The sequence below is a fragment of the Magnolia sinica genome, chromosome 8, assembly GCF_029962835.1.
Source record: "Magnolia sinica isolate HGM2019 chromosome 8, MsV1, whole genome shotgun sequence".
Classification (NCBI taxonomy): Eukaryota; Viridiplantae; Streptophyta; class Magnoliopsida; order Magnoliales; family Magnoliaceae; genus Magnolia; species Magnolia sinica.
Window position 1 is genome coordinate 29,844,025 of NC_080580.1, and position 72,089 is coordinate 29,916,113.

The 72,089-nt window shown below is 39.5% G+C and overlaps 1 protein-coding gene and 1 non-coding gene across 2 annotated transcripts; both read left to right on the forward strand.

Moving 5' to 3' along the window:
- Positions 1-11,347: 11,347 nt before the first annotated feature.
- Positions 11,348-23,349, forward strand: LOC131254198 (LRR receptor-like serine/threonine-protein kinase EFR). The gene is made up of 6 exons (XM_058255199.1): positions 11,348-12,015; positions 12,063-13,640; positions 13,740-14,020; positions 17,638-17,715; positions 22,822-22,894; positions 23,190-23,349. Exons 1-6 carry the CDS (start codon positions 11,348-11,350, stop codon positions 23,347-23,349), a joined length of 2,838 nt encoding a protein of 945 aa, XP_058111182.1.
- Positions 23,350-34,110: 10,761 nt separating this feature from the next.
- Positions 34,111-34,217, forward strand: LOC131254442 (small nucleolar RNA R71). Its single transcript, XR_009175555.1, has one exon. It is a non-coding gene; the product is annotated as a small nucleolar RNA R71 (small nucleolar RNA).
- The last annotated feature ends 37,872 nt before the right edge of the window (positions 34,218-72,089 follow it).

Sequence of the window (72,089 nt, forward strand, 5' to 3'; positions counted from 1 at the left end):
TACGATGTATGTTTTATCCACACCGTCCGTGGGACGTGTGACTCACCTGATGTATGTGTTTCATATCCACGTTGTCCACTTGATATATATATATATATATATATATATATATATATATATATATATATATATGAGACCTATGTGCAGGGCCTACCTGTTATGTATATTAGGCCTATATGTAGGGCCCACCTGTTGTGTATTTGTGGCTCATGCAGGGACCCACCTGTTGTGTATTTGTGGCTCAAGTATGAGGCCCATTGTGTTGTGTAGCAGGCCCATTGATGCGACCCACTTGATCTGTATATAGGCCCATTGATGCGGCCCACTTGTCGTATTTGAGGCCCATGGGTTGCGGCCCATTATGATGTACTGAGGCTCATGGGCCGTGGCCCATTGAGACGTGTTTTCGGCCCAACCCATTGTAATGTATACTCGGCCCATATATCATGACCCATGGTGATATATTTTTGACCCATTTAGTGAGGCCCATTGTGATATATTCCTGCTCATATGATAAGGCCCATTGTGAAGTATTTACGGGCCCATGGTTGAGGCCCAATGCGATGTATGCATGGCCCATTACGTTGTGTACGAATCCCCTATATGGGCCACTCCTTGGGAGCAATATTGGTTAGATGGCCACGTTGATGGGCAATGACGGTTAGATGTCCTCATCGTGACCTTCTCGTTAGCTCATTCTTGTTCAGCCCGATTGTCGTGACCGTTTCACCGACTCTGATTATCGATCAATCCCGATTGTCGTGACCGAGTTACCAATTCTGATTAACAATCGATTCCAATTGTTATGACCAATTGTCAATTCTGATCGACGTGACCGATTTACCGATTCTGATTATTGATCGATTCTGATTGTCGTGACCGATTGTCGATTCCGATCGACGTGACTGATTTGCCGATTCTGATTACCCATCGATTCCGATTGTTATGACCGATTGCCGATTCTGATCGACGTGACCGATTTACCGATTCTGATTATTGATCGATTCTGATTGTCGTGACCAATTATCGATTTTGATCGATGTGACCGATTTGCCAATTCTAATTATCGATTGATTCCGAGTGTCGTGATCGATTGCCGATTTCGATTGACGTGACTGATTTGCCGATTCTGATAATCGATGTCAATTCTGATTGTTGAGGTTAAGTATCGAGGCAGATTCTAATTGGTCGAGGCCGATTTCGATTGTCGAGGCTGAGTATCGAGGCCGATTTTGATTTGTCGAGGTTGATTTGATTGTCGAGGCCGATTGTCGAGGCTTATGTGATAAGGCTCATTGTGATGCATTTGAGGGCTAGGCGATGAAGCCCATTGTAATGAATGTTAGGCCCATGTGAAAGGCCTATCGTGATGTATACTAAGCTCTTGAGTGAGGCCCATGGTGTTATATATCAGGCCCTTTGTGAGGCCACGGGTTCACTATATGTTAGGCTCTATGTGGGCCACTCCTTGGGGGTAATGTTGGTTAAATGTCCACATTGTCGAGGCCGATTGTCGGTACTAGTTATTGATACCGATTATGAGTATATGACAGCATATCATCATGATACATGCCCATACGCATCATCTGCATGTTTGTTATGAGATATGGTTGACCATTGCATATGACATTGGACATGTTGTTATGAGACTCCCTGGTAGGCGAAGATTTTCTCACATGAGTACGTGGTATGCGCAGGATTGATGCATGACTGGATTGTATGACTCATGCATCTTGCATTGTGTGTTGTGATTACTGTACGCCCTAACGACATCAGGGTCGTAGCCTCCATAGGTATTTCGTTGATGGTCAGATGGGACACCGAAAATCTGTTCTACATGGGGTGCTATAGATATCCCTGGGTGAAAGTCCCTAAACCCTCTTGGTTCCAGAGGTTGCTCCAACGTCTAGACCGAGTAGATGCATGAGTGCATGAGGGCCATATACTGTTAGGTCGCGTATCCCACTGTGTCGTGGTCGGTTGGAAGGGGGTACGGCCTTACCTGCCTGAGAGGAGGAGGCAATGCTAGGCTGAGTCTGACCAGCTCGAGGAATGCGTCCGCTATCGACGAGCCGGGCCCGATATTGGCAGGCGGATAGTGAGGTCTCTTCCACTCACCCGGTTGCGCACGATGGGGCGGCAATCTAGTTTGTAGTGTAATAGACCCCGGTGATTTCCCAGAGAGAAACCGTACTGATATGTGGACTTATTGAGTAGGAGTGCATACTCATGTAATTGTTTCATTCACTATCCACTCGGGCTGGTGGTGTGCAACTAATTGTTGTGTACCTTCGCATGGTCAGGATTTCGGTTGGGCGCGCGACTAACCTGAGATCAGGAGTTCACCACATTGAGTCTGACTATCCAAATTTAGGTATGGGACTGGTTTGGATAGAAGTCCCTTGTGATGGACTCCATAGCCAGCGATACTACGTACTATCATCTCGACTTCACTCCAGCTTGGTCATTTTATTCGCACCGCATATCACATTGCATCCGCAGTACTTAGCATTTGGGTTGCCATGTTTCTGCATAGATATGGCCGTTAGTACTCATGCCTTGCATCGCATAGCCTTGGTACGGCTGATGGCACTCATAGACTTATCAGTGTATTTCCGCTTACTTCGATATTGTATGATTTATGACATTGTATCCTCGACATCTAATATTTGGCTTGCTTTGACACTTCATTTGCCTAGCTGATTTGCATTGTGTACCCTGATATTGTATGACCAGTATTTTCGGTATTGTATGACTATGGCATTGTATTGCTTACTTGACACTTACCTTGTGCACACACTTACACCACCCTCTAAGTTTTCTATAAGCTTATGCACGATAGATGCATGCAGGAGATATTAGGTTACAGCATTGTTGAGCTTGGAGCATGCAGTGGTCTTCTGGAGCTTGATTTTCGATTTATGTATTTTCCTTTCAGCATTGTACTCAAATGATTATTAGTGGATATGTGTTGTTGATGTTGACTTTGTGAATTGGGTGATCTTGTGGTTATGCTTATTACGAGTTAAATGCGAAAGTAAAAAAAAATAAATAAAAAATAAAAAATAAAAAAAAAATCTCCTTGTAGGATCCCAGGATCGGAAATCTGGCGTATGAACATTAGGAGCCGAGAATGGGGTACTACGGAGGCTGTCAGCACCAGATTCGGTGATCGGAATTCTTGTGAATCCGATTTCCAGGTTTGGGGCGTGACATAGAGAAATACTAAAGTTAGAAATTTTCTAAGATTTAAACCTTAATTCTAAAAACAGAAAAAGTAGAGAAATTAGGAAGGAATTACCAATTTAGAAACTCATGTCAGGGTCCTACAAAATCAAGAAAACAGGTTAGTTCCTAAAAATAAAAACCTTTAACCTAAAGTTAGTAAAATCCTAATCCTAACCTAATTCTAAAACTAATTAATTTCAGAAAAACGTAACCGTCAGTCCCCGGCAACGGCGCCAAAAACTTGTTCACTCCCCAAGTGTAGGGTTGTGATATAGTAATAAACTCGGTGAGACCGAGGTCGAATCCCAAGGGACTGATACCTGTACGTTGTCTGAAACTAAGTAGGATTAAAACTAGAAAGAGATGGAATTTAACTCATATGAATTTGAGGGAATAATGGTGGTATATTAATCTAAAACTTGAGAGAAATCATAGATAAGAAACTAGGGATTCAGAGGATCCACTTGTAGAGATCAGGGAGATCTTTATGCCTGCTTCAAAATTATGGGATTTAAATTGAATTTCCTCTAATATAACTTTAAAGGGATGAAAGGTATTTGAATTAGAATGGATTCCATCACCAAACCATGCCCAGGAGACAAAGTCAACAATAGAATTATACTAATTTCCAACCAATCAGATGATTATGAAGGTTAGGAAGGGTACCGCCATCCAACCATGCCCAGGAGGCGATGGCGAACAATAGGGCTTCCTAATGCCATAATCAAAATAAGGAAGAAGAAATACTCACAGCCATTGCAAACCCATTGTAATGTCAGTCACAACAGGCCATTAAAAACTACAAATATTCCCATAATAAAAATTAAACCAAAGATCTCTTCAATCTAAACAAAAGGTACATGCATCAAGTTCTCCCATCACGCTACAAGCTTCACCTCTTAGTCCTAGCTAAGAGGTTTAGCTATTCATGAACATGATGAGGCTAAACATCTTAAATAAACATAAGCAGAATAAAAAGAAAAATAAATAAAACAAAAAAACACCAAACTCCAGCAGCTATTTCTCTTGTGCACCCGTCCAAAAACCGATTGTTGCTCACGTCCTCCTCTCCTTCACGTTTCAGCCACCCCTCCTTTCTTTCTTTCCTTTTCTTATAGGTAAGCAGGCCCTGGAGAGGTGCGTAGGAGCATGGAGAGGTCCAATCCGAGAAGGAGTAGGCTGCAGAAGACTTGTTTACACCGCAAGGTCGGTGCGTAGGTCTTTTTGCAGCCAAGAAAACGGAAGAAAAAAACTTCCACTTTCCTCACATTCTTTCCAAATAAATAACGTCCCTTGGAAAATCTTTGGACGAGATACACGATGGATGGTTTGGATTATACCTCTGATCAAATATAGTGGGCCAAAACCGCACGAAAATCTTGAATTTTCCGAACGCAAAACAGAGTAGCGTCATTGACGTTGTGACGATGGTGGGGCCCACTTCACTGTTGTTTTGGGAAATCCAAGCCGTCCATTGGATTCAGGATGGAAAACCGTTCGGGAATGGCGAGACTGGATTGATTTCGGTGTGGCCCCACAAGATCTTCTATTCTGCCGTCGATCGTCCGTTTGAGTCCTCGTGTACATGCGACGATTTCATGGGGCCAAAATCCACCTAGGCGGGGTTTATACCCACCCTCTGGTCACAATTGACGGCTCTGATTATCCATATGGACGATGGGAGGGGCCCACAATAAAAAACCGGCGGTCACGGTGAGGACGCCTGTCCGTTTTTGAATTGGAGAAGAGAGAGTCGGTCAGCGTGCGCTGACCGACTTTGAGAAATACAGTGCACGGCTGGTGCACTTGTGCACCGTCCACACGTGATGTACTTGAGGTCCTACGGAGATGTTCGTGAGAAATCCTCTCCGTCCATCCATATTCTCAACTCATTTAACATGTTGAGACCAAAATTGATGCATTTCCAGATACCAGGCGGGCCCCAAATCACTGATTTATGGGTTGATCTGTCCGTTGGGCCACTTCTAGAAGGATCCAATGGCATAAATTTAACATGTACGGTTAGTTTTTGGTCCTCGAGCCATGTATTGAATTTTCAAGCTGAACGGATGGTGGGAACCCTGTGATCTTGCACTCTTGATGTCTTTCGGGCCACTTGAGCTTCAGTTTCTCGATTTTTTTTGGATCCCTGGCGTGCAAATATGTCGATCTTAGTCTCCTGGGGTCCGTCGCTTGCCTTGGTGACTTCAGACCGTTAAATCCATGCTTTTAGTACCCTTTCCCAATCCAAGCTCGTAAATACGCACTGCATCACAAACACGATTAAATCGGGCCGTTAAACAGTACTATGTTTGTAAATCCAGGCAAAAATTGGGGTCTGATATACAATATTTAACCCTCAATAATAATCAGAATCAAAATCGGCCTCAATAATCGGCCTCGACAATCAGAATCGGCCTCGTTAATCGAAATCGGTATCGACAATCGAAATCGTCCTCCATAATCGACCTTAACAATCAGAATCGGAATCAGCCTCAACAATCAGCCTCAACAATCTGAATCGGAACCGACCTTGACAATTGACCTCGATAATCAGAATCGAAATCGGCCTCAACAATTGACCTCGACAATCGAAATCGGCCTCAACAATCGGCCTCAACAATCAACGTCGACAATCAGAATCGGAATCAAATCAACAATTGGCCCCGACAATCGGAATCAGCCTCGATAATCAGAATCGATATCAACAATCGAAATCGGCCTCAATAATCAGAATCGGTATCGACAATCGGAATCGGCCTCGATAATCGAAATCAGTATCGACAATCAGAATCGGCCTCAACAATCGGCCCCGATAATCAGAATCGGCCTCGATATTCGGCCTCGATAATCGAAATCGGAATAGGCCTCAACAATCGGCCCCAAAAATTGGAATCGGCCTCGACAATCGAAATCGACCTTGATAATCGGAATCAGTATCAACAAGTGGAATCGACATCGACAATCGGAATTGGCATTGATAATCAGAATCGGCCTTGATAATCGGAATCGGTATCGACAATCGGAATCGGCCTCGATAATCGGAATCGGTATCGACAATCGAAATCGAAATCGACCTCAACAATAGGAATTCGCCTCGACAATCGGCCTAAGAAAACGTCATGATGTGGACATTTAACCATCATTGCCCATCAATGTAGACATTTAACTAACATTGCTCCCAAGAAGTGGCCCATATAAACATCATTACATTCATTATAGTGAAATCTCACATTACGTCGGTCCGCACATTCATCGCATTGGGCCTCACTCATGGACCTCATGTACATCACAATGGGCCATAATACATGGGCCCTATATATGTCAAATGGGCCGTAAAATATGGGCTGAAAAATACATCTCATTGGGCCTTACCAAATAGGTTGGAAATACATCACAATGGGCCTCATCGTATGGGTCGAAAATATATCATAATGGGCCACTCATACGGGCCTAATATACATCACCATGGGCCACGACCCATGGGCCCCAAATACATCACAATGGGCCTTAACCCATGGGCCCCAAACACATCATAATGGGCCTCAACCCATGGTCCCCAAATATATCACAATGGGCCTCAACCCATGGGCCCCAGATACATCATATTGGGCCTTATCGAATGTGCCGCAGTACATCATATTGGGCCTCATATACATCACATCGAGCCTCATCAAATGGGCCCCAAATACATCCAAGGGCCATATCAAATGGGCCACAGCTACTACACTATTCATCCATCTATAGAGAGCATTATCTAAACAAATGAATCATATCAAAAGATCATCTGGACCATACTACAAACAACGGTGGAGATAATGATTTTCCACTGTTAAAACCTCAATGGGCCCACTGTAGCATTTATTTTCCATCCAGCCTGTTCATACGGTCACAATGACCTGATCTAAGAGGAAAAACAAATTTCATATTGGTCCAAAACTTTTGTAACCCAAATGGGTTCCAATGGTAGACGTTCAATCCCACTATTTCTATAGTGTGGTTCACTTGATAACTAGATCTGTCTTATTTTTTGTCTCAGGCCTTGAGACGAGCTACTAATTGGATGGATGGTTTGGATGTTACATGTATATCGGACGGACAGTGTGGATCACCAAAAGATGGACGGTTTGGGTGTAAAAATGGAGGGGCAGTTTGGATACAATACATATATAGTGGATGTCACTGTCCCCACTATTTTCAATGGTGGGTCCACTAGAACCTCAGATCTGACTTGTTATTTTTCTCATGCCATAAAACGATCTCTGAAAATGGTTGGCCGACATGGATACAACACATGCATCATGGTGGGGTCCACGCAAGTGGCCCACCAGGGACGAGTTCGCCAAATGAATGGACGGTTTGGATGGAACACATCCAGCAGGTGGTGGGTCCCACGTGGTTGGACCACCACATCAATATTATATATATATATATATATATATATATATATATATATATATTATCATTATTATATTATTATTATATTATTCTTTAAAAAAAAAAAAACCCAACGTCCATATGTTTGGATGTCTGGATGGACTGACGGTGGGATGGAGCCCACAGGACTTGCTGACGGTCACGTCCAACTAATGGACAGCCCGGATTCAATGCTCGCACGAGGTGGGACCACATGTGTGGGACCCACCAGTAGCTTTAGATAAGCTGATATTTGTGTCTTACTCCAATCAGGCCCATCCAAACAGTGGGCCCTCAAATCATAATAAAAACAACGACGTACAAAAAGGTAAAAGAGAGAGAAATAGAGAGAGAGAGAGAGAAAGACTGGTGAGAAGGGGAGGGACCTCGCCAGTATGGGCCCTCCCTATACAATGCATACATCAAGATGGGTCCCACCATATGTGGGCCCTCAAATCATCAAAATCAATAAATAAAATCACCCACCTTTGATCTCCTCTTCCTTCTTCCGCCAATGCGATCTAGAGCTCCAAGGGGTGCGATTCAACGGTCGAGATGGACTTTGGATGGTGGAGATGGGAGGTAAGAAGGTGGGCCACACTAAGCTCTCTCTCATGGAGGTTGGGACGTGAGTTGCTTGGGAGAAAATGAGAGAGATAAGAGAGATGAGAGAGATGAGAGAAATGAGTGATGGGTGAGTGAGTGATGGGAGTACTTGTGTAAGAGAGAGAGTTGACTTTGGGGATGGGTAGTTGTACTTAGGGATGGGTGTGAGTGATGAGAGTGATGTGCACTTAATTGATATGATTGATGGGATTGATGTGATGGATTCTCTTAGAATTAGTAACGGGCGGCGTTTTCCTCGAACTGAAAGCGGGCCCACATCTCCTGACCTGGGTATCACCTTAGTGTGCGAGACGCGACATCGAAATCGCGGCGACGACGCGGTTGTAAGGATACAAGTCTCGAGTCGAGCCGACTCTGATATACGGAACATGACTCAGGATCACGCGCAAACATCGATAACAGATCGCGGGTCGCCGGAATTCAATCAGGAGGACCGTGGAAACCTACAGAACGATACGGGCAAGGATACGGGTCTCACATTTTTGGGATAATACCCTAAAAGGAGCTGTCAAATGGATGTACGGCGTGGATGTAACATACATACATCAAGGTGGGCCCCATAGTTAAGGATTCACAACCCTTGGTGGATCCGGGGATCACCAAGTTTCACAAGCTGCCTATAATAGGGTTATCAAAGATTTCATATAAGGATGAGTGATGAATACTCCAACTAACTATGGGCCTACGTGCAAATGTAATACACAACCTTATTAGAAATGGAAATCCTAGTTCACTTTTGATGGACCCATCAATTTGTCCAGGATTCCACACAAGGACGAGTGATGAATACTCCAACTAATTATGGGCCTACATGCAAATGTGATACACAACCTTATTGTAAATGGAAATCCCAATTCACTTTTGATGGACCCATCTTTAATAATTTGAACTTAACTAACAAACAAACATTAGCCACATGATGGACAATAAAATAGATGGTAGGCTTCGCATGATAGGCAGTGGATATTGAAGATGAGCCCCACATGATGGGAAATAGAATTGATGGTGGGATCCACATGATGGATGAGCCACATCAAATGTGGGCCTTATATAATGGACAATGCACATCAGAGGTTAGCTCCTAATGATGAATGACCCGCATCCAAGGGCCCCGCATGATGGATGGCCCACATCAGAGGTGGGGCCCACACAATGAACGGTTCATGTCAAAGGTTGGCTCCATATGATGGACGATAGATGTAAGGGAAGTAAACCAAGCAAATTTGAGGAATAAATACTTATGATGTTGGAAACCAAATATTCTTATGTATTTTTTGGCTGATAAGTATATTATCTATGAAATATACTTGTTTGCTAGATGAGAAAAAATTAAGATAAGATACTTATAGCATAAGTATCTCTATGATGCAAAGCGGATCGCAGACACTTTCATGACAAAGATGGACCAGAGAAGGCCTAATCGAACACAGAAATTATCCAAACCGTCAGAACCTTAAAACAATCGTATCTCACAAACTAGAATGAATTTTTCGACGTATAATCTATGATTTTGGGGCAGGAGAAGCTACTTTAGCCAACCAATCTGCTTTGTCGGGATGCCCATGCCGGATTTGCAAGATTCCATCAAATCAACGGTCAAAAGTCCAATTTATTTTGGTTTTTACTATAAATAGTAAGTTTTAATTCGATCATAACTTTTGATCCTTTGAGTTGTAGGAGTCGTGCCTAATATGAAAAGGGCTTTAAAAAATTAGGAGAATAACGTGGTTAGGACAAATTGGACACTTACTATTTTTGGCCGAAAACCATGAAGTCTAGTAAAGAATGATGACCGTCTATGAATAGTAAGTTTACTATTTATAGTAAGTCATGTTTTTTAGGAAGTTTGAGTTAGAATTAGAGTCTAAAACTTCGTCCTAGGTTTGAGCTCATTTTTTAAAGGCTGTATATTCATTTTTCTAAAATCATCAATCAATTTATTTTTAAATTTATTAGAAATTATTTCTATTTTATCCCTCATGGATTCAAGGAAACTTTGTGAGGAATTCAAAGAGCTCCGTGGATTTAGAGTAGTTATCCCTGAGGAAGACGATGATCGACCTCATCATGTCCTTCCTTGCATCACCCAATAAGGTAGTCCAACGGTAAGGGTAACACCCACTGAGTTGTTATCCCAGTAACACCTAATCCGCTCGCATTTCTTCCCCGGTGCAGAACTTCCTCTTGCAAAATGTTCGAAAACAAAAATGGTTAGCGTTTAATTTTGACGGGAGGCATGTAGCCTTTAAAAAAATTATTTATTTATTTATTTTATATTTGGATTCAATAGACCATGGAGTCCCCTTCTTCCACATCTCTTTTTAACAAACACCTTTCTTTCTTTCTTTCTTTCTTTTAAAATAAGAAAACCAATTCCACTAATGACCGAAAGAAACTCAAGACCAAAAGCCGAGGTCCCTTGGAGATGGCAACAAGGAAAATTGGTGAGAGAGAGAGAGAGAGAGAGAGAGAGAGAGATATTCATTTTTAATTAATTAATTATTTTATATTTGGATTCAATAGACCATCGAGTCCCCTTCTTCCACATCTACCGAAAGAAACTCAATACTAAAAGCTGAGGTCCCTTGGGAGACGGCAACAAGCAAAATTCGAGAGAGAGAGAGAGAGAGAGTTAACATATTTCATAAAAAAGACCAAATATTAAACTTTTAGGATCTCCCAATCTTGATTTTTAGTTTTCAGGGGCATATTTGTTGCTTCCGAGATTGGAACACTTGACACCCTTGATACCATATTAGACAACCACTTTTTCTAAAAGATAGAGCTTTTAGAGGATGACATATCAATATATATCAAGCGACCTTAGCACTCTAACTTCTTCCTGTGGTGTGGTCCATTGAAGCCTTCAATCAACCTCCTTTTTGGAATCCTGCCATTAAATAATATTTTAAAACGGATGGACGGCTTAGATAAAATATATAAATAAAGTGTGCCCCACATAGCCCCTGACAGGACCGACAGTCTCTCTCTAGGTACTGGTTACTAGACTCCTCATCTCGAATCCACTCTATATATGTCTCCTCACTTTGGCTTTCCTGCGTTCACAAAAACTATAATGGAGTTCCCTCCTATGAGCCCAGGGGCATTTTGGTCATTTCTCCTTCTCACTTCCATTCACCTTCAATGCTTCTTCGGATCTCCCGCTCACTTCTCCAACGAAACTGATCGCGTTGCTCTGCTCCACTTGAAACACCTGATAACCGACGATCCTCTCCGTTCCTTGAGCTCTTGGAATCATACTCTCCACTTCTGTAACTGGCAAGGAGTTACATGCGGTGGTCACCGCCATCCTCAAAGGGTCACCGCCTTGAACCTCACGGGCCATAACTTGGTGGGGCCCATACCTCCCTTCATAGGGAATCTCACCTTCCTCAGGATAATCGATCTCTCAGCCAACAACTTCCACGACACAGTTCCTGAAGAGATTGGCCGTTTGTTCCGCTTGCGGTATCTCTATCTGACAAATAATACATTCAGCGGAGAGATTCCAGCAAATCTGACCCACTGTTCGGACCTCCAAGTCCTTCATCTTTACGGAAATCAGCTGGCTGGGAGGATTCCGACTGAGCTTGGCTCTCTGACCAAGCTCACCAGTTTGGCCCTCGGTCACAACAATCTTACAGGAAGCATCCCACCTTCACTTGGAAACCTTTCGTCTCTCACTTACCTTTATCTCTCAATAACAGTCTGGAGGGCAGAATCCCGGGTGAGCTCAGCCGGCTGGTAAGCTTAGAGCTGCTTGCAATTTTTTCCAATACACTCTCAGGTAGGATTCCTCCCTCGCTGTACAATCTGTCCTCCATTAAGATTTTGGACGTGGGAAGCAACAGATTGCATGGAAATCTTCCACCTAATTTAGGCCTCACTCTTCCTAATCTCCGAATGCTTCTCGTAGGATCAAACCAATTCACAGGACCAATACCAGTTTCATTATCCAATGCTTCGGGAATTGTAGTTATTGAACTCTGTAACAATAGTTTTAGTGGATCTGTGCCTCTGAATTTTGGAAGCCTCAAGGGTCTCACCCATTTACGTTTGTGGGGCAATGAACTTGGAATTGGGAAAGCAAGTGACTTGAGTTTTCTTATTTCTTTAAACAATTGCAGTAGTTTACGAGTGCTGCAGCTAAGCATAAATAATCTCAGTGGTGCGTTGCCTGAGTCCATGGCTAATCTTTCGACCCAACTGAGATGGTTAACTTTGGGAAATAACAGCATATTCGGTAGCATCCCATCTGGTATTCAGAATCTTATCGGCTTAACAGTACTGGCAATGAGGAATAACTTTCTGACAGGTACAATTCCCATTGGTGTTGGGAAGCTTAACAAGGTGGAGGTACTTTACTTGGATGGAAATGAATTATCTGGGCACATTCCGTCTTCTTTGGGAAACATCTCCCGATTGTTCCGACTTTCTTTAGATGGAAACAAGCTAACTGGGAGGGTGCCTTCAAGTCTTGGAAACTGTACATACATGCAGTTCATATACCTCGGTAATAATAATCTTAGTGGTAGCTTACCCAAACAACTTTTCAGCTTTCCCTCTTTAATTGAACTCCAGCTCACAAACAACTCTTTTACCGGTAATCTGCCATGGGAAGTCGGTTACTTGAAAACTCTCTCATTATTGTTTGTTTCAAATAACAATTTATCAGGCGAAATTCCAATCTCGCTAGGCAATTGTTTAAGCCTTGAGTATCTCTGGTTGGATGGGAACTTCTTTCAAGGTCCAATTCCATCAACATTTACTACTCTAAGAGGCCTTCAATCCCTGGATCTTTCACGCAACAACTTGTCTGGAAAGATTCTACGGTACCTGGAGAACCTTTTTGCCTTGCAGTATCTAAATCTATCTTTCAATAATTTCGAGGGTGAATTACCAAAACAAGGGGTCTTTAGAAATGCCAGTGAAGTTTCAGTACTCAGAAATAGTAAACTTTGTGGTGGTATTCCACAATTGCAATTGCCTCCATGCTCTGGCCAATCTTCCAAGAAACAGGGGATGTCTCGTGCTTCAAAAGTAAAATTCTCCATAATTGGTGTTGTCCTGTGTCTTCTTTCATTATCTTGTTTCATTACCATTCTTTATCGGGTCAGAAAGTCGAGAAAGAAACCTTCTGCTTTGCCTTCTGCCGAGGATCCTTTTGTCAATGTGTCTTATGCGGAACTCTTTAAAGCAACAGATGGGTTCTCTTCTGCTAATTTGGTCGGCACCGGAAGTTTTGGTGCTGTATATAAAGGGTTTCTAGATTGTGTTGGATCTATGGTGGCAATGAAGGTCTTCAACCTTCAACGACAGGGAGCTCTGAGGAGCTTTATGGCCAAATGCGAAGCTTTGAGAAACATTAGGCATCGGAATCTTGTTAAGATCTTAACTTGTTGCTCAAGCATTGATTTTAAAGGCAATGATTTTAAAGCTCTAGTTTATGAGTACTTGTCAAATGGAAGTCTAGAGAAGTGGTTGCATGGAGATGGTCATGATCAGCTGAAAAGGAACTTGAAGTTTACTCAAAGGCTAAACATAGCTATAGATGTGGCTTCTGCATTAGATTATCTGCATAATCATTGTCAAACGTCACTCGTACATCGAGATTTAAAACCGAGCAATATTCTTCTTGATGATGACATGACTGCTCGTGTGGGTTATTTCGGGCTAGCCAGGTTCTTATCTGAAGTCGTGCACACTGGTTCGATTGGAATGAAGGGATCTATTGGGTACATCCCTCCAGGTAACAATATTTTATCTATTTCCTTAACACACATGCAATTACATACACTCTGTTTGCTTGTTGGAGACCCAATGTGCAATCAAAGTAGGGTGGGCTCAGGTGGGCCTCACCATGATGTGCATGTAAAATCGACTTCAACCAATAGATATGTCTGACCATGTTAGGCCCAAGACTCAACAATCAGACTGGTCTATGATTTAGGTGAGCTGTACCAAAGAAAACATTTGGGGAGAGGGATGCTTGATTTAGCCCACTGTGAAATCCACTCGAACTATTAGATGTGTCCTCCTGAGTTAGGTCTAAGGGAAAAATTTAAAAAAAAATCAAATTGACCAGCGACTCAAGTAGGCTAAAAGTTGGAAGCGATTCCACCCTTGATTTTTACAAGGCCCATTATCATGATATGAAATCCCTTTTAATCATTAGATGGCATATTAAAACTGGGCCTGTAGACCAAAATATAGGCCCATCTGTGATTTAGGTGGGCAATGCGAAGGCAGGATAGTTTGGAGCGTGAGTGTTGCACGTACAGTACGCTGTTTCCAATCATGTAATACACTTGAATAACGGATGATGCTGATTTTTGGACCTTGGGCCTAAAATGAGGTGACCCACCTAATTGTCAAGTGGATTTCACATAAACATCATGATAAGGCCCACAGGAGCCACAACTCCTTTACTCTGGTGGGACCATCGCTCTCTCTGTAAACCACAAATATATTTCACCCATTAGATAACTTCCAACCTTTCATGTACTTGCAACATCCAATCCGTGCAATAGGTCAGTCCATTGCGATTTACGAGTGTATCCTTGTGAAAAAATAAGCTACATCTACTAATTGATCAGGTATGTTTATCAATGGCGAGATATATATAGTTTTCTAGATATGATCCACCTAATGAATGGATGGAGCTGATTTTTGCATCAAGTGATCATCATGGGTGTGCCCAACCTACTGTGGTTGGAAATCCCATTCACTTGAGAGGTTGAAGTTATTCGTGGTGGAGCATAACTTGTCCTCGAACCAGATGGACTTTGAAACCTGCTGTGTCTCTATACACACCCCAAAAGGGGTAGAGACAGCTTGAAGACAACCATGCACAAAAGTAAGGCTGGTGCACTCATTAGGGTAGTCTGACTACTGCATACTTCAGGAGCATTTCACACTGCTCACATCTCTTACAAACCATGTTAGCACTATTTTGCCTGAGTTAAACTTCTTATTATTTTTAGTAGTTAGGGAACTACCATAAGGCTTCAATTAACATAGTGAATATATATATGGGCAATGTTCACATAGGATGTTTGCATTTCAACTTTCATATGTTTCACATGCAATGCTTTCTTTTAAAATTTCAAACCACATCTCTGTATCACGTGTATGGATTTCTTTTTTAATAAAAGGTGATTGTGAGTCACGACATGTGAACATTAGACCAACGATGATGTTAGGCAAGCCACGGTCGTATTGTGAGCAGACCATCGGCCCTGTTCCTTAATTTCGATGGTTCAGGTTGCCTGATTATTGGACCATCCTAGTTTTTATTTAAAGTTATCTTCACCGTGCATCTCCCACCCATTGCACAGCTTGGATTTTCTACATAAATGACATGGGCAAGGAAAAATGTTGCATGTAAACGCATGCTTAGAACATCAAATTTCTCAATTTAAAGTTGTCCGGGTTATTAGATGGATGGATTCTCTTTGTGGCACATGTACCACAATAGCACATGCAATTGCGGTACACTGTCATAAAATCCTAGCCATCCATGAGTTGGGGCCATTTCAAACATGTACTGAGATGAAATTATGCTTCCAGGTTGAATAGGAAGACCTGTGTACGTTCAACCCTTGTACCTTGAACATTAAACACTAGTGTTTTTCTAAGTTTCTAAATTTCCCCATACCTGTGGCTGATTAAAGGAAATTCTACAGTATTGTCTCATATTTTTAATAGTGGGTCTTACTTATTGAATGACTTGGGTTTTTATATGCCCAATCTATGACAGAGACCTGTTCTTTAGGTAGGCTCTAGCAAGTGTTTTTCCTTGGCCTGATCATTCTTGTGATAAAGTAGGCCACTCTTGTACGTTGAATGTGGAACACTAGTAAATCTTCTAATTGTCTTTTTTTGGGAGCATTTAATTGTCCTTTTTGGGGGCATCCAATATTCATGGTGGGATTATCTAAATGGATGGGTGAGATGTCATACAAACACCATAGTGGCCCCACACACAACCTAGTTAGATGTACAAGTTTATATGGGTACATAAATATTCTGTGAAAACCCGCTCTAACTCATGCAAACCTTTTGAGAACATGTATGTGATGTTTGCACAAAATCCAATCCATCCAGTAGTTGAGTCACCCATCGAAACTCATGGGGCCAAAAAAGAGGTGGGCTACAAAAAAGAGGGAGGGGATGCCCACCCTTGATTTTTACCGGTGCACACCTGAGTTGGAAAATGAGGTGTTTTTCTGCTTTTGCCCAAGTCTTCATCTAAGCTAAATGAAGGTGTGTAGCCTGGATTGCGTGGAATGAGGTTTGCTAAGCTACAGGTGCGTATGGGAGCCTATTACACACCATATGCATGTGTAAAAGTGGTACATGAGTGCAATCTAATCCATGAATAGGGTGGGCACAGTCAAGTAGTACTTGACAAGGACTAGATTCAGACCTGACCTAAGCCTAAATCAAAACGAAGGTACAAGGACCTGATGGACACCTGAACCCAATTTTATCTTGATCTAGGTCAAAATATAACCTCAGGTATGAAACGTGCGGCGCGGCGATAATCAAACTTGTTGGCATCAAAATCTCATTGATCTTAAAGATTTAGCTATGCCAAGAACTAGTTACTTGCACCCCGCATGAATCACACCACAATAAGGAATAAAGAAATCTTTTTTGCTAATATCCTTGGTTAAGATTTGTGTTGAGATGAATAACACCATAATAAGGTATAAAGAATTCTTTTTTGATAATATCTTTAGTTAAGATATGCGTTGCATAAAAATCACAACAATAACTCATGTGTTCACTTGATGATAGAGGTGTTGAGTTCTTTCATTTGAGTAGTAGAGTCTGGTTCAATGTAGAACATTTTTGTAGGAATTTATAGGCACACTATTGATGTTAGAAATTTGGATACTTAGAATAACAAAAATGTCGATTACTTGTTCAAATAAATATTGATGTTCTTCTCTCTCTCTCTCTCTCTCTCTCTCTCTCTCTCTCTCTCTCTCTAAATTCAACCTCTGATATTATTTATATCTAAATGGCCACTTACATTCCAATATGACTGACATGTATAAATTATAGAGTATGCGATGGGCAGTAAAGCATCTACACAAGGAGATGTTTATAGCTATGGAATCCTTCTATTGGAGATGATCACCGGAAAGGGGCCAACTGATGACATGTTTAAGGACAATCTAAGCCTTCATCATTTTTCTAAGTTGGCTTTGCCTGAACAAGTAATGGAGATTGTTGATCCACAACTGCTCGTAGAAGAAGATGAAGTTACTCAGCACAATGAAAATCATGTCAATAGAAGAAATAGAATGCATGGCTGCTTGATTTCAATGGTCAAATTTGGTATGTTGTGCTCTGTAGAATCTCCAAGAGAACGAATGTGGATGAGAGATGTTGTTGCAGAAATGCATGCAATCAAGGACTTGTATCTTGGGACCGGTATTCACCGAGACAAACAAGTTAGGTCCAAATATTAGATGAAGGTTCATCTTACCTTAGTCATTATTGATAGTTATGTTGAGAAAGATTTCATTTTTTATTTTTTTTGTTTGAACACTTTTCTAAACCTCTTGATATATTTAACCTTGGCATAAGCGTGTGCTTGTATTGATAGTGATTATATGAAAAGATATATTTCTTTTTCTTTGTTTTATCTTGTGTCGGCGAAGAGACATTGTATCTTGAATTTAATAAGAAAAAGACCATCTTATTATTATAAGAATGCTACTGGGTTACAAAGATGTTTAATAACTAATAGTGCCAGGCACGGGATGAGTCAACTCGGGGAACATGACTCGTCTGACTCGTTCGGACCCAACTCGACCCAAACTGAGTAAGTGAGTCGATCCACCCAATCCGAACTCAAACCGAATTGAGTTCAGGTCACCCAGTAACTCGACTCGACCCGAAACGACTTGGTACCAACTCGACTCGATCAGAAACCCGACTTGACCCGAGTTCGGGTTTATATATATATATATATATACCTAAATCCAATCTTACTCGTCGCACCCAACTTGACCTCTCTCCCTCCCTCCTTCCTCCTCTCCTGAGCCTGACAGCTACTAGCTCGATAGCTCGGCTACTCGTCTCGACTGAGCAGCTTGTCCGCACCTACTCGGCCCACCAGCTCGTTGCCAACTCTTAATAGCCACCCAACTCTTCAAATAAACTAATCAAGGTAAGTTTATGTTGGTGAAGACTTATATTATTTTATGATTTTCATCTATTATTGTGAAATAGATCATGCTAGAGTATTCTAATTTGGGAGTTTTATGAAATTGGGATCGAGTAGGATTGAATGATAAATTAGAATGGGTCGAGTGCTGGTATTTGGTCCAGGTTGGCTCGGATGCATCCGGGTTGGCTGTGGTCGTCCGGGCTGGCTCGAGTGCAGCTGGGCTAGATCAGGCTAAACCATTTCTAAATCTTAAACCCTCAACCTAAACCCTAAACCCTACAAAAATGGTCAAGTTGACTCGACTCGGTCATAACAGGTCAAACTCGGTCCAGGTTACTTCAGGCTGGACCTAGACTCAGATCTGGTCAAGCATGCTGGACTCGGTACCGAGTCAGGTCAAGTTTGAATCAAGTCTATTTCACTCTCGGGTCGGGTCGGATCAACCCTGACTGGGGCCAACTCGACTCGATACCCAACTCTACTCACAAATATATTTTATGCAAAAGTTTTAAAATGATATTTCGATCTTGAGGAATTAGTTTAGCTATTGAACTACCAGCTTCCAACTTGATATTAGTCTGATGAAGCATTCAACCAATGATTCCCATTATGGATTTGGCAGAAAAAGAAAGAAAGAAAGAAAGAAAAAAAGCAAAGTTAAAAAAAAAAAACTTGTATGATCCAATGATTACATTCAACTGATGAAGTTCTTTTGCCTGATGAATGTGAATCATTGCTCCGTTTTCAGATGTATGTTGATTCACCACTAACAAGATGGTTAGAATTATCAAACCATGGTAGTCTTTGATGTAATGAATGGCACAAATAGACGGTGCATACCAATAAGTGCAATTACAGCTACCTCTCCATCTGGAAACATGGATTGATAGCCGCTTGAGAGGAATTCACTTCTTTTGTTGGAAGAAATATCAACAGAGGTTTGCAAGGAGGATTAGTACAGAATGGTGTCAGAAAGAATAGGTTTACTGGGCCCACACGAAAATAGATCCTTGTCCATTGCATGAAATCACACATTCCACATTAGTGTAGAGTAAGTGCGACATCTGAGCCTTATGACAGCTAAGCCATAGTTCTTAGTTCTTGTGACTCAAAAAAACAAGGCCGTTTCACTCAGGCCAGCAAAAATGTGCAAGAAAAATGAGTGGCCTAAACAATTTTAGAAGTTTCTTTTTCTTTTCTTTTTTTCTTCTAAAGAAGAGAATTTATTAAAATAAGAGAGGTTGTACACTAGAAGTAATTTTAGAAGGTAATAAGACGGATTTATAGCTCAATAACATCCAAACTTCGTGCCTACACAATGGTGAGTTTGCATCTTATACCCTTGCATTGTATTGGCATGCGTGCATGCATGTAGATGGCAGGGCTCCAAATGCATTTGGGCATGGCATTTGCAAATCTTGGAAAGCAACCTGAGAAGTTCCCAGATTTTTAATCAGTCGATGAAATTATTTAGAGATTGGATCTTAAAAATCAAGCCGTTCCACATTCAAGTAGGCCACCCTGCACAAAAGCAATAGAGAATTGCTTGTTTTACAAAACACCTAGCATTGAGTGAAATGGCCCTGACTTTTAGTTCAGAACACTTTTAGTTCAGAAAGATCTCAAAAGTTGTGACCATATGATAAAATCTTGGATCTCATCCTAATAAATTCCGGATGTCCCAACCATTAGTAAATGCAATTTTGATAGAATATTTTTGCGATTTACATTCTACTAAGAAATCAATGGTTTTGAGTCATCATTTAGCATGGCCAATTTAAAAATCCATGAATGTCGGGTGAAGTCATCTGATCATCACTTCTAGCAGCCCTATTGGTCAACGAAAATTGACTAGCCTTGTTCCTTTTCTTTTCTCAGGTTTGCTAGAAAATATCCATACACATGCAATAGCATGCATTTGTGCTCTAGAAGTTGAATCAGATTCTAAATAGGTGTTCTAGGTATTCGCTCTTATATCAAGCTGTTTCGGGCTATATTGTTTGTGGGTGATACTGATACATATGGTGTGATTTACCAGATTTAGACTACTTTAAATCTTGGTTTGGCATTATTTTTAATAGCATGCAATGGCAATGGTCAGATCAAAGGTTAGGATTTCGAATAGTCAAGATGGTCATATTCAAAATTTTGGTTTTTTAGGACTGGTCTTAATGCATTGCTACCTCTAATTTTCAATGACCCAAAATGTTTGATGGTGGGCCTTATCGTGGCTAGAGGATAACTATACATACAGCTCAAAACGTTTCAAATTGTTGATTTTTCTAGGTCCAGGCCCAGCCTATAGCTAGTCTTAATTTTCAAAGGCCCAATTTTTTTTTATGGTGAGCGGATTAACAGTACTCCCAAATTGAAATGTTTGACATTCTTGATAATTCGAAAGTTAAAGAGACTGGATATGTTCAAAGAAAGCGTTAAAGGTCATATTATTAGAGTGACCATAAGTTATTCCAAGTGAATCAACAGCCAAAACCAATTACGAACATCTGAACTAATGGCGAGAATAATAAGCCAAAGAAATAAAAGAATTGTGTCATTTATAGCCACTGCAAGAAGAAATATAGCCATTATTTTAGCAAATGGACTGACATGTTTGTGGAACTTGATAGATGATCGACATTAGTTATTCAAGGGTTTGTGCATCTAAGAGCACTCAAGATGTGAAGTGCATCAATGCACCTTTGTCAAACTTGGTAATATGCTCACTATGCGAAAAATCGTGAATTTGCTATGGACCAAATCCATCGTAAGATCAAAAGAACGACGAATTTCGTCTTTTGCGACGGATAAAAGCCGTCGTTATTCTGCAACGGATATGGTCCGTCGTGAAAATAAAAGCGCCAGTCGCCATAAAAATAACGGACTCAGAATTTAGTGGCGGATATGGTCCGTCGCTAAAATATGTCAACGAACTTCCAGTAACTCGAAAACATGAAATCAAAACTGTTTTTGAAATTCCCTTACTGCTGACAGAACCAAAAAAGTAAGAAAAACGTACAAAATAGCAAGCCAAAAAGCTGTGCATATTACTAAAAATCTGCAAAGCAACTCATAATGAACAATTTGGTGAGGACATGAAAAAAATAGCTTAAAAGCCATACCTTCTTATGAACTGATACTTTCAACAACAGGTGTAAAGGTCATCTACATTTCAAGGTGACAATGAAGCACATAGCTAATCTCAAGCATGAACCATAGGACAGGAGTCTTTAAGCTAGCTAAGGAAAAATGAATTACTAAATCTTTCCTTCTGCTTTTGGGTTAAAAGTTCAAACATTATTCTTTTTAAAGGATGCATAATTAATATTTTTTAGTCTTTTGTCCCAATTAACCACTAATCTGATGATGGTATTTCCTGTTATAAACTAGCATTATTGATTCAAAAGTTACAATGTTGTGTTTAATAATATGAACCTCTGGAGGAACAGGACTTGCTGTGCCTCCACGTTGTTTACCTTACACAGCATACATAGCTGAGATTAGGACCTTCGGTCCATGGGCCTCTCCACTGTTGTCAAAATTGTTATCATATTGCAAATCGTAAGAGGGGTTGAATTGTATCGAATCACAAATCGTATCGTAAATCATAAGAAATGAACCATTGCGTTTGTGTTATTGAAATCATTGAAAGGGTGACCTTAGGTGGTTGGGCAACAAGCTGAAATTATATACTTGGATAGTTGGTATCTGCATGACAGATTGTAAGCAAATGAATGGTCAAGGCAAACACCATTCCTTGTTTCCTATGATGTGGAAGCGGGTTATATGCTTATGTGATTGAAACCATTCAAAAGGTGGCTTTACTAGAAAGGTCATAGGCTGAAACTGAGTACTTGGATGGTCATATTTGCCTAATTGATATCTGCAAATGAATGGTTAAGACCAATCCTTGTTTCTTGATGGTGTATGAAGTAGAAATTCAAAAATTTTGTAAGAAGGCTGTTATTTAAAATGGTCAGGGCAGAAATTTTTGTTTCAGTAAGATGGTGACTGAAAAGAGACCCTCGTGCAAAAATAGTACTACTCATTAGGTGGGTCACATGTATGTTGAATATTGGCCATTCACCTTTCTGTACATTTCAAGTGATGCTTGTGGATGTAGAGCAATGCATTTTCAGTGAACAGTAAAGGCAGGTGTCTTTTGACCACAAAAGTGAAACCGTAGCTTGAGGATTAATTTAAGGTAAACTTCAGAAGGTTGGACGATGGTTTCTTTGTGGCAAATCAATATTCATGGTTGGGATTCTTGAATGCTTCCAGTCAGCCACGAGCATGGCTAGTCAATCAGGCTTGCTTTGATCCAAATTCATATCAGTTTTTCTTTTGTAAGAAAGTAACTGTCGCAGGGTTTGAGTTCAAATGGATGAATTTGCAGTTGGCTGCTTCTGCAGTTGAGTTGAAGATTAGGAGTGGGAATCTGTTTCTGACTTTTTTTTTCATTTTTATTCTGAGATGTAAATGCCTATTTATGAGCTCAAAACTTCCAACCATAAATGCCCAATCCAGAGGGGATTTTAACCTTCTGCAAACATTCATCAGCCCCTAATCCGTACTACTAAAACTAACCTGTAATAAAGGGAGCTGCCAAAGATGCCCAATCCTGGAACAAGGTTATGATTGCCTTTTCCAGGTGCCACTGCTGCAGTGCATTGAATTGAGGTGCGTGTGTGTGTGCGCGTGGTTGTTTCTAAATGCTTTTTTTTTCCAAAAATAGCTTCCCATTCTCTGTTAACATGACCAAACCAGCCATTCACACCATCTTAATGCCCCCGCTCGGGTTACAAGCTTTCACTAAGAAGCTCGGCAGAGATTTTTCATTGTTCCCAGCAGGGAAGACGGTTGCAGTTGTTGAAGGTAGCGGGTCAGGGAATTGATGTATTCTATATCCATGTCGTCTGTCTGTTTTCGTAGCTAGATCATTTTGGTTATAAGCCCAAAACTGAAGAAACAAATCTCAGGTGGAATATACTATAGGAAACAACGGTGTTCAATGCCCTACTGCCCACCATAATATTTCCATAATGTTTATTTGCCATTGAACCTATTGGTAAGGTCACATAAACCTTGACGAAGGGAAAAACAAATATCAGCTTGATCCAAAAAATTTGTGGCTTATTAATGGTCAATTGCCGCTATTTCTTATGGTATGGCCTGCCTGAGAATTGGATATTTTCATGGCCGAAAATGATCCGGCAAAATGGATGAATGGTGGGGATGTAGAATATATATACATCAAAGCACCCCATGGAAAGGGCCGCACCTAATCTACTCTCAGCCTAGATAGATGGCTAGCGGGCGGAGCAATACAGCACAGGACCAAGGTCTCCCTTTACCATTCAACTTTGGCAGCCAACAGGTTGTCCACATCTCAACCACACATGTGGCCATCTTGGATTACATGTAACATGGAGTAGATGAAAACTATATAATTGTGTTGAGGGAGTAGACTAGGTGTGGCCCTTATTGTGGGGCCCATCTTGATGTAGTTATTTTATATCAACACTTCCATCCATTTTGCTAGATTATTTTTGGGCATGAGCATAAAAATAAAGAACATCCCATTCTCAAGTGGACCATACTATAGAAAACAATGGGGATTGGCTATTAATGGGTCACAAAAGTTTATGATGAAGTTGATATTTGTTTTTCCCCTTCATTTAGGTTTGCATTACCTTATCAACAGGTTGGATGGCAAACAAACATTACAGAAACATTACAATGGGCCGTGGGAATCTTTTACTAGTAGGGGGTTCAGTTGTTTCCTATCAAATTGTCCACTTGAGACATGGACCTTCTTCATTTTTGGGCTCAAGCACTAAAATGATTTGGCAAAAATAATGGACAGCGTGGATATGGAATACATACACTGAGGTGGGCCCTATGGTAAGTGCGGCTGGTGTGAGTTTTCTGGATCCTATCATGATGTATGAGTAAACTAGATCACTCACGCCTATTTGTTCATGCAGGAGTCTAGGACAATCCTTTCCAAATCTGGGAGCATTCAGCAAGGGTAAAACTGCCAGATACAAGTTGATGGAAATAATAAAGTAGAAGCCCTCTATAATTCAAGATCCCTCGTATGGGAAGTGTTTGTCCGAGGTTAATGGGAACATTGAATTCAAAGAGGTCACCTTTAGCTACCCATCACAGCCAGATGTCATTTTGTTTAACTGTTAAAAAACAGATTGTTTACATTTTCTATGATTTGTCAATTCAAAGAGTTGTTTTATTCATTTGATGATTTACAACAATTGCTGAAAATCACTGCATTTTTTTTTTTAATATCTGGACTGGATTCTCTCTATGAAAAGCTTCCATTTTCTCATGAGTATTGGCTATCATGATAATTGGTAATCCATACCAAAACAAAATATGATCTCTAGTGCAAATTTATATTACCATCTAATTCATTCAAAGGAGTCTTCACACCAAGATGAACCTAGTATTATCTACTACATACTAGTAACATACAACTAATATTGGAGCACCATACCATAAGCTACAAAATTTCATGTCCCCCTAAACAAGGTATCCTCCATTGATAACACACACACACACACACACACACACACACACACACACACACACACACATATTTATATATATTATAAGTTCTTTATTTTCATTTACATTCGCAAATACATTCATCATCTATCCAACTATTAACAACATTTACAAAAAATGAAAGATATCCAACCAACTCTTAAGAATAATTTGCAACTCTTAACCTACTGGGAACCGTCATGCACCGTAATGTCTTACGGCAGAGCGGGTTCTGAGGAGTTACAAGTTGACCCTAACGACAACATATCAATGAAGCGATAAAGATATAAATGATTCAAGATTAATTTAAGGTTTCGAGAACTAACATCCACCTCACTCTTACTGCCAAGTAGTCCTAATGAAAATGTATCCACACTACAAGAAGGGAACCAAAAAAAAAAAAAGAACTGGTGGCTACACCGATACGGTCTAGTGTGAACGGTTGCCTACATACCCAATTTTCGGAAGATTGGGATCAAGCCACTATGTAGTTCTTAATATTTAAATCAAAACACTTTACGCATAAGCAGAGAAAAAATAAAAACAAATCATAATAGAAATATGTGTACCTCCTGTTACACATAAGAAGATGAAAAGCTGAAACAAATCACAACATAAATCTCTGTAAATTAATCAAGCAAAACTACTAAATAATTCAAGATAAAGATTTAGTCAAATAATATCCAAAACAACCTCAAACACAATCCACATGTCTTGACCAAATTTAAAAAGTATGTTCTTGACTTCAAGGATATAATGAATTGATTTTTAAAGGAACTGTGTAAGGGCATGGCATCATTATGTCTTCCTCTAAAATTTACACGTGCATATTAGAAAATGCATGCTTGCCACCCACTTATTAGATTGTAAGCGGAAGGCTAAATGCGAGCCAGAACGTGGATCCAGAGAAGAAGTATCTCCTTGAATGGGTACAATATTTAAATTCTCCTATCAACATACATCAGAAATGAAAAGGCTGAAATTCAATTCTATCATTTTGGAAAACAGTACTACATCTCTTGAGAATCCAAAATTCTTTTGTAGTTAGAAAAATAAGCCAAAAAACACTTATTTACCCTATTGAACTAAATCATCACAACTGGATTCAATTGGACATCGAAAAGCAGCCTTTGCCTATTCTTGATGTGGGACCTTGTAATATATGCCCATTCTGGTCTGTCCAATTTCTGTATTGGTATGCAAGTTGGTTGAACCCCAATGTGATGTGGCATGCCCATTCTCGCACGTGGGTCCTACCATGGATAGTTCAAGTAGCAAGCTTCACACTGTTGGATGTGAAGGCCTCACCTATAGCTAGTCCAAATGGAGCTGGTTGGGCCATGGGGGCTACCATGGTGTCCAACCAGTCTAACAAGGGTTGCACCATAATGAAAATGGGATGCCCCAAAAATCATGCTAATCTGACCATTAAGTGGTCCACTGAATTTCAATGTTTTGTGTGTGGTCCTCCATTGTTTTCTATCATGTGCCTGAAATGTTGATTAGACCCTCTTGATTTTTGGGCCCTCCTATTTTCATGATGGGGCAACCCTGTTTGATGGATCTGTTGACATACATGCACCCTGGTGGACCCTACACGTAGCTGGTTGCACCTTTTTCCATCTACAACTAGTTGCATGTGGGACATTCTTCCATTGGATGATATAGTTCCTGTATGTAGCTATGTGGTGCACGATACTGAACAGCTCAGATCGAATCATTACATGAGCAATGCATGGCACTTCACTTTGCAAGAACAATAATGAGGCAGATTGTAATAGATGATATGCAGGCACTTGGAAATTACTTAAAGATGGTATATTGTTCCATAAGAGTAATTCAAATTAAACAGTCTAAATCATGACTACAAGTTTATATGTATCATGATCAAACGTATTTGATCATCCACCTATCAGATTTGTTGGACATATATTAGACAGTTAAAAGTGAAAGGTATCCGTGTTCACTCCCCAAGTATAGGGTTGTGATGTAGTAATAAACTCGGTAAGACCGAGGTCGAATCCACAGGGACTGATACCTGTACGTTATCTAAAATCAAGTAGAAATAGAACTAGACTGAGAAGTGATATAATTTAGGAAATAATTGTGGAATAAGTATCTAAGACTTCAGAGAAAGGAAACTAGGGATTCAGAGGATCCACTTGTAGAGATCAGGGAGATCTTATGCCAGTATCACAAATTATGGAAATTTACTGAACTGCCATTGATATAGGTTTCAAGAGATGAAAGGTGTATGAATTAGAATGGATTCCGTCATCTAACCATGCCCAGGAGACAAAGCCGACGACAGGATTAAACTAATTACCAACCAATCAACAATGTATGAGGATCAGGAAGGGTACTGTCATCCTACCATGCCCATGGAGCAATGATGAACAACAGGGCTTCCTGATTTCATAATCATAAAAAGGGAGAGAAATATTAAAAGCCATTGCAACTCCATTGTAATTTCAGTCACAACAGACCATTAAAGACTAATAAAAGTATTCCTTATAATAATCATCAAAGAACAAATTCAGTTCATGCATTCATATTTAAAGTATAAAGTAGTCTCCCGTCTCGCTACAGGCTTCACCTCTTAGCCCTAGCTAAGAGGTTCAGCCAGACATGACTGGCTTGAACGCAAAGCGAATAGAAAGAAAAAAGAATAAAAAAAATAAGAGAGAATAAGAAAAGAACTTCTTCCTTTCTTCCTTACGTGCGCCAGAACGAGCACCCCCCTGACGTGCCAGCCCAGCACCTTCACGTTCCAAAAGAACTTTCCCTGCCGATGGACCAGCAGCCAAACTCCTCTCGTGCACAGCAGCAGCAACCGAAAAATCCCTCCCTTCCGTTTTCTCTCTCTCTCTCTCTCACGATAAATCCAAGACCGAGCCAAAGATGATCTCTTTCTTCCCCCCTCCGTTCCTTTATATCCTGGTCCCCTGGTGTATCAAACACTCCATGCCGAAATCCATGCTTTTTAGTATCCTTTCCCAGTCCACGCTCATGAAGACGCCCTGCATCACAAATACAATTAAATTAGGCTATTAAACGGTGTCATGCTTGTAAATCCATGCAATAAATGGGTCTGATATGCAATATTTGACCCTCAACACAACCCCCAACCAGCATTTTGCTAGTCCCGAGCAAAGTATGCGAAAAATAAGTTGAGAATTACAGGAGAATTTCTATGAACTCGAGTGATTTTGGAAAACAATCCAGATATTTAGAATTCAACAATTCATGAATGTTGGGCCTTACTCTCTCCTAGACTCACACACACGGTAAACTTCATAACCAAATTCAAAGTATTAGTCCCTTAATTAGAACTAATCCTAAACATTGAGTTCCACAGATGTAAAGTGTAATTCCAACTTTCATCATTAATATTCAATTCTTTATTTCAGGATATCGTTGGCAATCAACAAGAGAATTCATAATAACCAAAGCTTGCCTCAAAGATCATCTTTTCATTCCTTCAGATTTTATTTATTTATTTATTTATTATTTTGGGAATGAAGTCCACACTTATAGGGAGCAAACCTATAGTGAAGATTCTTTGCCTAACCTTTTTCAACGGTATCTCTTCCTTTTAATTGATCTTGACGGGCAATTGTTTAAGTTGGTTCCTTCTATGCTTACTGATCACCAAATTAACCCTTCAGTTTCAAACTGAAATCTTAATGTGTAAGCGAGATGTGACATGTGAAATCATGACTCAATCAATGTTTACAACTTCTAATCATGGATTAATAATTAAACTTAACTGTGAAATCTAACGAGCAACTGAATCCAAGAACAGTAAATCCACAACATTCCATATCCTGTGATTCTAAATCAAAGATGGTTGTCAAATCACTTTGAATTCACTAGAAAGTCCTGAAAAATTTAAAAATTTCCAAAAAATACTCCCACCCCCAACCTAAAAGCTACATTGTCCTCAATGTAAAAGATATGAGTATGGAATGCGCATAGGACAACAAAAGTAAAGAAAAAGTGAAGGGAAGATAGTACCTGGATGATGAATCATGAGAGACTTTCCAAGAGATCGCAGCATGGAATCCAGTCAGCACGAGAGAGAAAGTAACACAAAACTAACAAAAATACAATCCTACCTGTACCACTTTCGCAGGTGCTCTCGATTGCATTTAGCGTATGCAACAAGCCTTTAAACCCCTAGGTTACCCCTAGTGGACGAGTTGTAGTCTCGTGAGGGTTTGCAGTAATGTTACCCACAAACATTGAACTAGCTAGGAAAATGAAATAAGCTGAAAAGCTGGGTTGTCTCCCAGGAGCGCTAAGTTTAACGTCTTCAGCCAGACCAAAGCAACTACCCTAATCCTATGAAAGCGATAATCCTACCTATACCTCCATCAGACTAGGAGATCAGTCCTGGTAAACAGGATCGGTCAGAGGCATGGACATGTCCTCTGAATCAAATTTCTCGACGAATGGCTTTAAACGATGTCCATTTACTTTAAACTCCTTGCCATTGTCGGGATCTCTTATCTCGATGGCCCCATGAGGATAAGCAGTAACAACAATGTAAGGGCCGGTCCAACGAGATCGAAGCTTACCCGGAAAGAGATGTAATCGAGAATTATACAAAAGGACTTTCTGGCCTGGTGTGAATGATTTTCGTAGAATATGTTGATCATGAAACGCCTTCATCCTGTCCTTGTAAATTCTCGAATTCTCGTATGCGTCGTTCCGGATTTCTTCAAGTTCATTCAACTGAAGTTTGCGTAGCGAGCCAGCGTTGTCTAGATTGAAATTAAGATTTTTGATTGCCCAGTATGCTTTATGTTCCAGCTCCACAGGTAAGTGACAAGCTTTTCCATAGACAAGTCTAAAGGGAGACATTCCTATAGGAGTTTTAAAGGCAGTACGGTAAGCCCATAGGGCATCGGTCAATCGGATTGACCAATCCTTACGATCAGGGTTAACCGTTTTCTCCAAAATGTGTTTAATCTCCCTATTGGAAATCTCAGCTTGTCCACTTGTCTGTGGATGGTATGGGGTGCTCATCTTATGAGAGATACCGTATTTCTTCATTAAGCTCTCGAATGGTCTATTACAAAAGTGTGAGCCCCCATCACTAATGATGGCTCGAGGCGTTCCGAATCGAGAAAGGATGTTCTCTTTCAGGAATTTAATGACTGTGCGATGGTCATTCTTTCGACACGGAATCGCTTCAACCCATTTAGTGACATAATCCACGGCGAGCAAAATATACAGATTTCCAAACGATTGGGGGAATGGTCCCATGAAATCGATGCCCCAGCAATCAAATGCTTCAATGATAAGGATGGGATTCAAAGGCATCATATTTCAACGGACAACCCTCCAATTTTTGACAACGCTCACAAGCTTTGCAAAACTCATGAGTGTCCCTGAACATAGTGGGCCAATAAAAGCCACACTGTAAAATCTTGGCCGTGGTCTTTTTAGCAGAAAAGTGACCACCACAGGCCTGTGAGTGACAGAAGGAGATGACGCTCTGATGCTCATCGTCTGGTACACATCTCCTTAGGATTTGGTCTGGGCAATATTTAAATAAATAAGGATCATCCCAGAAAAAGTTACGCACCTCGGTGAAGAATTTCTTCTTATCTTGCGCAGTCCACTGTGTCGGTATGGCACCTGTAGCAAGATAATTAGCAATATCAGCAAACCAAGGTGAATGGGAGACTCTGAACAGTTGTTCATCAGGGAACATGTCATTGATATGGGTCGCCTCAAGAGAATCAGAGGTATTAAGGCGAGAAAGGTGATCGGCCACTACGTTCTCTACTCCCTTTTTATCTTTAATTTTCAAATCAAATTCTTGGAGTAGAAGGATCCATCGTATCAAACGGGGCTTAGAATCATTCTTAGAAAGAAGATACTTAAGTGCCGCATGATCTGTGTAGATAATGATCTTGGATCCGATCAAGTAGGACCTAAATTTGTCCAAGGCGAACACTACGGCTAAGAGTTCCTTTTCCGTAGTCGAGTAGTTCACTTGGGCAGGATTTAGAGTCCTACTCGCGTAATGAATGACGTAGGGCCTCTTATCTTTTCTCTGGCCTAGGACCGCCCCAAGAGCATAATCAGAAGCGTCGCACATGAGCTCAAAAGGAAGGCTCCAGTCGGGTGGCTGCATGATAGGTGCAGTGGTTAATGTGCCCTTAAGCTTGGTGAAAGCTTCTTGGCATTGCTCAGTCCACTCGTACGGAGCATCCTTTTGAAGAAGATTACATAAAGGACGAGAGAGGAGACTAAAGTCCTTTATGAATCGCCTGTAAAATCCTGCGTGTCCTAAGAAGGATCGCACGTCTCTGATGTTCTTGGGTGGAGGTAGGTTAGAGATAAGATCGATTTTTGCCTTATCTACCTCGATTCCTTTGGACGAGATGATATGCCCAAGGACTATTCCCTTCTGAACCATGAAATGACACTTCTCCCAATTAAGTACCAAGTTCTTTTCTTCACATCTTTTCAGCACACATTTAAGACTTTCCAAGCAGTTGCTGAAAGATGGACCGTAAACAGAGAAGTCGTCCATGAAGACCTCTAGATATTGCCCCACCATATCAGAAAAGATACTAAGCATACATCGCTGAAAAGTGGCAGGGGCATTACATAATCCGAATGACATCCTTCGATAGGCAAAGGTGCCGTAGGGACATGTAAATGTGGTCTTTTCCTGGTCTTCAGGGGCTATCTCTATCTGGTTGTAGCCCGAATACCCGTCAAGGAAACTGTAATAAGAATGACCAGCTAACCTTTTCAGGATCTGATCAATGAATGGTAAAGGAAAGTGGTCTTTCCTCGTGACGGTATTCAACTTCCTGTAGTCAATGCACATTCTCCAACCAGTAGTGACTCTAGTTGGCACGAGTTCATTCTTAGCATTGGTTACGATGGTGATTCCGGACTTCTTAGGGACCACTTGAGTTGGACTCACCCATTGACTATCAGATATAGGGTATATAATTCCCACATCCAATAGTTTAAGAACCTCGGCCTTAACCACTTCCTTCATGTTTGGATTCAGTCTACGTTGTGGTTGCCGAGCGGTTTTCGCATCATCCTCAAGATATATGCGGTGAGTACAAATCGAGGGATCGATTCCCTTGAGGTCCGCTATCGTCCATCCCAGGGCTCCTTTATGCTCAATGAGAGTAGATATGAGCATACTCTCCTGTTCTTTCTCCAGGTGGGCAGAGATCACCACCGGGTATGTCTCATCTTGACCTAAATAGGCATATTTCAAATCAGAGGGCAAAGGTTTTAGGTCAAGCTTCGGCGGCTTGAGATTAGACGGTAGAGGCACTACATCAGTCTGTGGTAATTCTTCAAATTGTGGCCTCCATCGGTTAACTTCAAGTACCGGTGCAGTATCCAGCAAGGCGCACGTCTCCCTAATCATGTCATCATCAAAATCATGGGAGTGGGCCAGGCATGTCTCTAGATGGTCGGAGGATAAAGTCAGAGGTGTCGTATCTTTCACGAAAGAGTCAATCATGTTAATATCGTGGACATCGTCATCATCCTCTGAGTTGCTGCCGTTATTGAAAAAAATGTTTGACTCCAATGTCAAATTTCCAAAAGACATAGTCATGATACCATTCCTGCAATTGATAATTGCATTTGACGTGGCAAGGAATGGGCGACCAAGAATGACGGGAATCTGAGTGCTCATGTTATTGATGGGTTCGGTGTCCAGGATGATAAAGTCTACAGGGTAGTAAAATCTATCAACTTGGACCAACACATCCTCAATTATCCCTCTTGGTACACGAACAGAGCGATCAGCAAGTTGTAGTGTGGTTAGGGTGGGTTTTAATTCACCCAAACCTAACTGTTTGTATACCGAGTAGGGAATCAGATTGACGCTCGCTCCTAAGTCAAGAAGTGCGTGATCAATTCGATGGTTCCCGATTACACATGATATGGTTGGGCTACCGGGATCCTTGAACTTCTGCGGCACGTCTTGCTTCAGGATGGCACTCACTTTCTCAGTCAAGAAGATTTTCTTTTGAATGATTTTCCGTCGCTTGGTCGTGCATAAGTCTTTTAGGAATTTGGCATATGAAGGTATCTGTTTAACGACATCAAGTAGAGGAATGTTGACTTTCACCTGTTTCAACACCTCTAGGATATCCTGAGAGTTAGATAGAGGTTTTGGTGAAACCAACCGTTGAGGGAATGGAGCAACTGGCTTCTCTAAAAGTTCCGGTTCTAATTTTTGTGGGGCATCACTGGATCCATCATTGTTGTCCTTTTCTGGTTCTTGAGGCTTTTCGGGCCTAACTGGAAGAGTTTTATCAATAGTCTTCCCACTTCTAAGAGTGGTGATGGATTTAGCATGCCCCATTTGTTTTGAAGAGCTGGGATCATTACTCTCGTACTGCGGTTTAGGATTGGGGAGAGGTTGCGCAGGAAGCATCCCCTTTTCTATAACCGTCATACGAGAGTCTATCTTTTGCATAAAATTTGTAATTCCCCGCATTGCCTGAGCCAGCTCTTGTATGGGATTTTGAACCGGTTCCTCTTGAGGTTTCACTTGATTTGGATTTTGATTGAAGAAACCTGGAGGAGTCGCCGTTTGTCCATTCCTCCAACTAAAGTTCGGATGATTTTTCCAGCCAGGATTGTATGTGTTGGAGTTAGGTCCAGTAAAAGGTCTTTGATAATTATTTACGGCATTGGCTTGTTCATTCAACACTCCTCGAAAGGCAGGTATTGTAGGGCAGTTTTCAGTTGTGTGAATGTTGCAATCACATATGCCGCAAACAATTTCATTGACCTTATCCTTCTTTCCTTCCATGGCCTCAACTTTCCTTATGAGTGTAGTCACTTTACATTTGAGATCATCCTCTTCTTTCAAGAGATATAATCCACCTTTCTCCTTTAATTGAGTCGGCCTAGACGTGGTGTTCGCCATTGGGTAATAGTCCCATGATTGTGTTTTTTCAGCGAGACTATCCCATACCTCGTCAACATCTTTGTTGATGAACTCTCCATTACACATTGTCTCGATCATTTGGCGCATGGAAGATGTCAGTCCATCATAGAAAAAATTTGTAATGCGCCACGTTTCAAATCCGTGTTGTGGGCATGAACTGACCAACTCTTTGAACCTTTCCCAACATTGGAAGAATGTTTCATCTTCCTTTTGGGCAAAGTTCATGATTGCTTTTCTGAGGGTAATCGTTTTATGATGTGGGAAGAATTTTTTTATGAATTCCCTCTGCATGTCGTTCCATGTGCCAATGGATCTAGGACGCAGTGAATGTAACCACGTCTTAGCTTTTTCTTTTAAGGAAAAAGGAAAGAGTTTCAGCCTAATTGTATCCTCAGATACATTAGGAAAATATAATGTAGCTATTATCTCATCGAACTCTTTCAAATGTAAATATGGACTTTCAGATTCAAGTCCATGGAATTTGGGAAGGAGTTGGATAACTCCTGGCTTGATGTCCATTTGTCCTGTGTTTTCAGGGAAAATCATGCATGAGGGCGTACTCACTCCCGCCGGTTGTAGAAAATCTCGTAAAGTACGAGGCGGGGGTGCCTGTTGCACCTCATTCTCATCTTGGGTATCCTCCACCCTGGGTGGAAGTAGAGGAGGTTGGTCTTCAGCCATAACCTCAGTTAACTCAGGGGATTTCGAGCGGTGTCTAATCCTGCGATGGATAGTCAACCCCTCAACCACTCCTCCTTCAGTCAAGAGACGTCGAGTGTTGTCACGGGCCCACTTGGGCATGAAACACTCGCGGCCCTCAATTCAAAACCTAATCCTAAAGAAGGAAAAAGAAAATCTAAAACGAAAGAGAGGGAGAGTTGGAAAGGAATTACCAAATTGAAGCTCCTAAGTTAATGACCTGCAAAATAAAACAAAAATAAGTTAGATTTTAAAAAGGAGGAAAACGATACTTTAAAAGAAAAATAACAGTAAATTAATTTCTAAAAGAAGGTATTCTGTAAAGAAAAGTGGAAATTTCTAAAGTAAGCTAGGAAAATCCTATACTAGGAAGTAAATTACTAAAAGAGAATTAAAAAATAGAAAGTAGGGAAGGAGTGTACCAAAATAGAGATTTCTATCTTAACGGCCTACAAAATAGGAAGGTTAGTTTCTAAACAAGAATTCTAAAAATAAATTAAGAAACAAAATTAGATTCTAAAAGTGTTAGAATTAGAAAGTTACTAAAATTTAAACCCTAATTCTAAAAATATGAAAAAGTAGAGAGATTAGGAATGAATTACCAATTTAGAAACTTATGTCCAGATCCTATAAAACAGGAAACAAGTTAGTTTTGAACTCAAATAAAAATAAATAAATAAATAAAAACTAAGGTTAGTAAAATCCTAATCTTAAACTAATCCTAAAACCAATTAATTTCAGAAAATCGTAACCGTCAGTCCCCGGCAACGGCGCCAAAAACTTGTTCACTCCCCAAGTATAGGGTTGTGATGTAGTAATAAACTCGGTAAGACCGAGGTCGAATCCACAGGGACTGAAACTTGTACGTTTCCTGAAACTAGGTAGAAATAGAACTAGACTAAGATGCAATCTGAAACAAATAGAATTTAAGGAATAATTATCTAAAACTTAAGGAATTTAGAGAAGGGAAACTAGGGATTCAGAGGATCCACTTGTAATCGTATGCCAGGATCACAAATTATGGAAATTTACTGAACTGCCATTGATATAGGTTTCAAGAGATGAAAGGTGTATGAATTAGAATGGATTCCATCATCTAACCATGCCCAGGAGACAAAGCCAACAACAGGATTAAACTAATTACCAACCAATCAACAATGTATGAGGATCAGGAAGGGTACTGTCATCCTACCATGCCCATGGAGCAATGATGAACAACAGGGCTTCCTGATTTCATAATCATAAAAAGGGAGAGAAATATTAAAAGCCATTGCAACTCCATTGTAATTTCAGTCACAACAGACCATTAAAGACTAATAAAAGTATTCCTTATAATAATCATCAAAGAACAAATTCAGTTCATGCATTCATATTTAAAGTATAAAGTAGTCTCCCGTCTCGCTACAGGCTTCACCTCTTAGCCCTAGCTAAGAGGTTCAGCCAGACATGACTGGCTTGAACGCAAAGCGAATAGAAAGAAAAAGAATAAAAAAATAAGAGAGAATAAGAAAAGAACTTCTTCCTTTCTTCCTTACGTGCGCCAGAACGAGCACCCCCCTGACGTGCCAGCCCAGCACCTTCACGTTCCAAAAGAACTTTCCCTGCCGATGGACCAGCAGCCAAACTCCTCTCGTGCACAGCAGCAGCAACCGAAAAATCCCTCCCTTCCGTTTTCTCTCTCTCTCTCTCTCTCACGTTAATTCCTCGATTTTCTTGGATCCCTGGCGTGCAAATCTATCGATCTTGGTCTCCTAGGGTCCGTCCACTGCTTTAGTGTCGTCAGATCGGTAAATCCATGCTTTTTAGTGTCCTTTCCCAGTCCAAGCTCATGAAGACGCCCTGCATCACAAATTCAATTAAATTAGGCTATTAAACGGTGTCATGCTTGTAAATCCATGCAATAAATGGGTCTAATATGCAATATTTGACCCTAAAGGTATCCAGCAGTCTTATTTTCAGCTGTTAGGATTATTCAACCAATCTGGTTTTTAGACTGATTTAACTGGTTTATTTTGAGAATAATATATGCCATATACTCCATTCCTGTGTATCAAGTGTCACACACAGCCATAGTATAAAATAGAATCTAAGGAAACAAAGGGGCTATCTTTTATTTTTCTAAAGCAAAGGAGATATAAAACCTTCTAATAGAATCTGCAAGAACATGGAAGCACACCAAGTGGTAGTTCATATCTTCAGCTTTCCTGTAAACTACAAAAAAAGATGCAACCTTTAGCACAACATGCAAGCGATGAGAACAAGTAGCATTTATTGCTACTGTGTCTCAAACGAATTCAGAATTCAATGATACAAGCAGAAAAAATTTTAGTTATAAAAGGGTGTTTCATGATGGTTCTCGTTTGCAATCTACAATGGATTAAGTATGAAATGGACCAAAATTTCCAAGGTGGTGGCTTTTTAAAAAAATCTGCCAGTAGATTAAGCTGAACCCAATGATGATGATGATGATCTGTTTTAGATCCATCAGTGGATTAAACTAAACCTGGTGATGATGATGAAATGGAAAGCCACAAGTTCTAATGAAGACTGTTGGCAAAACGGAAGTAACAATGAATGCAGGAAAAAAAAAAAAAGCACACAAGTTTTCTTGTGTGCAACTGTAATTCTCTTGGATATGCAACCCACAACATGAAACAGTAACTCAGACCCAACTTATACATCAGGTACTAACTATGCCCCAACCAAAAGTCTGACCTAAAGAAAACTAATGTGAAAGAGTTAAAATAACAGAAGGAAAAGAAGCCTAACAAGATTCCTGTGTTGTAGTTTAACAATTAATGCAACCTCGTTCTTGAATTCTTCCAAACCTTGTCCAGAGTTGCAAGAGAGCCTCTTTACAGCTATTGCTAGTCCATCTGAAAGCCAACCCTGCAATGATAGCATGCTTGTTAAGATCATCACCGATCAACCGGGTTGCAGAATGTACAGGCCATGTATATTTGGGCCATATTCCAAATGAGAGACGCCAAAATCTGAGTTTTGGAGCATTGATTTCCTCTGCCAAATTGAGAGACGCCAAAATCTGAGGAACAAGAAAGCCAAAAGTTAGAAATATGGTCCACTAAAATGGATCTGCAAGCAACATCAGCTGGAAACTTGATGCCCAGGTGGAGATTTAAAGATAATGGCAATGTGGACCTCATCGACATTAAAATCTGGTGATGATGATAAATTTTAGACAATGGCAAAAAGACATTGTTACCTTTTTCTGGTGATGATGATAAATTTTAGAAACACATTGCATATGAATTTCAAAAATTGACCTTTTCAAGGCTGCATCTAAGTCTGGCTCCTCTTTGTAATTGAAAGCTTCATCAAAGCCTACCTCATTCTTCAGAAGATCAACCTGAAATATATTAAATACCTCTAAAATACAAGAAGTCCTTCCTGATAGAAGTATTGTAGAGTGTCTGATAACATGTCTAACATGGCAATTTTTCTATGTCATTTACGTATGGTCCAAAATTTATGATGCATCTTTCCACTTTTCAGATTAATAATAAAATTTATGTCGCTGTTCAAAGAAAGAACTTTGCTGATGTCATATGCATGTGCAGTAAAGCTCATGTACACTCTATGCATGTGCTAGCATGGAATGATTGGTCAGAGATCCAATACATCCATCATAATGGCACCATTATATTGATGCCCTATCCCAAGAATCAGGATGATCCCCTCATCAGGTGGGCCCCAGTTTGCAAAACAAAGGTAAGGCTCTGAAAAACTTGGCTTAAGTTTTCTAACCCCTCCCAACTGTTTCTCTTTGGGAAAAGATGTACAAGGGCAGGCTAACCTGATGGATGGATTACATCAGGTGTATACGAGCTTTATTGTACACGCGTGGGGTGTATACAACATGAGGAGCCAAAGTTTTAAAAAATTAAAATTAAAATTAAAAGAATAGAAGGAAAATAAAAGAAAATGCACTCTAACTTTATCTGATGGCCTACTGCATATTTCTGAGTTGTCACATGAACAGGTATCTACAACTGCTAATATAGCATGGTTTTCATTCCCATTTATGATTCAAGATGACTTCAATTCATTCCATCTGCTATGAATTCTGCATGGTAACCATATTTCCTTACTAAATAGATCATTGCAGGAGCCTGCTAAAATCTGAGCCGTTCAATAGATTTCCTTACAGGAATTGTATTTTGAAGGAACACATGTGCAAGATCTGAACTGTTCAATTAGATGGGTGCCACTGCGTATGTGCTGTGGCAGGAAAATGAGGTGAGGCGAGGTGATCAGTGGGCTATAATTGTACACTGAATGTGGACCAATGGTCAATTCTTTCCAATCATCCATTTCTTCAGAGTTTCAGATCCATGTGGTCTACCCAATGACCCAATTGACCTGTTTTTGGGGCCACGGGACATAAGTGATGGCGCCCACCTGATGAATGCCCAGATCATGCAAACACATGAAACATTCACCTGTTTAGGGGGGAGTAGGATTCAAGACCCTGCTTCCAAGAGTAGGATTCTCTCTGTTGCATTGCACTTCTTGCGATTCTTGCATAGTAGTTGCTTCAATTTGATTTATTTGCAGATTCATAGGAGTTTTTTCACGTCAAGGGCTGCTATCCCAGATGCTTGAACATAGAAAACAGTAAAACAAAAAGCCCCAACTTATGCTATATGGTTTTGAGAATCTGGGAAACTAATTGCAGTGGAGTTTTTATTTTTCCAGCCTTCTCGAATGGCATAAAAAGAAGAAGAACAAAAATCAATATCGAATTTGCATCATTAGGACTCCACAAATTGCTGAATCCCCGATTCAGGGTCCACATTCAAATCTGTAAGCCCTAAAATCCCCAAATCCCTAAATGAGGGTCTTCATCGAATCAGGAATCCACAATTGCTAAATCCCCAAATCCCTAAATCGGTATTGAGATTGAGAGAGATTGAGAGAGAGAGAGATACCTCACGGTCGTGAATGAGCTAGCCTTCAACCGAGCTTGAGAGAGAGAGAGAGAGAGAGAGAGAGAGAGAGAGAGAAGGCGTGCGTGGGTAGGGCGTTCGGCAACAGTAGATCTGTGGTGGAGAGAGAGAGAGAGAGGAGGCCGCCCGCGAGAGACAGCCCGCGGATTAGGGCATGTCTGTGGACGCGGATTGGATACTGACGTCACCAAGTTCTGTGGGCCCCACTATGATTTATGTGTTATATCTACACCGTCCATCCATTTTTAGATATCATTTTAGTAGATAAACCAAAGAATGAGGCAAAATAAAAATCTGTAGTGGACCCCACCAAAGAAAACAGTGGGGAGAGTGATTCCCACCGTTGAAACTATCCTAAGGCCCATCATAATGTTTATTTGAAATCCAACCTGTTCAAAAGTTAAAAAAGACATGAAATAAGGGAAAACACAAATATCAGCTTGATCTAAAACTTTCGTGACCTTTAGAAGTTTTTAATGGTGGGCGTCCCTGTCCCACTGTTTTCTTTGCCGGGGTCCACTGGAGCTTTGGAATTAAATCGTTCTTTGGATATTGCCCTAAAATGATCTCCCCAAATGGATGGAAGGTGTGGATACAAAACATACATCATGGTGGGGCCCATGGAACTTGCTGAGGTCACATCAGTAGCTAGTCTCCCTACTCCCCCTTCACTAGCCTCATGGCTGCTGGTCGGTGTTCCGTGGGCCCCACCATAATGTATATATTTCATCCATAACGTTCATCCATTTTTAAAGATCATTTTAGGGATTTATTCCAAAAATGAGAGGTATATAAATCTTCGGTGGACCACACCACATGAAAACAATAGTGATTGGATATCCACCATTAAAATCCTCCTAAGGCCCACTGTACTGTTTATTTGACATCCAATCTATTTTTTAGGTCATACAGGCCTAGATGAAGGGGAAAAACAAAAATCATCTCAATCCGAAACTTTTATGGCCCCCAAAATATTTTTAATGGTTTACACTCAGTCAACACTGTTTCCTGTAATGTGGTCCATTTCAGATTGAGATATACCTCATTTTTGGTCTCATGCTATAAGATGATTTTTAAAAATAGATGGACGGCATAGATGAAACACATACATCATGGTGGGGCCCACAGAGCACCGACCACCAGCCATTGGCTCGTGTAAGGGGTAGTAGCCAATCCGTTCCCTTATTTGTGGTGTGGTCTATTCAATCTTTAGATATGATTCATTTTTTGGATAATTCTCTAAAATGATCTTGAAAAATGGATGAACAGTGTGGGTTGATCCCAAATTTTCGGTAAATCCAAAACTCAAGTGGACTATGCCACACGAAATAGTGTGGAATAATGATTTCCACCGTTGATACCTTCCTTGGGCCCACGGTAATGTTTATTTGTCATCCAACCTGTTCATAAGATCAAAAAGATATGAATGAAGAGAAAACACAAACATCAGCTTAATCCAAAACTTCTATGGCCTCCAAGAATTTTTCAATGGTAGAGGTTCAATCACATTATTTCTTGTGGTGTGGTCCACTTGAGCTTTGGATATGCTTCCTTTTTGTACTTTGGACCTCTAATTATCTGTTAACATGGATGAACGGATTGGATAAAATAAATAAATAATAGTAGACCCCACAAAGTTTATTCGGGTAAGGGTAGCGAGTAACTCACCTAAATGTAGTCGAGACAGGTTTCCTTAAAACATTCATAATCATATATTGGACCTACTTAAATGTGATTCTGAAAAGGCCTAGTTATATGTCCTTTGGGGGGGGGGGGGGGGGGATAGGACTATGCCAAATTAAAACTTTAACAGCAGAATTTAAATGAATAAAGTAAAGATAGTACTTTAAACAAATCACGGTACAGAAATATAAAGTAACCTTCAAATACTAGAACAGAGAGGTTGATACCAATGTTGTTCTAAGGACAACCTTGCACCATAAAAACCAAGGGTTTATGGCAGGATAACCTTACTAGAACAATTTGAATATCAAAAACTCAAACTAAAAGAAAATAGTAAGAAATAAATTCTAAACTATTACAACATTCCCCACAATGCTTGAAATGTAAATATTACAACATTTACATCCACACATACATCCCACAAACTTGAATGATAAAAGATACAGAAATTAAACAAACATTCAAACTACAAGACAAAGAATTATAGTGGTTCGCCTGTGTGTACACCAACTGTTAAACAACAGCCACATAGATTGCTACTCCACTCCTAATATCCTCACACAGGGGACATTAGCATTCACTATGAAAATAGGTTTCTTAGGTTCACCTAAAACCTTCACAATTGTGTCTTTCAAATGGGCTTACACAATTCAAAAACCCCATTTCTGAGTTTTCTGGCTCTCCTCAAATAACTAACATAATGAGATTTTTTTGGCTCAATCTCAAAAGAAACCAAAAACATACAAGATTTACACAAATGTAAAATACCTGAATTTCTCCTTTTGTAGCAACCCAGAAGAACCAATCGGAGTAGAACTTTGAATATAGAAGTTCAATTGTCCAATACTTACTTTGAAATGGTTCTAAGTTCTAATTGATTTTAAATTATATCAAGTTGGGCTAGCTTTATTTGATTTTGATTCCAAGAAGTGGAATATCCCAATTCCTCTTTCAAATTAAATTGGAATGCAGAAATAAAATCAAATAAGAAAAGCTAACAAAAGAGAATATTAAATATGCACAATGTGGCTTAAAAAGAACACAAACTTATCTTTTAAAGTGATGCTTTGATTTTACTTGAATTGATTGGATCGGGATATGAACTCTGAAATTCGTACTCTATTATATTTGCAGAAATCGCATCTTCGACTGGTCCTAAGGACACTACGACTGGTCGTAGAACGAACTACATTTTGAAATTTTGAGCGCGATCGGATAAAACTATTCCACGACTTGTCGTAGGGTGTCCACGATTGGTCGTGACTTACCCACAACTGGTCACGAGAAACTAGGAACAGTTGCTGAAATTTAAGTCATAGGTCCAGGACTGGTCGTAGGACGAGTCGTGCACTGTTCACATGACCGGTCAAGCAGAGTCCAGGACTGGTTGTAGATGAACAAAAAATTTTAAAAAATTGCAACAAACTTAAGATTAGTCTTGGAATTTCTTGGATTAGTCGAGCCAGTTATAGGACTAGTCGAATAAGGTTCAGGACTAGTCTTAGAACAAACCAAACATTTATAAAATGATTCAATTTAAATTATGTATACAAAATGACCTACCCTAAGGTCAATCTAAGGTCATTCATACCTTAAATGTGAAATATGGACATTGAGTCTTCATTTCTTCAGATGATAGTTGACCTTTGAAGATTATGAAGCTTGAGATATCTACAAGATGTAGCTTGAACTTGAGATATTCTAAAGCTTGGATTTGTCGTTCTTGAGTTGTACTTCGTCTTGAATTAAACATTATCTTGAGTCTTAAACAAGCACTCGTCTTTTCGATGTAGCTTTAAAAACTCTGATCATTGAAGCTTACAGAAGTGGACAAAGTGCTAGACCTTGCATTTTTTGAAGTAGATCACCGTTATTAACTTGCAGCATTATGATGCAATGTCTTGAACATATAAATCAACATGCTACACAAGACACAGATTGTGTTTTTGGCACTACAAAATTTGACAACCAAAGGAGCAGGAAACCATAGCACTTACAATTTTCCCCTTTGTCAAATTTGTGACAAAACACACTTCAATAAAAATAAAAGTAGCATTATATGCTCAATAAGGAATCACGCACCAGTTATAACAGTTATAAAAACATTACATGCTCAAAAAAGAATCATGCACCAGTTGTCATTACCTAGCACAAACTCAAACTCCTCCTTACTCCCCCTGAGTAGCACACATATATCCAAAAAAAAAAAAAAAATGCTATTCCCCCTCAATCCATATCCATAGGTATTCAATCCAAACTTAATATACTCCCCCTTTTTGTCACAATATGACAAAGGAAGCAAAGAATAACTGGAAGAGGAAGACCAATAAGAGAATAATAAAGGAGTTAAATAGGTAAAAGATATAAAAGCAAATTCAAAGTACACATATCATAAATCAATATAATCCAAAGTAAGTCTAGCACACTGAAAGAAACCAAAATAGTCTAACAGTTATTACAGACCAAAGAATAAAAACACCTAGTCAGATCCTGAAGAAGGAGCAGGTATGGTAGGATCAAGTTGATGAAAGGCCTTGTTTAAGCGCCTAAGATACTTGCGCATATATTTAAATTGTAAGTCATGGGCAACATTCAAGTTCTCTACCTTCTCCTTCAGTGCACGAAGACGAGCATTAAAATCAAATGACTCATAGTCAGGATCATTAGTAGAGTCTGATTCAAGTTCATCAAAAATGTCATCCATATTAATATCATCAGGAGGAAGATCACCAGCCTCATCTACATTCCCTGCTTCAGCTCCACCACTGCCAACATCCACTTGGCTAGGAGCCAATTCCAATTTCATCTTGTTGATATTAGAGTTGTTGAAAATAAGATGATGAATAGGAGCCTCTCCAACAAGCATAACAACTTGCATGTGATTAGCTAACACAATCATAAGATAGGCAAATGGAATATCACTGTATCCTGGATGGAGACGAAACTGAATGATGGAATGACATATTAAAGAAGGAAGACAAACTTTAGTACCAGAGACGATTGAATGCAAAACCTGAACCATAAAGGAAGTCAGTTCTATTTTATTACCAGAACGCAGATACAGATTTGAAATAAAGATTCTATGGAGAACCCTGTATTTGGGTAACAAGTACTTTGAAGGGAGTGCAATCCCCTTATGAGTCTATTACACATCCATATTACATAATGCTCTAGTGAGCATATGTTTTTCTGATTATGAGGGTTTCTCAACTAGAGTATGAATAGGTATACCCTCGTCATTAACAGGTATGTCCATTAGACCTGAAATTAGATGGCGGTCAGTTTCAAATTGACGTTCTCTAGCATCAATTTTAAATGTTAAATTCTCAGACGAAAAATCAGAAATGCATGCAAACATGGCCTAAGCAATAGATTGGTATGCAGGCCCACCCCAATGTAAGATGTTGGCCCAACCTACAGCTTAAAGAAGATGAAGGAGACCAAAAGGAGCAATGTGGTCAAGATCAACAGGACGTTCAACAATGACATTGTGCAATCGCAAATCCCGTACATGTGAGGGATCATCTTCGGGTGACCGAAGAGGGCGCTGAGTGATAGGAGTTGATCTAGAATATGATGGACCACAGGAAGTTTTCTTTTTCTCTCTAGCATCCATTTGCAATAGGAGAATCAAAGAAACAAAGAGCTTTAAAAGATGTGGAGTGAGGTTTTGCTAGATCAATTTTTTCAAAAGAAAACTCCAAAATTACAATGAATCACAAAATAAATTACTCCAAGAGTAAAAATGAAGTAATATTGACTAGAATTTACAAGAAAAAAAAACAAATGACGTACTAACCTGGAAGATTTAGGAAGGTGGGTACGACCTGTCGGGCGTCGGCTCGTTAGAGAGAAGAGTTGAAATGAAGAAGAAGTTTTCTCCAAATTTTAAAAGGTCTAGCGCGCTACATGACTGGTCATGTGACGTCCTCGACCGGTCGTGCTACGACTGGTCAAGCACGTTGGTCATGCCACGACTGGTCGAGCATGTCCTCGACTGGTCGTGTACCAACAAAAATATACATTTTTCATAAAAACTTAGAATTTAAACCAATAAATTATCAAATATATATACATTATGATTCAAAAATGCATGATTAATCAATTTAAATTGCAAATACCAAGATTAAATTTCAATTTATAAAACCTGCTTTTGTCAAGCGGTTTAGTGAAAATATCAGCAAGTTGAGTCTCGGTCGGAATGTAATCCAAAGAGATTACCTTTTCTTCCACTAATTTATGAATTTAATGATATATAATATCAATGTGCTTGGTACATGAATACGAAATTGGATTTTTAGATATATTTATCACACTGGAATTGTCACAATATAAAACCATTGATTCCTGTACAATTCCATAATCGCTTAACATTCGATTCATCCATACAAGTTGAGTACATGCATTTCCATCTGCGATGTATTCAGCCTCACCAGTTGAGAGCGATACGGAACTTTGCTTCTTGGTAAACTAAGAAACTAAACAATTTCTGATATAGAAACAACTGCCACCGTTGATTTCCTATCATCGATATTTCCAACCCAATCAGCATCGGTGTACCCAGCCAACTGAACACTAGTATCATATGGATACTAGAGACCCAAATTAGCTAAACTTGAGACATATCGCATAATCCGCTTAACAACAGTTAGATGAGAATCTTTAGTATCAGATTGATATCTAGTGCAAATACCAACACTAAAAGCATATCAGGTCTACTTGCAGTTAAATAAAGTAAATTACCAATCATACTATGATATAATTTAGGATCTACATTTTTACCTGTAGAATCTTTTGAGAGTCTTAATATTATACTCATAGGAGTATCAAAATTCTTACCATTCTCAAATTCGAACTTTTTAATCAAGTTCAGAGCATATTTGGTCTGAGAAATAAGAATACCATTAGGTTGTTGTTTTACTTATAACCCTAGGAAATAATTCAATTCCCCAACCATGCTCATTTCGAACTTAGATTTCATTAAATCTACAAACTCAATAGTCATATTAGTACAGGTAGATCCATAAATAATATCATCAATATAGATATACACTATTAAGATATGATTGTTATGTTTCTTAACAAACAAAGTTTTATCAACACTTTCCATTAGAAAATTATGACTTAGTAAAAACTTAGTCAATTTTTCGTACCATACCCTGGGAGCTTGTTTCAAATCGTAGAGAGCCTTTTTTAGGTGATAGACATGATCAGTATTCTTAGGGTTTTCAAAGCCCGTTGGTTGTTCAACAAAAACTTCTCCATGCAGATCGTTATTTAAGAAGGCACTCTTTACATCTATTTGATGAATTTTGAATTTTCTATAGCAAGTAATGGATATAAATAGTCTGATTGATTCAAGATGAGCTACTGGGGCAAAGGTTTCATAATAATCGATGCCTTCAATTTGAGTGTACTCTTGTACAACCAATATAGCCTTGTTGCGAATTATATTACCAAGTTCATCAGACTTATTTTTGAAAATCTACTTAGTTCCTATAATATGTTTATCTTTAGGTCTAAGAACAAGATACCAAACATCATTTCTCACAAATTGGTTAAGTTCTTCTTGCATCGCTATTATCTAGTTTTCGTCAGTAAGAGTTTCTTTTACGTTAGCCAGTTCTATCTGGGATATAAAGTGTAAGACCCGTGTCCTAGTCCGTACTGTTCTATCAACTCTCGTGATTCTTTCCGTTGAATTCCGGCAACCTGTGACCGATAATCGACGTTTGCGCGCGATCCTAAGTCATATCCTGTAGATTTGAGTCGGCTTAATCTGAGACTTGTATCATTGCGATCGCACCGTCATCGCAGTTCCAACGCCGTGTCTTGCATACCGATCCGATACCCTGGCAGGGAGATGTGGGCCGGTTTCAGTTCGAGGAAAACACGCGCGTTACAAATCCCAAGAGAATTTCTGCAACATGTCCCATTAATCAATCAATCAATCAATCACCTCATATCAAGTACAAGAGCTACCCATGCTTTCTTTTTCCACAAGTCAAACAATCTACCCCAAAAGTCAACAAGCCCCTCACCTCACCCATCACTCACCTCACATCCATCACCCATTACTCTCTCTCCTTACAACCATCTCTCCTCATTTCTCAAATAAAAAATTTCAAGCAAAAGAGAAGTGCACGTCCATGGTTTTTCAAGAGAGAAAGTGAGATGTGTGTGGCCCACTTCCCAGCCAAAATCCTTCATCTTAGCCATTCATCTCTTATCACCCTCCATCAAAGTGAGACATAAGGAGATCGGCGTTCCATCAGACCAAGAAGATCGAACGGTGGGTGCTTTATAGGTTAGATTTTCATGTTTTGATGATGGACCAAGTGAGGCCTACCGATTGATGGTATGGATCTCACTTTGGATCCTAGATGTAACCAATGGCCCACCTTGATCATCATGATGTTTACCTTCTGAGTTTGAAAAAGGTCACTTAGACCTTCCATTTTGATGGAGAAGGAATATCCACCATTGATTTTTTTTTTTTTTTGGTGGGTCCACATGTATTGGGACCCACTTGATGTATGATTGAATGCAAGGGAGGGCTCATAGTGGCAGAGCCCTCCATCACATGTGTCCCTCTTTCTCTCTCTCTCTCTCTCTCTCTTTCATTTTTTCCCCTATTGTATGTGATGATGTGGCCGTGTGGCCCACCCAGATGGACCCCACCATGAAGCATGTATTTTATCTAAGCCATCTATAGGTGGGGCCCACTTTATATATGTGTTGTATCCACACCATCCACCATTTGGTGGCCCACCTGAGCAGGGCCCACCTTATGTACCTGGTTTGCCCAAACCGTCCAGTGTTCAGGGATGTTGGACGTCAACTGACAACACAAATATTAGCTTTGGTTCAAAGCTCTTAGGAAGGGCCACCCATGCAGGCCCCACCTTGATGTATGGTTCTAATCCACGCTGTCCATCCCATTTCCTAGCTCATGTTAGGCGTTGAGCCGAAAAATGAGGCTAATCTAAGTATTTGGTGGGCCATAGCATAGAAAACACTGTTTTTACCGTTGAAATCTACCTTGATGCTTCTGTACGCCAAAACATATCAAATATTGGGCTTGATGGGTCTGTCTTGGGCCATAAAAACCCATGGCTAAGTCGGATTCACTTGATGCAGACCCCACATACGAAAAACCTTAGAAATACATCAAAACAAAAATAAAATAAAATAAAAATAAAAAATATATGCAGCGCCTGCTACTGCTGACGCTGCTGCATTTGATGGACAGGCTGGGATGTGGGTCCCTGCCGTGGGCCCCACCAGGATGTGTGATGTACATCCACACTGTGCATTGGGTAAGCCTCCTTCTGGCTGTGGGCCACCCCAAAAATCAGCCGTATACAAAGTTTGAGTGGCCCACGTCACAGAAAACAGTGTGGAGTGAACGTCTACCATTGGAACTTGACGTTCTGGATAAAGAAAAAAAATGTTTTTTTTTGTTGGGTCTGTGTGACCGTACCAATAGATGGATGACAGATAAACGTTATGGTGGGCCCATGTGGGACCCACCCACTTGATGTATATGTTTTACCAATGCCGTCCAACCATTTTGGTTATGCCGTCCATCCGCTGGACAGTCAGTGGACCCCACCCATGATGCAGGTGTTGCATCCAAACTGTCCAACCCTTTGGCAAGATCATCTTACAGCTTGAGACTATAAATGAGGCAGATTTATCAGGTGAACCACACCATAGAAAACAACGGAGAGATGAACGCCTACCATTGAAGTCCTTTGGACCACGACAGTTTTGGGTTAAATTAATATTTATTTTTCCTCCCCACCAGGTCTTTGTGACCTTACTAATAGGCTAGACGAAAAATGAACTTGATGGTGGGCCCTTGAATTTTTTTTTATAATGGTGAAAATCATTATCTCCATTGTTATTTGTGGTATGGTTCAAATGATCCCTTCATATGATTCCTTTGGGAATATATGAGGCCCACCTTAGTATATATATGAGGCCCATATGATTAGGCCCATCTTGATGTAATTATGGCCCATCCGCTGAGGCCACCTTGATATATATATGAGACCCATGTAATGAGGCCTATTTGATGTATTGGAGGTCCATGGGTCGAGGCTCAATGGGATGTACATAAGGCCCATTGTAATGTGATTCCATCGTAGTTTATGTGTTGATGTTTATGACGGGCTGTACCTTGGGAGCAATAATGGTTTGATGCCCACATTGTAAGTACAATGTTAGTTAAAAGTCTGCATTGTAACTCTCCCTAAGGCCCATTGATAGGCCCATACTTGTGTGTAGGCCGTCTAGGCCTATCTCTGTTGTAAGGATAGTTCATTAGTTTATAACATGCTTAGTATAATCTCATGACTCATGCCCATACGCATCATATGTATGCTTGATATGAGGAATGTTTGATCATAACATAAGCTAGTTGTGCTGAGACATTTACAGGACTCCTTATGAGACGGAGTGCCCCACATGATCGCGATGTACACGCCGGATTGCTGCATGATTTGATGGTGTGATTCATGTATCTAGCATTTGTGTGACATGATCATTGTACGCCCTAGAGACATAAGAGCCATAGCTCCACAAGCACATCATGGATGGTCGTATTGGATACCGAAAATACTTGATTTTAGCACTGTGGGCACTTAGGATGTCCTTGGGTGAGAGTCTCAGAACCTTTTTGGTACCAGGAGATGCTCCAATGTCTAGACCGAGTGGATACACGAGCACCTGAGTGCTGAATACCAGTAGGCCGCGTCTCCCACTATGTCGTGGTCGGTTAAAAGGGGGTGTGGCCTTATCTATCCGAGTGAGGGGGCTATAAGCTAGGCTGGGTTTGACCAGCTAGCAAATGAGTTCGCTATCGACGAGCCGGGTAAGTATTGGCAGACTACTGGTCAAGCGGATAGTGAGGTCTATTCCGCTCGCTAGGCTGTGTGGCTAGGGAGGCAGCAGTTAGTGTGGAGTGTACTAGACCCCGGTGATATCCCATAGAGAACTGTATTGATATGTGTACTTGATGAGGACTAGCATGCTTACCTTACATCTCACATATGACATTTGACTATATAGGCCTCACATTGCATGGCCTTGGTATGGCCGATAGCATTCATGCCTTGCATCATATAACCTTGGTACGGCTGATAGTATTCATGAACTTACCGTATATTTCCGCATTACTCTGATATTGTATACTTGGCACTCGCCTTGCGCACACACTTACACCACCTTTTAAGATTTTGTAAGCTTATGCACGACCGTTGCGTGCGGGTGTCATTGGATCGTAGCAGCGCTGAGGCAGGAGTGTGTATTAGACTATTTTGGAGCTTTTTGATCACCCTGTATTTCCATTTCTGCATTATACTTAAAGTTTTTGATATAGTGGATATGTGGTGATGTTGTTTTGTGACTTGGTTATGCTTCATTACAAAAAAATTCATACCGAAAACCCTTCTTATAAGATCCCAGGATCAGAATCTGGCATATGAGTGTCGGGATCCGAGAATGGGGCACTACGGAGGTTGCCGGTGCCGGATTCGGCGATCGGAAATTTTGTGAGCCCATTTTCTAAGTTTGGGGCGTGACAGATCCAATCTCCGGTCTCACCCACAAACGATAAAAAGAAAGAAATATAATCTAGAAGTAGAATCAAAGCATATCAAACAAACTACAAGATAAGATATATGTGGAAAAACCCCAAACAAGGTTAAAAAACCATGGGCGCAAACGCAGGTGTAATTAAGTGATCGTCAATGACCACATTAATGGACTCATGAATAACACTGGTCGTCTTATTCAGTACTCGATATACACGACTGTTAAAAGAATACCCTAAAAAGATCCCTTCATCACTTTTAGTGTCAAACTTACTTAGATTTTCACGGTCACGTAAAATATAGCACTTGCTGCCAAAAACTCGAAAGTATTTGACAGTAGGCTTATTATCGAATCATAATTCATAAGCAGTTTTATTATTTGACTTACTTATATAAACTCGGTTCATTATATAACAGGCAGTATTAACGGCTTCGGCCCAAAGATTTTTAGGGAGCTTCATACTATTCAACATTACATTTGCCATTTCTTGAAGCACTTTATTTTTTCTTTCAACAATTTCATTTTGTTGTGGTGTTTTAGGTGAAGAGAATTCATGTGATATTCCCTAATCGCAATAGAATTTCTCAAAACTGCTATTCTCGAACTCAGATCCATGATCATTATGGATCTTACTGAGCAGTTTTGATGTAGCATTGGAGTTCACCTTTTTGTGAGTACTCTTAGTTTGCTTGCCTATCTGGCATTCGCCACATATTTTGTCTACTTTCTTTAATTTAGGTAGACCTTTATCAGTTCTCTTTTGCTCAATCTAAATAGATTGCGGTAATATACATGTCCAAGGCATTTATGCCATAACTCGGTCTCATCAGTATGGACCATGTAACACGAAAAATTAGATGAACTAGAGTTACTTACAATATAGTAGTTCTCAGAAGTTCTCCGACCAGTTAATATTACAGAACCCTTTTTGTTTAAAATTTCACAACCTTGATTAGTAAATTTTACGCTGTGGTTTTTATCGCATATTTAAGATATGCTTAACAGATTGTGTTTTAAACCTTCAACATATAACACATTCTCAAATAAGGGAAGGTTAAAGAGTTGAACCATACCTTGGCCAATAATTCTGCAGTTTTTACCATCACCAAATGTGACTGACCCATCAGCCATGTCTTTAAACTCGGTGAATAGACTTTTATCACCAGTCATATGCCTTGAGCATCCACTGTTTAAGTACCACTTTGAATGACTTGTAGCTTTAAAAGCCGTGTGGGCAACTAAACAAGTAACCTTAGGAACCCATTTCATAACTGTTTTGGGTTTAGAAGTATAGTTAGTCTTCTTATATTTGTAGTAGTTGTAAGAATGACCCACTGAGTTAGATTTTAAGAGCTCCTTAAGTAAATCAACTATTTTCTCAGCTAAAGGGTTTTGGTTATGATTTTTATAGTTGATATGGTTACTTTTAGGTTTAAAATATTGAAATATTTTGATATTTTTAGAAAACTTTTGATTAGAACTTCTCTCTTTTGAGTTTGAGGACTCTCCTTTTACAAACTTAGGAGAAGTATTCTTCTGTTTAGGAGGAACACTTTTATCATAGCCCAAACCAGATCGGTCGCCACATTTTCTTGATCCAGATAAAAGTTTTTCTAATTTTGGATCACCTTAGGCATACCTCCATGTATCCTTTAAACTCAAAAGTGAAGAGATTTCAAGTTTAAGTTTTTCATTTTCAGATTTTAGATTTTCAATCTAGGAGGTTTTGAATTCTAAATCACATTTGCATTTTTTAAAACAATTTGAAATATGGGATTTTTTTAAAATATGAGAATTAAAATTTTCTTTAAGTTTTGAAAACCTTTCTTTTTGAAGCTTTAGTTTTACTGCAATCTTACAACTTTCCTTGTATAGGGCATTGTAAGCATCTTGAAGATCTTCATTTTCATGATCACTATTCAGATTTTCTTCACTAGTAGAATCATCGTGATCTGAAAAAGTGAACTTGGCTAGAGTCATAAGAGCTTTGACTTCATTGCCTGACTCAGTTTCAGAATCTTCTGATTCGGAAGAAGCTTCAGAACCGGAAGATTTATCCCAAGTAGCCAACATATTCTTGTTTTTGGGTTTGTCCCTTTTAGGACACTTGTTTGCCAAATGCCTATATTCTTGGCAGTTATAACATTGGCTATCTTTTAATGATTTCTAAGTTTTAGTTTAGATCTTTTCTTATCATTTGATTTTTGAAAATCAACTCTCTTTTTACTTTTGAAAATTTTGTAAAACTTTTTTGCTAGAAGGTCCATATCATCTTCCGAGTTTTGTAAATCAGAATTGCTATTATTTTCTTGAGAAATATTTTTAGAAGACTTAAGGGCAATAGATTTACCTTTAGGAGCTTTAAAATTTAACTCGTAGGTTTGTAAAGACCCAACTAATTCTTCTACCATCATATTGTCCATATCACGAAGTTCCTGGATCGCAGTCACCTTTGAGTTGAACCGTTCAAGTAGTGAGTGTAGTATCTTTGCACACACTTTACTTTCTGGGATTTTATCGCTAAGACCCCACATAGAATTCATAATGTCATTCAATCTTGTATAGAAGTCCATGAACATTTCATTTTCTTCCATATGTAATTCCTCAAATTTGGTTGTGAGGATTTGGACTTTAGATTTCTTGACAATTGATGTAGCCTCGTGTGTTATTTTTAAAATATCCCAAGCTTGCTTTGCAGTATCACAGGATATAATTCTTTTGAATTCATCCGGTGATAGTACACAAGTAATTGTATTTAGTGCTTTTGCATTGACACTACTCTCACTTTTCTGAAGTGTGGTCTAAGTAAAATAAGGTGAGACTTTCATTGATTTTGATCCATCGATACCAGTCACTTCAGTGGTAGGAGGGATTCATTCAGTCACTGTGGCTTGCCACATGCTCTTATCCATGGATTTAAGGAAAATTCTTATCCTGGCTTTCCAATAGGCATAATTGGAGCCATCAAATGGTGGAGGCCTAGTGAATGAAAAGCTATCAAAATTTGCATCTTATAAATAGTTTAGATCAATTAGCTCAGAAAATAAATTTAAAAATATAACAATTAAAATGAGCTATTAGGATCTGATACCACTTAAAAGGCCTAGCTATATGTCCTAGAGGGGGTGAATAGGACTATGCCAAATTGAAACTTTTACAGTGGAATTTAAATGAATAAAGTAAAGATAACACTTTAAACAAATCACGGTATAGAAATGTAAAGCAACCTTCAAATACTAGAACAAAGAGGTTGATACCAATGTTATTTTAAGGACAACCTTACACCATAAAAACTAAGGGTTTATGGCAGGACAACCTTACTAGAGCAATTTGAATATCAAAAACTCAAATTAAAAGGAAATAAAGGAAATAACAAGAAATAAATTCTAAACTATTACAACATTCCTCATAATATTTGCAATGTAAATATTACAACATTCACATCCACACATACATCTCGCAAACTTGAATGATAAAAGATATAGAAATTAAACAAACATTCAAACCACAAGACAAAGAATTATAGTGGTTCGCCTATGTGTACACCAACTGTTAAACAACGGCCACACAGATTGCTACTCCACTCCTAATATCCTCACACAGGGGATATTAGCGTTCACTATGAAAATAGGTTTCTTAGGTTCACCTAAAACCCTCATAATTGTGTCTTTCAAATAGGCTTACATAATTCAAAAACCCCACTTTCTAAGTTTTCTGGCTCTCCTCAAATAACCAACACAATGAGATTTTTCTGGCCCAATCTCAAAAGAAACAAAAAACATACAAGATTTACACAAATTTAAAATACCTGTATTTCTCCTTTTGTAGGAGCCCGGAAGAACCAATTGGAGTAGAAATTCGAATATAGAAGTTCAATTGTCCAATATTCACTTTGAAATGGTTCTAGGTTCTAATTGATTTTAAATTAAATCAAGTTGGGCTAGCTCTATTTGATTTTGGTTCCAAGAAGTGGAATATCCCAATTACTCTTTCATATTAGATTGGAATGCACAAACAAAATCAAATAAGAAAAGCTAACAAAAGAGAATATTAAATATGCACAATGTGGCTTAAAAAGATCGCAAACTTATCTCTCAGAGTAATGCTTTGATTTTACTTGAATTGATTAGATCGGGATATAAAACTCTGAAATTCGTGCTCTATTTATAGTTGCAGAAATTGCATCTTCGACTGGTCCTGAGGACACTACGACTGGAAGTAGGACGAACTGCATTTTGAAATTTTGAACGCGATCGGATAAAACCGTTTCACGACTTGTCATAGGGTGTCCACTACTGGCCGTGAGAAACTAGGAACAGTTGCTGGAATTTAAGTCATAGGTCCAGGACTGGTCGTAGGACGAGTTGTGCACTATTCACACGACCGGTCGAGCAAAGTCTAGGACTGGTCATAAACGAACAAAAAATTCTGAAAAATTGCAATAAACTAAGGACTGGTCTTGGAATTTCTTGGACTGGTCGAGCCAGTTCCAGGACTAGTCGAATAAGGTCCAGGACTAGTCTTAGAACAGACCAAACATTTATAAAATGATTCAATTTAAATTATGTATACAAAATGACCTACCCTAAGGTCAATCTAAGGTCATTCATACCTTAAATGCGAAGCATGGACATTGAGTCTTCATTTCTTCAAATGATGGTTGACCTTTGAAGATTATGAAGCTTGAGATCTCTACAAGATATAGCTTGAACTTGATATCTTCTAAAGCTTGGATTTGTCGTTCTTGAGTTGTACTTCATCTTGAGTTGAACATTATTTTAAGTCTTGAACAAGCACTAGTCTTTTCGATGTAGCTTTAAAAACCCTGAACATTGAAGCTTATAAAAGTGGACAAAGTACTTGACCTTGCATTTCTTAAAGTAGATCACCGTTCTTAACTTGCAACATTGTGATACAGTGTCTTGAACATATAAATCAACATACTACACAAGACACAGATTGTGTTTTTGACACCACAAAATTTGACAACTAAAGGAGCAGGAAACCATAGCACTCACAAATTCACATATCCAACCCACTCATTATGTGTGTCCCACTTGGATGAGGGGTTAGACCCAGTTTCAGCCGCATCCAAAACTCATGTGGGCCCCACCAAGTGCTTCTATATTTTTTAGGATGTCTTCGCATGGTTTTAGATGGTATGGCCCACCTAAGTTTCGTATACAGATGATAGTAAGTTTCGTATAGGGATGATAGTAAGTTTCGTATACGAATGATAGTAAGTTTTGTAGACTAACTTATGCCAAATATCTTTCTCAATGTTTGGTCAAAATTGTGACCCAACTTAAGTTCTCAGAGGTCAATAAGTTGGGTCACAATTTTAACTAGGATATTTTGTCCATTTTACATGTTTGGTCCATTCACTCTATTTTACTGATTAATACCCTCAACTTGACTAGTTACCTGCTCCAATCAGGATACATATGAGAAAGATATTGGGCATACAAGATTGATCAACAATTTAAGTGAAGTTTGATTTAAACATATGAAGTTATTTACTCTTCAATTTGGACTGATTAGATTGTCCAAAAATGGTTAAAGGTTCAATTGGTGGATGTGCCTAATAATTTAGTACAGAATATATTTTTTTCCACAGATAAATTTCAATTTCCATTTAAAAATAACATTTTTTTTTCAAAATGTATATTTTTTTACTCTTAATTTTTCTTTGAAAATTTTTAACAAAATATAATTTTTATTATAAAATATTAAAAAAAATTAAAATGCAAATTCTGAATTTTTATTTTTAAAATCTTAAAAAATTTCTCAAATTTTAATTTTTTTTCTCAAAAATTTCAAAATGCCGATTTTTTTCTTCAAAAGCATCATTTTGTTTTCAACTTTTCAATTTTCTTTTTTAAAATGATATATATATATATATATATATATTCAAAATCTCAGTGTTTTTATAAATAACTTTTTCTTTTAATTTCAAATTTTGAACATTTTCAATTATTATTCAAAGCCACAAAATTTTTCAACTTCTTTGTTTTTTTCATTTCAAAATGTTTGTTTTTTGTTAAAGTATTGATTTTTTAATATCATTTTTTTTTAAAATTTTCAATTCTTTCGAACTTCTCCAATTTTTTTGTAAAGCATTTTTTTCGAACTTGTCAATTTTTATTAAATTCTCAATTTTATTTTATTTTTCAAAATACAAAATCTCATTTTCTTTTTCAAAATATTTTCATTTTCCAACGTTGTCAAAATTTTCACATTTTTTAAAAATCTTTTTATTTTTCTTTTTCAGGATATTATTTTTTTCTCGAAATCAAATTCTTTTTTTCTCAAAATTATCAACTTTATTCAATATTCTTTTTTTTTCCCACAATAGATTTTTATTAAATCACGATTTTTATTTTTTTTAAAATCTAAATTTTTTCTCAAACATTGTTAAATTTTTTAAACTTCTCAATATTCTTTTTCATGTGATATTACAAATCATTTAAATATTAGTTTTAAATTACAAAAATAAAAATAAAAAAATATAAAAACAATATATATATATATATATATATATATATATTTCATTCAATCAGTTGTTAAAAAATAATCTTATATATAAATATGTACAATTATACCACTGAAATTCTATTAAAAAACAATTCTTAGACTATAAAAAAATAATTTTCCACCATATTCTAAAAAAATGAAAAAAATAAATCTTTCGTTAAAAGTTCTTTTGGGACTGACCATGAACCGTCACAAAAGCAATTAAAAACCATCGTGAATTGCTATTTTGGGCGGGAATTTGCAACTGATCATATTCCATCGCAAAATCAAAAGTTGCAACTAATTTAGTCCGTCGCTAATTTACGACGGACCACAATCTGTCATAAATCCAATTTTAGCAACGGATTTTGGTCCGTCGTGAAATTTCGCGACTTGGAACTACGGATTTTCGAGAAAGACGGGATTGGCGACTGACCATTTTCTTTAACGATGGATTAAATTCGTCGCTAAATCAAGCGATTCGTCGCAAATTCATGATTTTGACATATTACCTATTTGTAATATCCTGAATTTTCACAGCCAGATTTTATACTCGTGCCTAAAAATCGGGTGCTAATAATTGAATGAATTGGATGATTTAAAAATTGCGGCATATTTTTTTTTTACATTTAGATCACATTTAGTTACATTTATGAAGGTAACCATTCAGAAGAATAAAATCGACTGTATTTATTATTTCGTTAGAGTAAAAGAATTCAACAAATTATTAAACTCCCTCTCAATGGGAGTTTGTTACATTATCGAGTTTACATTAGAAATATAGATAAAATTAAGTCGTAAAACTATCTTCTTATTCATTCAGTGAAATCTTCCATGAAGGGATGATTCTCTGGGTCTTCAATATATAAATCACCTGTATCATTTGTACGGTTGGAGAGGGTCAACTCCATACTCATAGTGATGGTTATCCTTTAAGATTAACAGTAATTCAAGAGATTCATAAAACCATTGTAAGGGTTCTGATACGTCTCGTACTCCACCACTACGAGAGGTATCAGTATGTGTAACCAATATACATATATATATATATATATATATATGCATGCCTACCAAAGTGTGTGCGGCTCATCATACATAGTGATCAGCACAATGTGGAATACACTTTTTAGGAAACCTGACTCGCCCCGCATCCCATAACTACGAAGATTCGTCGGTGTGTCCAACGTTGACATGGATTTTACAAACTTCTCAAGACAATACAATAACGTGATTTGGGAATTTAGGTGGCATGATGTATTCATGGAGCAACTATTTACGACATCCAATCCCAAAAAGTGATGTAACCCGCATGACGATTTACTTACATCAATTGTGTTCCACACCAAAAGGGTTACAACCCGTAACGCATTACGTCCATGATAAATATTTGAATCACTAGTTGTGATACCTCTAACACATCACTTGCATCAATAGAAAAATAAATTGAATCATATGAGTTTTGAAATTCCAAGACACATGCCCAAGCCATAAAGGGAGGTAGCACAATGCTAACATAATAAAACCCAAGCCATAAAGGGAGGTAGCACAATGCTAACATAATAAAGGAAAAAAGTAGCAATAAGCTAACTCAGTAAAAGAGAAGAGTAGCAAAGACTAACTAAATAAAGGAGAAGAGTAGTAATGGCTAACTCAACAAAGATGAGTAGTAAGGGCTAACTAAACAAAATTGGTAAAGGCACGGACAAGGCTTGATTCTATTGCCCCTCTTAAATTAATAAAGATCACACATAATTAGTTTCATACCTCAACCATAATTTCCGAAGGATAAATAATTGATGGTGATAAATCAAACAATTATAGGGAGAGAATCACAGTAACATGAAAGCATGTAAAAGGCAAGATAAATTATCAATTTAAATCAAGGTATACTTAAAGGAATCTCTCACCTTAGCCTTATATCTAAACCTTAGGTAAATATCCATATAGAAAAGCTTCTACATGAAAAGCTTGTACATGAATCACGACATCGCTTGAGTAAGAGGGAGACACTATATATATGGAGAAGGAAGATGGTGTCCATGCTTCTCCTTCTCTTTCTCTTTCTCGCTCTCTTTCTTTATCTTTCTCTTTTTTTTTTCTTTTTCTTTTTCTATGGGCTTTGGAGATTGGCGTGTGAGTGGAGAGGGGAATGCACACCCCTTTTAAAAGGAGTGGCCATGTGAGAGGGGTATGTTTTACATCTCACTTGGATTAGGCTTCTTGAATTTTTCCTTTTCTGGCGATCTTTCTTTAAATCTAATTCGTCCATTGTGTCAAGGTTATTAAATAGAACCGGAGTATATGATTTTCTTGGTAATCTGAAATTTAGATTGGCTTATCTTGAAAATTCTCCTAACGGGTGCAAAAATGAACTTGATCTCAATTAATGGTCCACACTTAATAATTAGGGTCCAATTTTGAGGAAAATGTGTAGTCATGATAGGTAAGTAGTTGGATAAAATTTTGTGGTTGATCGATGGTGGAAAAAAACTAAATCTAAAATTTCACCTTTTGTACCAAAATGAAGGAATTGGCTTCAACCTTCAACGGTGTAGAATCATAAATCAGAGCCTAAATTCTATATAACCTTGTAGTCATATGAGACCAAAGTATAGTACAAATTTGAGTTGCGATGGACAGAAGGAAGTAGTTAAATCAAAAGATCCAGGTTTATAAAGAGTTCATATGCCTAATGATAACTTTGCACCTAAGGAAAAGCCTATAAAAGTGGAGTCTTCATATTTCATACTTGGTCCATGTTATGGGAAATTGAAGTCATTCATATGAAGGAAAATATCCTACTACGACTATCCACGAGGTTTCTTCGCTCGATGGACACCAAAATCAATGGTTAAAGGGTTGATTTGTCAATTGGGTCACTTTTATAATGAAATAAGGGCTGAAATTTGACATATTTGGTTAATTTATGATACATAGGCATGGTATAAAATTTCACATCAAATGGATCATGGGAACTACGTGATCTAGAATTCAAAGGTTTAGGTTAATGACATTTTCGTAATTATTAGTGATAAGAGAGTTTTGGAAAATCTAATATTTCTACATGGTTATGGGCATGTTTCTAAGTAATTCTTACAAAAGAACTTATGTCTAAATCATTATAAATAAGAAAAATATTCACCAAATTAACTAAGGGAATGTGCATATATCAACCAATATAATAGATTTCAGATGACATGTTAAAAATATAAAAACTTGATGGTTAGTACTCTAATCATGTATGCGAGTGGGTGTACGGTCAATTTTGTAAACGGATGATGACAAGTGAATTTTTAGAGTGATCAAGAGGCAGAACATGTATAACGTTAGATTCAAGTGACTTGTTCACGTGTGTCAGTTTCTCAGATTGTAGTTTTGATGGTGGGTTAAGCATATTCATAGGTGGTGAAAAAGATGAACGGATCAAAATCTAAATTTGATATGTGTACGAGCGGATAAAGATATCAAGTAGTTAGTTTACTATGATTGGGTGGTCCAAACTCAAAGTGGACGGTTGGTTATGATGGACAAGTGGGAATACTTGGACATGTGATGATCTTGTCTTAAAATCAACGGTCGGATAACTTGATTTATGGATGGAGATCATTTTAAATGGTCGGATTCATGTTGGAGAATAGATGTAAGGTTAGGATTGACTAAATCGGTATCATACACATGTACATACTAAGTTAAATTTTATGATAACACTCGAGAATTTTCAATACCTAGGTAGTGAAAAGTTTGGGGTTTTACACTATTTAAGTTGTATAATAGGATACTACATGAAAGAACCCATAAAAATATTGGGGCCACGGGAGCAACCTCAGAATTGAATTACACAACAATAAATAAACGCAAACAAAGAAATCACAGAGAACACACAATTTTTAGTGGAAAAATTCTAGCAGGAAAAAATCATGATACAAAGCAACAAACAATCCACTCTGAAAACGAATTATAAAATATAGAATCAACTTACATATGTAAAAAAAACTAATAAAAATTCTTCACAAAACCCTAACGCTCATTTAGAACAAGTTCTTCATACCATAATCTTATGTTACAAACCCTTATATAGAGTTACACCTAAATTAAGCAACAAATCACGCAATTATGCAAAACCACACCCGTCGTCGATTTAACCATCAATCAAGAAATTCTCGAACAATTGAGCATCCATGTTCAATCAATCGAACATATTCAAAAGTGTTTAAAGAGCTAACTTGATTTTTCTAAATTATCCCGATCAATCTAATTGAGATGGTCAATCAATCGAAACTACTAAAAATTGTCCAACAAGCAAAATCATATATTTGGGGTATTATTGATCAATCAAACCAGACTGTCGATTGATCGAAATCCCCTATTCCAACATAGATCGGAGACATCGATTTCAACAATCTTCAACATGGCTTCAATCTTCATGCTCCATCACTTCAAGTAGTTATCACCATCTTTAATCGTCTCTGTCACGCCCCAAACTCAGAAACCGGGCTCACAAAATTTTCGATCTTTGAATCCGGTGCTGACAGCCTCCGTAGTACCCCATTCTCGGCTCCTAACGCTCATACGCCAGATTTCTGATCCTGGGATCTTAAAAGGAGGATTTTCAACATGAATTTGTCTCATAAGAAGCATAACCATAAGATTACCCGAATCACAAAGGCAACATCATCATCACATATCCACTAATATAATCATTGAGTACAATACAAAAAGGGAAATACATAAATCAAAAATCAAGCTCCAGAAGACTGCTGCATGCTCCAAGCTCAACACTGCTGCAACCTAACATCACCTACACGCATCTATCGTGCATAAGCTTATAGAAAGCTTAGAAGGTGGTGTAAGTGTGTGCATAAGGTAAGTGCCAAGTATTCAATACAATGCCATCATCATACAATACCGGAATTACTAGTAATCCATAAATTGTATAATATCGAAATAAGTAGAAATACTGACAAGATCATGAATTATCAGAATAAGCAGAAACACTGCCAAGATTATAAATCATATGATAACAGAGTAAGCGAAAATATGGACAAGTCCATGAGTCAGTAAATATCGGAATACACAAAATAGAACAACTATGCAAATGAGGTGTCATAAAGAGTCAACTATCAGATGTCAAGGATGCGATGCAATATGCAATTCCTGATGAGTTCACGAATATCGTCAGCCAAATCAGAAACACGGTATCCCAAAATGTCATATGCCGTGGATGTAATGCAATATGCGGTGTGAATGGAATGACCATGCTGGAGTGTGAAGTCGGGGTGATTGTACGTAGTATCGTAAGCTACGGGGTCTACCACAAGGACTTCTATCCAAACTAGTCTCATACCTAAATTTAGATAGTCAGACTTAATGTGGTAAACTCTTGATCTCAGGTTAGTTGCGCACCCCAACTGAAATCCTGACCACTGCGAAGGTACACATAACAAATAGTTGCGCACCACCAGCCCGAGTGGATAGTGAATGAGTGAATGAGTATGCAACTTCTGCTCTACAAATCAGTACTGTACAACTCTGGGATCATTACTGGGGTTTAGTACACTCTAAATGGCATTGCCGCTCTCCCAGCTGCACAGTCCAAGTGAGCGTAAGAAACCTCACTATCCGCCTGGCCAATAGTCTGTCAATACCTATCCGGCACATCGATAGCGGACCCATTCACGAGCTGGTCAAACTCAGCCTAGTATTGCCCCCTACTCTTTGATAGCGGACCCATTCACGAGCTGGTCAAACTCAGCCTAGTATTGCCCCTTACGCTGGGGCGGGTAGGCTACACCCCCTCCCAACCGACCACGACATAGTGAGAGACGCGGTCTCCTGGTATTCGGCACTCGGGTGCTCATGTATCCACTCGGTCTCGACGTTGGGGCGTCTCCTGGCTTCGGAGGTTTATGAACTTTCACCCACGGACATCCAAAGTACCCAGATGCTATAACCAAACATTTTGGGTGTCCCATCTAGTCATCCACGACATGCCTGTAGAGGTCACTGCCCTAATGTCGCTAGGGTTTATAGTAATCACTATTACATAATGAAAGATGCATGAGTCATGTAGTCCAATCATGCATCAATCCTGCGCATACCGTGCGCTAATGTGGGACAACTCCACCTATCAGGGAGTCCCATAAATCATCTGTACTATGACGTATGCAATGATCAATCACATCTCACAATAAACATGCAGATGATGCATATGGGCATGTATCATGATGCTATGCTGTCACATACTCATAATCGGTATCAATAACTGTCATCAATAATCAACCTCGTCGTGAGGCGGGGTCCATAGATAGACGAACGATGATGGACTAATTAAAATTAATGGGGCCCAAGCGTTTGGGTTAACCCACTAGAGAATGATGAGAATGAACGTAAAAGGCTTAAGGGAAGGTCACAATGTGGACGTTCAACTAACATTACTTATCAATGTGGTCATTTAACCAACATTGCTCCAATGGAATGACGCTCATAGGGCCAATCGGATAGGGGCCCACGGCTTAGCATAAAGGCTTAATATACATCATCATGGGCCTCAGTTACATTAAATATGTCGAATCAATCAAATGGGCCGAAATCAAGTGGGCTGATCAAATGGGCCGAATCAACTGGGCTGATACAAACGAGCCGAATCAACTGGGTCGATACAAATGGGCCAATTAAATGGGCCGATACAAATGGGCCGAGTTAATTGGGCCTATTAAATGGGCCGAATTAAATGACCGATCGAATGGGCCGAATCAAATGGCCGATCGAATGGGCCACGTCCCACGGCCTAATACACATCACATGGGCCTCACATTGGTAGCCAAAACAGGTGGACGGCATGGTTGCAAAGTTTATTAAGGCGGGTTCCACCATTAGGACGGTGAGAATACAACGCATACATCATGGTGGGCTTCAAATATATCGAGGTGGGCCTTATAGATGGGCCACAAGTGGGCCACGCCTGTGGGCCTTGAATAGATTATATTGGACCTTACCCATGGGCCTCAATACCGGGCCTCATATATCACGTGGGCCACATTTTATGGGCCGCATTAATGGGCCTCACCATGTACACCATTCAGCTATATGTTAAAAGATCATTCTAGAGCATTTCAAAAAATTCATATCGAAAGATTATCTGGACTACACACTAAATAACAGTGGTGATAATGGTTTCCACCATTAGAACCCCACAGGGCCACCATAATATTTATGTTCCATCCAATCCGCTCATAAGGTCACAAGGTCCTAAATTAAGAGGGTAAAACAAATGAATTTCATATTGTTCCAAACTTTTGTGACCCCAAAATGGGTTTCAATGGTGGACATCTACTCAACACTGTTTTTTTGCGGTGTGGCCCACTAGATGATCAGCTCTACCTAATCTTTAGTCCCAAGCCTTAAAGTGAGCCTGCCAAAAGGACGGACGGTTTGGATGGAACACATCTACCAGGGGTGGGATGAACGTGGCACCATCCAGATGGACGGTGCAGATAAAACACATGCAGCTACAGTGGGTCCCAGCAGAACTTACTGACGTCAACCTCACAGCAGCCACCGCTGTGTGAGGCACGCCCTCCAATCCGCTTATCAGGTGGGTCCCACGTGTGTGTGGCCCACCTCCATCTATTTACTATACACCTGTATATATATTATTTATATGTTATATTATTTTTTTATTATTATTATATACATATTATTATTATTATTATTCTTATTTGTCTCAAGCCATAAGACGTGCTCGACATTGGGTGGACGGTTTGGATTTATCACATACATTAGGGGAGGGCCCACCATTTAGACAGTGTGGATAAGACCCATACATCACGGTGGCCCCCACGTGAATGGATGGACGGTAGGGATACAACACAATGCATCATAATGGGGCCGTACCTGACATCCATACCGCTGGACTGCTGGGCCAGCAGATGGACGGTAAGGATACTATATATATATATATATATATATATATATATATATATATATATATATATATATATATATATACACACACACACACACACATACATTATGGTGGGTCCACGAGCGTGGCTAGTGGCCAGCATGAGAAATGGATGGACGGCTTAGATATGGCACATGCCACATGCACGGCTCACAAGAACAGGCATTGATGGTATTGTTAATACAGCAGTACTATAGCTACTGTACAAACCTCAGCCGCTGGATTCCCACAGAAGTGGGTCCAACGTGGGGCCACCATACAAACAATATAATATATATTATATTAATATAGTTCTTATATAATATAACTATATAATAATATATCATTTCATATGTTATATTCATCCACTCCAGCGTCCAGATGGACGGCCTAGATGGTGGATTCTTACATATGCGATGGTGTGGCCCATGGATGTACGGCGTAGATGGATCCCATGGACCCCACTTCCATGTCACACTTCACTATCAGCCACACTTCACAGCTAGCCACCACCCACCGTCAGTACACACCTCATTGACCATCCACACTTCACTGTTAACCACGCCCCAGAGTCAGTTCACACACTCCATGGCTGTCCATACAACACAGGCATCATGGTGGGTCCCATAAGGACGTGGTCCACCAAGATTTTGGATGAAGCTGATACTTGTGTTTTTCCTTCATCTTGGCCATTCAATGGACCCACTACAAGGTGGGCCTCACGATCAGACGGTCAAGATCGTCTTGCACCATGGTGGCCATAAGACATCACACAAAGAGAGAGAGAGAGAGAGAGAGAGAGAGAGAGAGAGAGACCGGTGAGAAGGGGAGGGACCCCGCCACTATGGGCCCTCCCTATACAATGCATACACCATGATAGGTCCCACAACAAGTGGTCCTCAAACTATAGAATTAAATGATAAGATCACCCACCTCAAGATCTCTTCTTCCTTCTTTCGCCAATGCGATCTGGAGCTCCAAGGATACGATTCTAACGGTTTAGATGGACTTTAGATGGTGGAGATGGGAGGTAGGAAGGTGGGCCACACTAGCTCTCTCATGGGAAGCTCTCATGGACATTGGGTTGCTTGCTTGTAAAATGGAGAAAAATGAGAGAGAGAGAGAGAGAGAGAGAGAGAGAGAGAGAGGATGGGATGGATTGATAAGGTGTGGTTGTTGTAAGAGATGAGAAAGGGGAGGACCGTGGAAACCTGCGAAATATACAAGCTAGGATATGGGTCTTACAGTCTCCATCATAGTATCAAAATTTTCTTCACTTTTCGTACATACTCCGTTTTCATTAAACCTTTGTCAATCCCAAATAAGTATAACAGAATCTGAACTTCTTTACAAGAACCACCTTCTTAAGCATATTCGGCGAATTCACGTATACATGGATCTTCTTAAGAGTAACATTGCCTCTCTCAAGTACCTATTACATAAAATGATGATGGACATTAATATATTTAGTTTAATCATGGGAAACCAAGTTCTTTGCTAAATTGATAACGCTTTCGCTACCATATTTTATAGGCATGACTTCCTTCTGAAAACCCAACTTATTCATGATTCATCTTAACCAAATACCTTCTTTGAATGCCTTTGTCACTACTATATACTTCGCTTCAGTTGTGAAAAGAGCAACTACAAATTGAAGCTTCGACATCCAACTGATCGCTCCACCCGTTAATACAAACGAGTAATGTTGAATACCAAATATTATATATTTCTTCCTGTTTATACCTTGGTTTTATGAACATGATAACGTTTAATCGATATATTTATTCATGTTTATTTTGTAATGTGATTTTGAGAGCTTGAAGTGAATAAAGAGTGTTAAAAGTATGGACTTGATGCTCAATAATTCTTAAAGTAATTATTGATCATGGAGGTCAAGATTAAAGATTTCAAGAGTCCAAGAACCAAGAAGACCAAGTGAAGAAAGAAGGAAATCAAATTTGAAAAGCGTGAAAATTCAGAGTTGCTGAACTTGACCTGTTGATAACATTAAACACACTTCGATGCCATCGAAATAAGTGTTTGATGCTATTGAAGGATAATCAATCATATTGAGATTTTAATGGAAAATCAAGTTTGTTGCTAGACAATTATGTAAAAAGTTCAATTCCATCGAAGGCAATGTTCGATATCATTGAAGCCAGTTCGATAACATGGAGAAATTCTAGATTTTCTAGCTCAACTCACTGGACAATTCTGGAACATTTTTGATTGCATCGAAGAGCTATTCAATGACATCGAAGACTGTTCGATGACATCGAAGCTTCGGCGATGACATTAAAGTCTACTCAATGTGAAAGGCGTGTAGTTTGAATTCAACTTGGATTGCCACCTTCGATGACATCATAGGCCATGTTCGATGACATCAAAGGTGCGCAGAGTGCGTAAATTTGAACTGGTTTCTAAAGTTGGCCGAATAAATCCTATATATTTGGGTTCTCTAAGGGATTCTAAGCACGACTTAGGGTTGGAAGAGTGGAACAAGGCGTTGAAAAACTTCAAGGAGTCCTTCCTTCTTCCCCAATATTCTTCTTCTAGTTAGTTTTTCATGTTTTTTTAAAGAGTTTTACCTTCAATCATGGTGCAGGTGGTGCAAACAGGACTATATTCATGTTCATATTTTGGACAAGGGCCGCAAGCGTTCATATTCCCAGAAGGCTGCACAGGTGGTACAGGTGGGACCATATTCATGTTTTGGGTAAGGCACTCCGCAATTGTGGTCCAAACTTTCCGTTGCTGCTGCAATAGGAGCATCATCTGCTCCAACCTATCAGGAGGAGGACCCGCCTGAGGTATGTGTGGTGCCGAGGTAGAAGCACGGTTCTGTTCTGAGACCGGTGGTGCACTAGGTGTTAGCCCATTGGTGAGGCTAGTGGCTGGCTGTGAATCCTGCATGGTGTCACTATCAAGGCCCAAACTGGGGTCCGTGTGGCTATCGCTTAGGGGAGGTGCCTTGTCACTCGATTCGCCAAGTGCAAGATGTGTCGTACTCCAAGTGGCCTTAGGTGACATTCCTTATATACAAAATAGGGTGCAACATGTGTGAGATTTAGCATAATGACGCACACTTATCCAAACATTATACACATTCTAATTCAAAAGAAGCTTCATGCATTTCATTTACCCAAAAATTGCCACAATACATAAGATGTAGTCTTACATGGATCATGATGGAAGATGCATGTGAGCTAATCTAAGAAAGCTTTAAACACTAAGCAAACTAACACACAACTAAGCCTATTAAGGCCATTACAAAGGAAAATAAGAAATAAGGAAAACCCAAAGACGATTACAACATATGACTAGTCGTCCGTCTCTAGTGAAGGTGGAGGCGCATCCTTGTCCTACATACAACACAGGAAGGCCTTCAGAGTGCAAGACATCTTCTTAAATTTTTGCTTCATATAAGCTTGAATCTATTCAAGCTTTTGCTTCAATTTTGCCTAGGTCTCCTTGACCTCTTGTCTCAGGGTGGCCTGGTTCTCTTCAATCTGAGCCAGGTGGGCTTCCAAGGCAGCCTGACCACGGCAGTGCTCATGTGTCGTAGTTGGAGGTCCCCCATCTAAATCTTAGGACTCCTCTTCATCACTCCCTTCTTCCTCACCGCTTTCTTCTTCTCTACCTTCTTCACCTTCACTTTCTTCCTCTCCACCACTTCCTTCTTCATCACCACTTTCATCTTCCTCTTCACTTTCTTCCTCAATCTCATCTCCATATTCATCAAGACAGGCTTGACGTTGCATGGGGCCTATGCCCATATTGTTGAGCATAACGTCACTGATGATATGTATTGGGGCAACGTCACCCATATGGAGTCTAAAACTAAAGTGGCGTGCAATCTTACAAATAAGTCGGTCGAAGGGAAGTGAGGCATCTCCTTGTATGGATCGTGTAATATCTACAATCTAAGATATGACAAATGTGGGCAGGCATAGCTTGTCTCCTTGAGCAGCCCTGTATAAGAAATCAAACATGAGCTGAGTACACTTCGTGAGGTTGCTCTACCTTCGATTCCTTTCTCGTTCACTGGCAAGGTTTTTCGTACTAAAATGTACAAGTCCACGCTCCATACCCATGATTCGAGCTATCATGTCAACATTGACTATGGCTTGCTCTCTTCCTAAAGGGATGGTAAACTGTAGCGGATCCAGTAGTGGGTCCCGTATATGGGCATAGAAGGCACGCACTACTTCTTCACTCGCATGGGTATTTCCCTCAAATATGGGACCCCAACCATTTTCTAAGAGCATGTCCATTACTGGGTATAGTCCAAATAGCCTTTTATCAACATGGGCCTCAAATACCACTCTATGGTTATGGAACCTACCTAATTCGATGCCCGCCAGTAGCGATCTTTCAATGGGGATCCGCAGGTCAAGATCCATTTTTTATCTTCTCTCTCTCTCGGTGTTTATGCTTGCTTCGGCACCCATTTTCTTCCTTGGACTGGTTGGGCGGCTAGGCCTGACTTCAACCGTGGACGCCCTTCTCTTTCCCATGAGAGAAAGGAGTGTGGAAAGGGAAAAGATGGTAGCCACTAGCTCAAAAAGAGCCAAGAAAGTAAAGAAAGTTTGAAGGAGGAGATGGGTTGGTGGGTCTTGGGGTTTATGAGATACAAAAGTGGATTTATGTGCTCAAATGAGAGGAAATAAGGGAGATGGGAGGTTGTATGAGAGGGGTTTTGAGGAATATGATGGAGGGTGGGTATGTAATGAAGAAGAAGAAGAAGAAGATTAAGTATGGAATGAAGATTTAAGAGAGGATTGGATTTTGGAGGGTGTTGGAGGATTTGGAAGCTTGGAGGGGGTGAAATGAAGCTAAGGGGTAAAATAGAGGGCCTCATACAATTTACATTGCCCCACACATGTGCAAAGGGGCAGCGGGCGGCTTGACCAGCGGGCCCGCTAGAGAGGGGTGCTGCACGCCGCGGTTGGTGCGGTGCCACCATGGGCGGTGCCGCTGCCTGGGCCACCCCCCCGGGGTGCCAGAATGATGCGGGACCCATTGGGTCCCACCGAAAAATGCATTTTGGGCTCCTACGCCTGTATGAGGTGTTTTTGGGTTCCATCTCGCACATATTCACGCCTCTTAGTGTGTTTCAAGTTTAGGAATTATTCTCTAATAGCATAAACCTATCGATTGTTGGCCTAAGGAGGAATTGAGATCATTTCATGTGATCTCAGACGCCTACAGGGTACATTTCAACTGTTAGTTTCACCCGTCGGTGAAACTTAGAATCCTACGATCATTTTTACATTTTATCGCCCTTACCTAAGTCAAAGTATGTCAGTGTGCGTCGTATTACCATAGCCCAGGTCCAGTTTAAGCCGAATCACGCTCTGTTACCAACTTATAATGCCCCAAAAATCGGGGGTCGAGCAAAGCTCAACTCCCGAGTTCGAACGCATCACTTATGCAACATAGATAATGATGTTTGAATGTTGACCATATTAGTGCCTTAAACATGAGTGGGATTACCCTAAAACAACATATCATACTCCAGAATTAAGATAATTAAGCAAGTAGAAGACTAGGATAAATATATAAAATATATGTGTTTTACAACCTCCAGAATATGAACGTGCTATTGGGCTGAATACATATACATATGTTTGTTTTAAAGTGTATAAAATATCAAAATATAAATATTCAACTAATCCAGTATCCCTGTAATCTTGATGACGTAGCTCTAGGTCTACATAAACCCACCTGAGAGCTGAACGCATGAGAACTCCTCCTCCTCGTCACAGAAGTCTTGTTCCGTCACGTAAGCTCCTTCATAACCTACATCTAAATCAGAGTCTGGTTGGTGCATTAAAACACCGTCCTAGAGTGGGAGTAGGTGATCAACTCAATAGTACTATAAGGCAAAGGTTAACATGTTATCAATTCAGTCAAGCAGTAATAATAAGGCAATACAACAAACATTTCCTAACTACTCTGGTTAATGCAGGAATGATATGTATAATGATGCATGCCCTCACCTGTACTCCCTCAGTGACATCATCTCACGATCGTGTATGACAAACTCCCTAAAAGTGCGCTTCCTCGCCAAAGCACATGCAATGAGGTGCATGAACGTGTTAGCCAAGTAATTTACTAGGCATATTCATACAGCGGATTTGGAAAGCTAAGGTACCTTCCTTTATATCATTTACCTAAACAATGATCCATCTAGGGTTGTCAATCCTAGTTAATCACATATGATAGGCAAGTTGTAGGGCATCACCCCTAATGAAAGCAGTAGATAGGTAAGTTCACAAGTTTACACTCAAGGTCACTACAGAGAGGCTCGTCACCTCAGCGTAGGCCTAATTTATACTCGAGGTCACTATAGAAGACTTGTCACCTAAACGTAGGCCGATAGCTCGAATATGGTGTCCTATACACCACCATATTCGGCTCACGAGTTTGGGTTGCTCACTAGTCACTACGGGGAGGCTCATCACCCCAGTGTATGCCGATAACTCGACCACGGTGTCCCATACACCACCATGTTCGACTCACAAGTCTTAGCGGATCTTGGTACCATGGTTAAACGGGCTTTACATTGGTAAGTGATACCTTAAATTCAAGCAGTAGTGCCCATACATGGTAAACACTCAATAGGCCAATTGGGTTATTTGACCAGTGCGATTGGTACGAGCGCACGTTGAATTGATCAGCATGGAGCGCGTAAGCACTCCGCATGGC

What these genes read in the sequence shown, in the direction of transcription:
- LOC131254198 (XM_058255199.1), top strand. Translation starts at nt 11,348, where the DNA reads ATGGAGTTCCCTCCTATGAGCCCAGGGGCATTTTGGTCATTTCTCCTT. An exon ending in CGGGTGAGCTCAGCCGGCTG is followed by an intron (nt 12,016 to 12,062) that starts GTAAGCTTAGAG and finishes ACTCTCAGGTAG; the next exon opens with GATTCCTCCCTCGCTGTACA. An exon ending in GAAGCTTTGAGAAACATTAG is followed by an intron (nt 13,641 to 13,739) that starts GCATCGGAATCT and finishes GTCAAATGGAAG; the next exon opens with TCTAGAGAAGTGGTTGCATG.